Raw genomic sequence first — 61,643 nt, forward strand, 5'->3', positions numbered from 1 at the left:
TGAAAAATTGCTGAAATCAAAGTAATTGAAGCTGAATTTGAAAAAAGTAGCGTGAAAATTGGGGAAAAAAATGTCGAGAAATTAGGAGAGAGAAAGCAGAAGAGAGGAGGGAGAGGAGGAAGAAAATAACGGAGGAGAGAGAAATTGTTTTCGTGGGAGGAGAGAGAAAATTAGTATATAAACGTTAGATGTCATCCGCTAGATTATAATCTACGGCTAGGATGAATCGTTTTCAGTTTTCACCCTAACATTTGTTTTCACATGATCCATACTATATATATATATATATATATATATATATATATATATATATATATATATATATATATATATATATATATATATATATATATAAGGCTAAACTTTTAGCAAGGTCATGAGGCAGCGACACTTGACGGTCTAACTTTTTGCCAAGTGTCGCGCCACATTGGGTAGATTTAAAAAGACTTCATAAGATAAAAATCAGTGTCGCGCCACCTTGGATAGATTTAGGTAGACTTTATAATATAAAAACGTTAGTTAAAAATTCCATTCTCAATCAAATTAGGATAGAATTTTAGAATAAGTTTGTTATTTAGAGTTTTATTTTCGATAAAATACCAAATAATAAACTTACAATTAGGCCAAAGACAACATCATCATTTAGCGTTTTAACTTTTCGCCAAGTGTCGTACCACGTTCGATAAATATAGATAGATTTTATAGCAAAAAAATGTTAATTTAGAATTCTATTTTCAATCAAATTGAATTATAAAATAGTTTTATCTTAAAAGTCTATAAACAACCCGGACATCGCACGGGGCACAAAACTAGTATATATATATATATATATATATATATATATATATATATATATATATATATATATATATATATATATATATTTTACTACTATCTAGAGATCGGAGAATATTATTATAATATTGCATTAAAAAAAAATACAAAGAAAGTATGTATAATTATACAAGGAAGAAAGTCGTTAGTCTAATTACTAAAGAAAGGGAAGATATTAGGAATTTGAAGCCAGTAAACAAAGCTTATACTCAATTTCACCACAAGTAAACTTACTAACTACAAGTAATTTTGTCAATAATAAGCTGCATACAATAATGTTGGCACCATTTAATCTTAGTAAATTAAAAAGGAGACGGCGGTGTAACTCTCTTTGCGGTCAATTTATGTTATTTCAGGTCAATGTAACAGCTGGTCAATATAATACAGTTGACCATGTAGCCCAAAATACCAAACAATTTAGGTCCAACACCACAATTCAACCAACATTATTTGCAATTTGCTTCTAGACGTCCCAAAATATTCATTGTCAAAGTTGCAATGCATAGAAATTGAAATGAATAATAGCTTGATTAGTTAATTAGGATCCAATCCATTTCTTACCCTCCATAATAATACATCTTCTAGAAAAAAAATCCCATGTTAGAAATTAAAATTAAAAAAAAAAAAAAAAACTTTGAATCTATTGACTATTAATAAGTGAATGAATGTAGAGTGGATGCATATTAAGGTATGTATCTACACTATATATTGTTCTTTTTACCAAAATCATATGAGATGATTACAATATTTAAACTTATTAGTTTAATTTATATCTTAACTTTATAGAATTCATCTTATCTTATTTTATTGGACCTAATTAAACATTGTTAGACCTTAGTGAAACATATTAACCCGTATTAGATCTCATCAAAATCAATCTACCCTTGGTATAAACTTATCATTAGCTCATAGTGTCTAGAAATAAATGAAAATAAGATAAGGAGAACATATCCTAAGAGTTACTTATCCGAACCTGAACTTATAGTTTCTTCTAGACTTATTAGACCTCTTAAACTATTAGCAGAACTTATAGTTTCTTCTAGACTTATTAGACCTCTTAAACTATTAGCAGAACTTATCGATCTAAGCTTTATTTTCCTAACAAAAGGGTACATAATAAATTAATAAGACCTATTATATTGCCACAAATTGGAAATAAATTGAAATTAAAGCTCGATTCCATCTTCAACCACATATATATACAACTTAACCAAAAAAATAAAGATGGGAGCATGGGACCATGGTTTAATTGAACCTGTTGAGGAGAAACTATGCAAACTATAAACCATAATTTCATAATTAATGTAACAACTTTTCCTTTGCTGAGAAGATAATGGCTGTCACGTTAATTAGTATATGTACAATTATTTAATTCATAATAAATAACATCTGCTTTTTGTCTTGTTAGCAAAAGTTTTTTTTTACTACCCGCCATTTCTTAATCTTTTGGATTTGATTAATAATTGATCATTATCTTCAATCATTTGGGAATAATTGGGATTCAAGTCTCATTATATTCTTTAGCACATGTCAAACTGCTTCAACTTTTTACTTAAATCATTTGGTTATCAATACAAACTGTCATATTAATCACAATCTTTGGAAGCTAGTAGCATAATTGAGCTAAAATATCATGAACTATATACATTATAATAATATAAGTACAAACTAAGTATAATATGAGCTACTAATCTTTGAATAAAACCCATAAATTTTAATATGCTATTGTTATTAATTAGTACTTATTGTATGTTAAACAACATGCTTCTAGAAAGTTAGTCGTTTGGTGGATAGATTATAGTGCATGCATATTGGATTTGTCATTTTAATTATCTATTATTATATATAATATATCCGATTCTAAACAATCTTTATTGTGATGAACTATTTGCTCAAAGGTTAAGACTTAAGAGTATTTAATTAAGACAAGAAAAGAGCAAGAATGTGTTAATGTGAGATAGCATTTGGGCTATAATAAGTGACTAAGTCCTTTTGTGTTCGGGTATAGTAAAGGGTAAAAGTGCAAAAAAAACTATAATTCAATTTTCAAGTATAACAAAAGTGTAAATAATACTTGTAAAAGTGACGAACAGATGTAAAAAGTGTGACCAAATGAGAAATGAGCACAAATAACAAAGCACACATGTATGATGTGACTGAATCAGAAATCAATATCGGGTTAACAAATAAATAGCACTTCCTAGTTGATTATTTTTCTCCAATTCTTGGGAAAATTATTATGATTCACATGTGATATGTATACAAGGACAGTAATAATTAAGTTACAATTACACTGATGATGAGGCCCCTTAAACTTAAAGACTAAAGTAGTGGTGGAATATTGTGACACAAATGAGGTGATACCACTTTACGTACGTCATTAACGGCCAATTGGTCATAAAGACCTTAAATATTTAAAGTATTGTACCTAATAACATTGACTGATGCTCAAGGTGAATTTATGTACTCTTATTATGTATGACCCAGATATTATTCCTTATAAACAATGGTGATGATGACATACATTACATGAACAACAATTACAGGGTATCCTCTTTGGTGCAAGGCCTTAGGCTAGTCCATGACATAGTATAGATCAATAAATTTAAAAGGTCACGATAAATCTTGCAAGAACCTATCTACGTGCCTACATATGGTCTCCTAGGTTTTGTTCATACGAGCATATATGTTGAATTCTAAAGGATATGAAACAGACATGGGAGTTGAGAATATGAAACGGGCATGGGCAATGTATAAGAAAGAGGATGGAGGATCCAGTCCACTTACAAGCTCAGAGGAGGTTCAATAGTAAATTAAAACTAATTTACGATAGCAGAACTATTTCCTCTAGCTTATTAGGTAGTAATTTCTCTCATATTTCTCGGTTTCTTCAATGTAAGATAACTTGCACATGATCAACAATAATTGGGTTTAAAAGATAACATAAGATTATTTTAATTAAGAGACGACAATGGGAATCCATCTTTGACAAGTACAAGAGGAGTGAGGAGTCTTCTTAGGTCATCTAATTAGTAGCAATTGCCTTCATGATTGACTTAATCTAAATTTCCACAATACATATCATAGGTTATGGACTTTAAGGACATTTGCTATGGAATATATATGTTAATTTCGACAGGATTGGAGGACTTAATGTGGAAGTTTCCGACATTATCTACTGTATGAACTAGAAAACTTGTTTAAAATGTTACTGATGGATTTTTTTTTTCAGTTAGTATTCGTTGTAAAGTCTAATAAGAAGATAGTAATCAATTTAGTATTAGTAGACTAGTATGAGTATTAAACCAAAAAAAAAAAAAACAATTTAGGGTATAAACATCCTTCTCATTAAATAAACCTACCCAACATATTTGCGTCATAGGTTCACGTCTTTTTTGGTATGCAAAAAAGTAATTGAAATGATAAACATTATCACAATAATTTATCATAAATATTACAGAGTGACTTGTTTAAGAATTAATTATTAAATAATTAAATGTAAATAATACAGATGAATATAGGGGTGTTTAGGACCTGTTCTCATTGACTGAATTGAGCTGAACCGAACTTATTAGAACTAAACTGAACTTATTAGAGCTGAGGTAAACTGAACTGAAAATAATCTGATGAGAACAGGACCTTAGTTTATCAAATTGGAATGGATTAGTATGGACTATAGAATCTCTTATCCAAAAGGTAGGTATTCTAAAACCTATATTAGTCTAAATTTGTTTGGTTATATAGTTGTATGGATTTCATACTTCATTAATAATGAATTGTGAATCTTAACTAGAGAGAGGTAGGTATGGGGTTCTAGGGGCATGGGGTAGAGTTAGAATTCCTTGATTATGAGATTTCTAAAAGACTCTCAAACAAATATATAAATAGAATAAATTCTAACTATATTTCAACTCATTTCAAATGATATAATCCAAACGACCACTAAAATAGTGTGAGATGGTAATACCAGATAACAAAATGAATGTGTGAACAAGAGATACCTTAGAAATAATTTTTAAAAAGAGCTTAAGCTTGAATATATGGTTGTTGGAATTTACTTCTCTGAGTTGAATTAAGAGTTAAGCCACTAAGATTTCTTTTCTTCTTTTTGAGCCAAGCTAAACCACTTACATTTGATCACGTATTAACACTCGTGTTTACGCAAAAACGCAAAATACTTAACGTACGACGATTATTTCTTTATAATATAAGGATGACCCAAAATAATCCTTTGGCATATTCTATTAAGAAAAAGTGATGCATATTTGCTTATTTATTCGGTTATTCCTTTTCGAGTAAAGGTGCTCACAAGTTACCATGTTATTGCTACGAAAGTTCATCTCCCTGCGAGTTATTGTACGTAATGGTATCTGCCAATCCATCTAGGCATCAGTCATTGCATAGATTCGAACAAGATCTCACTTGAATTTAATCATGTCTATCCCTCGTATGTTCAATAAATGCTTGTTATATTAAAGGATACAATGGTAGCATTAGTAGGACAAAAATTAGATGACACTAAGTTGAGTTGGTCTAAGATAATACAGCATTGAACATGAAACAATACATGATATAGCACGAGCATGGCCAAGTATGAAGCACGACACATTAATGTGCGTGCCAATCCGTGGACTAATGCTGCATTTTTGTTGAAAAAGCACAATAAGACGCAGGACAACTAATTTTAATTTTGTTGAAATGGTTTTGGGCACCAAGTTGGCATAACGACATCCTACTAGGGCCATTGGGGAACTCTAGAAATGCCTAATCTTGTTGTATCTGAATAACTATTAGTCTAAATTTGAGACTTTAATGCACAAAATCAAGTAATATTTGGAGATTTTAGGACTCGATGTCAAAAATTTAAGCAATGGTATAATGATACCGGATGCCTCATAAAATGTTTTTGGAAATATATGGAACTACTTGTTGGCAACATAAAAGTTCATGAATCATGATGTTCTTGAGAATCAGATACTGATACGTAACTTGCTACATATATGAGTAGTATATAAGCAAAGTGAATGGCTTCAATCCCCCAAATAGGCTCCTAAAGTCTCCTGACGTTCATGGAAAGCACCTCATCGTCTTTCCTTTCCAAACTCAATAGAGTTGAAAATTGTCTCGTGAAAATCACATTTCAAGTTAATTTTAGATTTTTTTTTTCCAAAATTGAAATGAATATGACTATGTCAATGGTGTTCCTTGAGGTTATAAAAGTTAATTTGAAACCATAACAAGTCTACCTATAGGTCAATAAAGTTCCGAGAATCAGTTATGTTGATAGTTCTGAGAATCCGTTTTGTTGATTTACCCCGCCTATAGCTATTTCGCCAAGACCACGTTTACAAATTATGGCATAACACATAGTTATTGGGCTAAATTGTAGTAGGCTAAGCCTTACCTATCCAAGGCACTCCTACACTTGGATCATTTTCGGTAGGTAAGTGAGAACTTGATGAAGCTTTCGTGATAGCCTTTTTATTTAGAAAACTACCAAGAATTTGAAAAGAAGTTAGTTTCTATTTCGTATGTTTAAAACAACATTATTAACATAAGTTTGACTTTTTTAATTTCAAATTCATTATACAATCTACATCTACCATATATATCATGTAAGACTTTTACAGTTTCAATATAATATTAAAACAAAACCCTTTGACTTTATTCCTTCTACATTAACAACATTACGTCCTAAATTCACATCTTAACGTGTTTTAAGTCACTGCTTGCGTATTTGAGCTAAAATTAACTGCAATTTTTTGACTTTCTTTTTTGAAAAAAAAAGGCTTACCATAGAAAATTTTATTCTTCAATCTGGATTATAGATTATCAAACATAAATCGGAGAGCATTGCACATTTCAGCAGAATGCAGGCTATGCAATGTTATTTTCTCTGTAAACCTCAAACTCGGAGAGCATTGCACATTTCAGCCTGTTCAACTCATAAATCGGCTTTTCTAAGCAGGATTTTTATTCTCTACAACTTTGGGGAAAAAAAAAACAAAAAAAAAAACCAACTATGCACAATTCTGAGACTGGACTCCAAGTAATCTGTATTTCATGAAGTTGTTGGTAGTTTTAGACTAGGACTGGGCTCAAGCCTTTGGAGGACACCAAACTGGCAGCATAATCCCGTGCCCAGAGGTCATAATGCACGATTTCTTCCAATGAAGGTGAATTCACCAACTCATCCCGATGTTTTGCGCAAGTTAGCTCCACAACTTTAAAGATATCCAAGTAGGCTATCCTGCAAACCCACGATACATATTTAATTGTTAGCATCACAATAGGAATGCTCAGCAAGTCGAGGAGACACCATAAAAACTTGAGAAGCAGTTAACATTAACAAGCAACTACGGCTAACAAGTATACAATCAATTTCCTGAAATAATAACAACGAAGTAGAAAGGAAACCACCCAGCATAGGAAGTGCACACGCACGCAACCTTAATATCCTATCATGCCAATCTTTCATGTTTTTGTGATCAGAAAATGCAGGAGTGACATAAAAGAGGGCAATTAATCATGAATGATAAAAAGAATGTAGTTTTTTCTTCTTTTTTGTTGCAGGCAACAAAGTTTCCACTTCAGAAAGCTTGCTATTCAATTCCCTACTAGATTTGAAAGTGTGAATATTTTTACTAATTAAGAAAAAGGAATTCACTAAAAAAATTCAGAAATTAGAGATAATTATAGCTACAGGTGAAATTAACATACTTCTCGGCAATGAACATCTCTACGGCTTTCTCATTAGCAGCACTAAGAACCCCAGTCATAGTGCCTCCAGCACGTCCTGCAGAATAGGCAAGATTCATAGACGGGTACTTTTCATTGTCCGGAGCTTTAAAAGTCAAGGGACCACACCTGCAATATAGCATTCAGCGCATGACTTTCAAAATAACCAACTGAGAGTAAGTAAACAAGTGTTCGTCAATAAAAATCATACTAAGCTTTCTATTCAATATATTCTCTGATTTACTTAATACAGAATTATATTTACCGCTCTTTCTAGAAAGAACTAGATTTATGAAAGTTGTGATGAGGACACACTCCATACATGCATTTGTATAACAAAAGCATCGAATAAATTTTTAAAGCTAAAGCTGGTAAATCCCTTTACATGACTTTTAAAAGCTCACCTCATTCATAATTGATCCCTGAAAGTAAATTAAATTTTACAACCAATATCTATATGCATTCCCATTACTTTATAAATATTTGCTGACTGCTCAAGCTTATATAAATGGGAGAGCATACTTACTTGACGAAATCAAGGCGTGGCCAAGTTAGTTCTGAGCAGTATACTCTATCTGGCCACGACAGTGTGTACAATATAGGTATCCGCATATCAGGCCAACCCAGTTGTGCTATAATTGATGAATCCTGTCATGGCAGAGGTTAATGAAAAATCGGGAACATTTAAGGCAATTGATAAGGCATCTAGGCATCTAGTGCTTCCTATATTATTAATTCTGACTCCCTCAGTTTCACCTTGACAGTCCTAACTCCTGATTTCCACCTTGGGATATTGACAGTCCAAGACTCTTAACCTTTTGCAATTAGGGTGTAACAGATACATGCAATTATTGGTCATATTTTGGCACTCCATGTGCGTGAAATTGTCAACTATCAGACTCAAATTGATATGAAAGTACATCACGGACATCTAATATAGGAGACATGTGCCACATTATGTAAGAAAAATCTTTTGACTTCATTATACTGATCTACCTCAGAATGTAGACAAAGTTATGACCGCAGTCTGCATGGAACTAAGCAGCCCTGATCTCAGCTAAGCTAAAACATAATTGATATTTAAAATGAGACAAACCTGCGTTTCAATCATTGAATGGATGATTGACTGTGGATGAATCACGATGTCAATGTCATCATATTCGGCCCCGAATAAGTAATGGGCTTCAATAACTTCTAGCCCCTGTCAATAATTTAATCAGGAAAAAAAACTCAAAGCAGGAGGGCTTATGGCCCATCATTTTTTTTAAAAGTACACTGCTCCATACAATGCAACAAGAACAGACCTTATTGAACAAGGTAGCGGAATCTATTGTAACCTTCTTCCCCATATTATTCCAGATAGGATGATTCAAAGCACCTGCTACCGTAACCTCTTTTAGCTTTTCAACAGGCCAATCTCTTCAAAACAGAAAAAAAAAAACAAAAGGGGACAAAGGTAAGTAACTACATAACTGCTGGGAATATTTGTTGCTGACAAGCAGTCTCTGAATCCCCCCCCCACCCACGCACGCGCGCGCGTCCAAGATATGATAAAACTGAAAAAATAAATAAATCTAACCCTGTCCTTCCCCCAACCTTCAATAAAACAAAATGAGGTAAGTTGTCGTTGCATGCACAGCAGGGAACGACAAAATATCTCACACCCACATTCATCATATCTAGGTAATTGAGATCTACAAAACTACATTGTTCACAAACCTAAATGATCCACCAGATGCAGTCAAAATAATGCGTCTAAGAGATCCCTCTGTCAATCCTTGGATACACTGAATATAAGAAAACTTTTTGTCAGTTGGACTTCTTAACAAATTCAGAACCACATATAGAAATTCAAAATCTACAAAACGTGAGAAAACTAGAAGCAGCCACCAAATAACACACCCAAACATCGTTGATGATCAAAGTATCTCCATATAAAGTCATATTTACATGCAAGAGCAACAATAGAAACTTACCTGAAATATGGCAGAATGTTCAGAATCAGCTGGGAGAATCTTCACATTATGCTTGCGCGCAAGAGGAAGCACAAAAGGACCACCAGCAATGAGGGTCTCTTTATTAGCTAGGGCAATGTCTTTGCCTGATTCAATAGCTGCCACTGTAGGCTAGAGAAAAGAGAACCGGTAAAACCTCAGAGCTGTAAGACTATTTAATTTGTTCAAAGATTAATGTATGAGAAATCTAATACCTTCAGCCCTGCACAGCCAACTATCCCTGTAACTACTGTAGCAGCATCTGGATGGCGTGCAACCTGTTAGGATAGAAGACAAATACTACTTTAAAAATACATTATCAACAATGATGCACCAGCCAGAGTGATTGAAGTCATTATTACCTCAACTAAACCCTCCTCGCCTGGAATAATTTCTGGCTTGTGCTCAACATCAGCTATAGCTTCTCGGAGTACATCAATTAAGGCCTCATTTCTAAGGGAAACTAATTTGGGTTTGAATCTCTTGATCTGAAATCATAATTATATGTGATAAGTAAGACAGAGGACTTGAATTAAACGGGCACCCAACAACATAGGGGGTTAATTACCGCTCAGCCTCTTTTATGTTACCAACATGCTTGTACTTGAGAGAGTTGCTTTATGTTCTTCATTCATGGAAACCTTTTCATAAAACTACATTCTATGAGACACGAGAATACATATAGTTTATAATGTTTTTGGGTACAAGTAAGAAGGAGACCAAGTGAGGCTCCAGTAAGGAGACTAAGTGTTGGATCATGAAGGGTAGGGGAAGAGGGTGATTAAGAGTGATATGAGTGCTTTGGGAATTGAGGAAAGTATGGTGTTGGATAGGGCGGTGTGGAGGGAATAAGTTCATGTCAACGACGTGTCATGATTACATAAATGTACTTTTGTTTATTTTATTTTAGTATTCTTTGATTATTTCATTACCCAAATCGTGTTTAATGAACTTTATTGATTTCCTTTGCTAAAGGTTTTTCAAACCATTATGATTTTTTAACTCACACGTTTTTACAACTCGTTCAAAACTTTCTTGAATTTTATTCTTGGTTCTCTTTAATTGGATGTTCTTTCTTTTTTCAATTTACACACCTTTTTTTAAACACTTTCAAGTGATTATCTTGCTATGTCCCTTTTTCCTATATCAAACGGTTCCTTACGATGATTCATGTTAGCCAGCCCCAAATCATTTTGGGACTAAGACTTCGTTGCTATAGTTGGTACATGTGCTTGTTTGAATATTAGTGTCAAACTTATTAGTCACAATTGAATATCTCCAAAGCTGTTAAATTTTTTCAATAGTATGAGAGGGCAGTTTATTACTTTACTTAGGGGGTGTATGTTTAGAAGAGGTTTGTGGCAAAAAGCGAGGTTTGCAGCCATTAGAGAGAGAGGTTTGAGGCAAAAGAGCCGCTTGAAAACTCAAACCTCAGACGTGATTGTTTGGTTAAGAAAGGATTGAGAGAAAGTTTTGAGTCCAAGCAGCTAATCTTGAAAAAACTAGTACTGGGAGCTTTTTGTTGAGAAAGGTTTATTGTAGGCCCCATTCTATTCACCTTAAAACAATAATATTTGGTTAAATATTTCAATTCTAAAAAGTTAAACAAAAATAAGAATTTTTTTTTTTTTTTTTTACATATGCTTAATAAACTGAATTAAATTATTACAAACTACACTAAACTACTTAAAGGAGCCTTACTAGCTTCTTCATGAATAGGAGTATCTATCAATCAATCATCAATAATCAATAATTATATTCTAGTTAGACACACCAACAATGACATGTGTTATTTCCTGTGCTAAGGGGTTTTTTTTTTTTTTTTTTTTTCAAAAATAAATCTATATATATAATTGAAGATTTGATGTATCTTTCCAAAATATATATATTGACAACTATAAACTTAAGCAAAATATATGAAAAATAATATTCTTAACATCATTTGTTATGGACTATTTTTTTTTAGGAAAGACATAAATTATGTACAACATATATTTATTATAACAAGATTATATAATTTTTTTCTTGATTTTATTTATTTATTTATTTATTTATTTATTTATTTATTTATTATGTAATAGAAGCTACAAGGTTAAACAATGAAATGCGAATATCTAATCAACAAATGATACTTTTATTATTTCCTTGAATAATTTATGATTAGAATTTAAATCAATTAGCACTCTATGGAAACTTCAATAATACTTGCTAAAGATGACACACGTTGATGATTCTTAGTGTGATTTTTTCTTGTCATTTTTGTTGTTTTTAAGCATTCAATTGATTCAAATAATGATCCGAAATCGTGTATTATACCCTTCAATTTTGGACAATTTTTCACTTTTTTGGACCCGAAAATAAAAATTGTCGAGATTCTTCCCATGGACCCTAATACACCCCGGGAGTCCGTTTGGGTGGGTAAAACTATCCAATATACCTTGAAACTGTCAATTTACTCGTTTAGAACTTATTTACAACTTGCACTGATTTCATAAACTCGAGGCTACCACGAACATCTATGGCAACATATAATGATCATATATGGTTCCAAACGACATTATATGACCCTGGGATATATCCCCTGGTATCTCGAGACTTTTCGACACCGGGTCCCGATAACTCCGAAATTGGCCAAAAGCGTGTATTATAGCCTTCAATTTTGCCAATTTTTGACTTTTTTTTACCCGGAAACAAAAATTGCCAAGAAACTACCTATAGACCCTTATACCCTCCGGGAGTCCAATTGGGTGGGTGAAACCATCCAGTTTGCCTTTAAGCATCCAATTTACCAATTTCCGTACACGCCACTTGTATTGGCAATAAGTTTCCACGGGGCCTTTATGTAGCTGAGTTATGGTTGTATATGGGTCCAAACAACATCATATGACCTCGGGATACATCTCATAAAATTCCGTGAATTTCTGACACCGAGTCTGGATACCTACTAAATTGCTCCAATTTTGTGTATTATAGCCTTCAAATTTGGCTTCCATACATCATTTTTTCACCCAACAAGATTATGAATCAAGTACTTCCATGAGTTCCCAAAAGGCCTTAGGAGTCATGGATGATGCCCAGAACCATCTCATTCATCCTTAATCACCATGTCTTAAGGCAACGATGGCATACCCTCAAACGACAAAACTAGTTGTTTGTATGCCTTGTCCTTGGGTGCACATGTCTTGTACACATGCCACACACCCCCTTGCACCATCCCACACCCCAACAACTTTGGCTTTGTCACTTGTCTCAATCCACTACTTAGCATTTTTTAGCATATAAGAAGCAACGTTAACCTCGTTTTGAATGTATGTAGCATACGAAAATATATAATGTTAATTTTATATATAGTTATTGAAAATTACTATGCATGATTCAATTTCTCTGTAAAAATAAGTTTTAATCAGTAAATGATTCAATTTCAGCAAATCTTTCTCTTTTTCTTTTTTTTTTTTTTTTTTTTTTTTTTTCAGGTTCAGCAAAAATAAGTTTAGTTTAGTTAAAATCCAGTGAAGAGAACAAGGCCATAGTAAGAGGAAATGACTCTTCTACCCTAAAGTTGAACAAATTTACACCCCTTTACCAAGTTTGCATAAATTAATAATAAATTATGCATATGCTTTTATTTCTCATTCTACACAATAAAGTAGCCATCAATTAACAGCTAATTATCAAACACTTTTATAGAGAACATAATTAGTTACTACAGGTAACTACTCAAACCAGCTTATGCAAACAACTAACAAAACTAGTTAACCTCTCACTGCTAAACAAGGCCTTAATATAAAACAATTTGCCAGAAATCTCCATATCGCACTTGGTCTTAAATTACTCATTGAGGGTTTCTTTTAGGCACCCCTAAATTGTGATTGGATAAAGAAAGCATCTCAACGGTGGCATAATATTCCTATCAAAACAGTTGCAATCACACTTTCATTCATAGAGTATTAACAGATAAGATAAGCTAGCAGGTAACGATGGTCCACATTATTGATAGACTGATCACCTGATCAGCCAGAAGAGTCACATTTGAACCAGCAGCGAGAGCTACAACTTGAAACTTATCTGGGTGTTCTGCAACAATGCTTAAGGTCTGCAAAGCACGAGTCTTAATTAGAACAACAAAACATTAGACAAATTAAAAACATATCGATCTCTCCTGACTGTACACCATATTTCCTAAAACATACACAAGTCAAAAACTCGGCATTGTGAAGACATGACACTTTCAAAACATACACAAGTTTCAGGTGCCAAAATGTTGCACAAAGTTCTTTAGCAATAGTGTGATTACCTGAGTACCAATAGAACCAGTAGATCCAATAATTGAAATAGGTTTTGGGCCATCCCAAACCTTACGATCAGGCTCCGCTACTGCTCTTCCTGGCCAGGCTGGAGGTGGTGTCTGAGCTGAACAACAGATCTTTTTGCTAAACGTTTGAATGTCCTTCCTTTTGCAAGAGAGATTACCTAAAAGTACTTGGAATTAAAATTAATTCTACAATACAGAAAGCAACATTGAACTTATACGTTTGGTCTCAAATTCGGAAATTCCCAATTTACTCCCCCCCCCCCCTTTTTCCTATTTCATTTGGGTGGGAGTGGATGGAGGTTAGACAAATGTTTAAGAGTCACATAGCTAAAAGAGTAGAAAATAAAGAGTTTCTATAATAAATAAATAAAAAATAAAATAAAATCTATGTCGACACTTGAAAGCTTAAAATAGTCCTAGATTTCCATTGACTACCCAAATTTTAAAATGTCAGTATGTGTGGTGTTGGTTTGCCAAGTCAACTAATTAAACTATGCCCACTAGTCCACTACTTTCTGAGGCCTTTGTGAAAGTATAGCATACAGCTATTTGAACTTTGAAGTGTGTTTGGAAACTCGATAGAGCCCAAGGAAACTCATTTGATTGCAAGTGCTTGATATCATAAATATTTGCACACAATACTAATAATATGCTCTATGTGAGAGTGAGGGATAGCTCAAGTAGTTAGAGCTTCTCCCCTTATTCCAAGTGATCTTGGGATCGATTCTCATTCCCACCCTTGTGCCTTTTCAAAAAAAAAAAAATGCTCTATGTACAATAAAAAAGATAGCAAAACTAAAAGATGTTTCACTGTCCCCCCAAGTCCTCTTAACACAATCTTAAAAGGCATCTGCAAGTCCATGGAACCAATTTGATATATTCCTTCACAAAGCAAATAGTACGTTACACAAAATGAATTAGCAACAAAGCTCCAAGCAATCCAACTTCACAAAAAACTCTCATCAAATCCATCAGCTCAAAACTCATAATCTAATAGCTTTTACAACTAAGTCCCTAAAGTCATGGAAAAATTAAAGGTCTAAACAGCAATCTAAATTTTGTACAGTAGATGCATTTCAATATTTTCTTTAATCCTGCCATAATCTTATGGATGGGTACAATATCAAAGTTGAACTCAAGCATGCTAACTAAGTCTCTATTAGCACTCCCAGGGTGTTCCTAATACACTCGGCCACTCGGGTGCACCATGACATGTGACACGGACACACGGTACACCCACACTCAATTTTTGATCATTTAATCCTATTTAAAAGCTAAAGTTCTCCCAAATGCGCAACGAAATCCTTCTTTGTACAGTACACCCCAGTGCATAACAGAAATTGCGTAACAAGCCCGAAATGGCCTAGAAACTAGACAAGGTTCCATAAAAAGTACACTTAGTAAATAAAAAATGTTGACCCTCCAAGATAGGATTTGTAACCAACAGTTCAGCATAATCTAGGCTTCAAGAGCACAAAAGCATAGTCAAATCAAAAAATTCCTATATAAATCCCAGCTTAGTGATAATAAAAAAAAAAAAAAAAAAAAAAAAAAAAAAAAAAAAAAAGCATGAAATAAAATATTCTCAACATGTTAAGCGTTATAAACAATACAAGTAAACAACATTTACTAGCAACAATATACACCAAGTCACCAACCCCAGATAAATAAACAAGAAACTGCTACTCAACAGCAACTTAAACAGTCAGAAATTCTTGACACCCAGATCACCAAAACAGTAGCAGAATCAATTAAAATCCATTTAAACAAAGAAAATGAAAGCTAAAATTCCACAAATTAATAGAACATTAATTGATAATTAAAGTTTATACCTTTAAGTTTAAGATGCTGAGTTGAAGAATTAGAGGAATCTAAAAAGGAGATAGCTCTTATCTCTGCTGTTGACAAGAAATTTAGAGCCATTGGAGCTCTGCTTCAAACTGTACACCCAGAAAGAAAAAGAAAAAAAAAATTCTTAGATTAAATTATTTTTTTTACAATTTCTTTTTGTAATGGGGTAATGCAATAATGCCCCTTTTAATTGAATTTATATTGGTGAAAATTTACAAAAAAAAAAGGGAAGAAATTTGAGAGAATAACGTTAATGGGGCGGTGTTTTTAAATAGGAAAAATAACAAGGATTGGCCTTGGATAAGAGTACAATTGTGGCCCAGCAAAAAACCCAAGATTAAACCCAAAAATGGGGGAAAATAATTCAAAAACAATCCAATCAAACAAAATTTGGGATTAGTGGACGACTGGTCGACTGGACGGGATTACGTAATTCGTATATTTCTAGATTTGAGATTCAGCTTGTACTCGTAATATATACTCTTTTTGTCTCTTTAAAATTGTTCAACTCATAATATTTTATAATTTTTCGTTAATCTTATCGATATCATAAATGTTTTTTTTTTTTGACAGGATCATAAATGATATTAAGGGTTTCTAAATTCGTGATCTTATTTTCATATACATGTACTTTTGGTCATATTAAATTTGTTTACGCGATTGCATCCTTTTAAAACATTTTTTAAAAAAAAATCATGTTCTAGCATGACAATTTGTAAAATACAAGTTTATGACCTCAAGAAAATTGAGTGACAATTACAAATATCAGCAAGTTTTAGTTAAATATAGGTCTATACTTGTTGATTTTGTTACGAAAATGTCATGCTTATTAGATATTATTGTTGACTAATTTACCATTTTACCACTTGATTATAGAAGTATTTTGTTTATTAATAAGGTGATGAATTGGGACAATGAATCTCAAGACACTCTTATAGGAATGGAGTTATAAGAGCAGCTATGAGAATAACTTATAAGTACTACTAATATGTAGTTCCACTCTTTTAATACATATTTAATGATAACTACTCATTCTTGTTCAAAAGTTATACTCCATATAAAATAATAAGGAAATACGAAATTAGGATACAATAAATGATGTTAAAAAATAACCCAATCTAATTCAAATTGACGCGTTTCAGAATTTGATCTGCATAGACACAATAAGTAGCCTAATCATACCCGAAATGACCCTCCGAACCTTGTCAATGACCCAAGTTAGCATCTCTACCATCACAATCTAATTGTTGGAATTAATTCAATTAAACTTGCACCATACATTTTATGTGGAGTACTTATAGTCTTATACTTGTAATATTGTGAATGGAGTATATTGATCTTACTTATGAGCCTGTAAGGATTATAAAAACAAGTGTAAATAAAACAAAAAATATATATATAAATATAAAGTAAGATAATTTATAATAAAAAGAATAATCTGTGATCATAAACTTTCAAACTAATATTTTTTATTTTTTTTTTTGGAAAATGATTGCCCAAAATTATGATCATACATAGACATAATAGTCGTTAATTTAAGTTTTTAACTAATTCAAAACTACTTATGCTAAAAAAAACAAAATAAAAGTGATAGAATTAGCTTACAAATATCTCTGGGTCTGAATAGAATTAGGGCTTACCTTCTTTTCTTCTACTTCTTCTTTTTTCTTTTTCCTTTTTTTTTTTTTGGTGAAAGAAAAATTATTATTATATGCACTATTGGTATAGGTTTAATTAATAGTCTAATAGTAATACAGTGGTTCATAATGATCACAAATATCATTTTAACATTTTTGGACACATCCAACACAATATTTTATAACATGAATGATTGTGATTTTGTGAATAGTATAATGATAATTGTTGATATCTTTCTTTTTTTTGATGGATTTAGTTAGAAAATACGGAGTATTTGGTAACAAAAATAATTTTAGTGACATTTAATATGGGTTAGGATTTAGGAATGAGGTTTTATCCCAAGTATCTAGTAATCTGAATTATTCAAAAATTTAATTTATTGAATTTGTTTCCTTTTGCAATGATTGTAAATGATATACAAAAGTAACGGTTGATATCTTTCCCTTTTATTTATTTATTATTTTTATGGATTTTTTTAAAGAATTATTTTTATGGATTTAGTTGAACAATATTTAGTGACTCAAATAATTTTGTGACAATAAAATGAAAAAAAAATACAAGTTTATCTCATTGATAAAAAAAATATATTTATCAAAAATGTTGAAATATATTTTAGTGACAATATAGTGTAGGTTGAGCAATGAATTGTGTTTTTTTTTTTTTTAAACTATGAACTCAATTTTTCATAAGAATAACTTCATGTTGTCCATAAAAGTAACCCAAATTCACCTCATGTTGTCCACAAAAGTAATCCAAATTCATTATACAAGTGAATTCAAGTAATTTATAAATAAGTAACTCTATTTGGTCATTCGAATAACTTTTATTCTTTTGTTTTAAAAAATGAAAGAATAATTCCACTTATTTAAGGAAGTAACCCCTATTTATTATTTAAGTAACCTACATACTCATTAAGGTAATCCCATTTGCTCATCACTGTAACCTCCCTATTACTTAATTAATCGTCTTGTATGTGGTTATGTGAGGTGGCCACACCATGTGGCTAACCTGTATAAGACTTTGTGTTCTTTAATAATATTGATATGCTTTATTTTTTGTAAAAAAATAGTCAACAAAAGGTAAACAACTAAATGATTAGCCCTTTTTAATGGAAAAAACCAAAAAAAAAAAAAAAAAAAAAAAAATGGAATCCCCAGAAATATGGAGGGGAAAAAAATAGAGAAGCTGACTACAAAATGTCATAGATCATAACAAACCTAAAGTTTGGTACTTCGTAATTTGTATAAGGGATCAAACCTGATCTGAGAAGAAAGACTTCCTTCAAATGAAAGTAAAAATAAATGAGCCTATTAAAGAATAAAAATTAATAATTGACAAATATTTTTCCTCAGAAATCTAAATTTCTAAAGCAACCGGAAATCTCACTCATCCTATGTACTTGATGATGGTCGAGGCTTTGTATAAATAGAACTTTTTACTAGACTTTTTCATCATCTGTGGAATCTTGTCCATGTCTTTGCTTGGGCGTTGTATGGCTCCGACGCTCTTTTCCACCGGGCTTTGATGAGGCATTTCCATACCAGATCATCCCTAATACAGCTATCATCATACCTACTACCACCTGTAATTTCAGACCTTCTTTCCCGAAAAAGACAAACCCTAGAATTAGAACAAGGATTGTCTTCATATGGCCAAGTACTTGGAAGGACACAGCTGTGAATCTACCGATGCAGATAAACTGGCTCAGGTTTGTTCCAATTGCAATTATGCATGAAAGAATAATTAACACCTGAAGGAACCAAGAAATGGATATATGAATATAAGAAAATAAAAGGCTGATATCAGCAGACAGTAACAAATTGATATACATCACAAACAGTTTCTACTCCAATATGGATATATTACATCTGCGTTAATTCACTCCAACATTTAAATGATGTTTCAAGCTTGTACAAAGAGCCAGTAAAAAATAATCTTAGACCTAAATTATTCATCAGTTGATCAGTGTGCATTTGGAGCATCAAAGTTTTGCAATATAGGTGCAGCAGGATAAGTAGAAAAGGCGGAACATTTACAGAGTAGAAAATGTATCAGACTGTGAACTCAGTCTCACACTAGCACCTCAGTACCCCACTATTCCCAGGGGTAAGGTAAGCACAGATATACACTAAAAAGAAATGCAAAAAATGGTGCACAAAATCAGCAGCACAATACTGAAGGAAGTTTTCAGATACCTAAAGCCACATGTATGACATACTGCACATAGCACAAGTTATGATAGTCCAGCTTCAGCTAGTATAAAACTATTCCAACTAAACTGTCAATCATAACTTTACAGTGGAATTAGCTACAGGCATCCTAGTCAAATAGAGTCGAGCACATGAAACTACAAGGAAACTCTTGCCAGGTTCCACAACATGCATGCTTTCTTAAGCAGCCCATAAAGAAGGATGACAAGGAAAGCGCCCATCAGCAGCCGCCAACAATGAAATTGAAATTTGAAATGGCCCCCTCTCCAAATTCAAATGAAAAAACAAATGTTTTGAATACTGATTAAAAGTCTACTTACCACAGATGGTGTAGTATAGTTGAATGCATCAATTCTCTTATCTGTCAGCCAGTAATCCAGGAACGGACCCAGTAGAAGCAGGGTTCCAGCCTGCGCTGGTGCAGTGTGGCCCAAGAGGTTGAATGAACTGAGTGAATACTTCTTTTGGAGAAAATGCACATACAGCATACACAACACAATAAAGTTTAATAATAAGAGCAATAAAGAAGGTATGACAAGGTAGAAAGCCTACATTCTGTCAAAGCTTCCCTAGTAATAAGAGAAGAGAAAGCTAAAATGGAATACAAATGATGAAAAGAAACCATTCTTGACTTGACAAGCAGATCTCATGCAAGCCTGCTCCAATACTTCAATAATAAAAAAAAAATGCTATCTTTTAAGAGTAACATAAAGTAAAATTAATTGACAAGAAGCCTATTGTCCATTGTCTGCAAGTTGATGAGTCGACATGATAGTGGAAAACTTACTATAAATCCAACATATGATTAGCTTCGGCAAATGAAATCTAATGATTGAACATAAAGATCAGAAAATAGGAACAAGCATAAACGATACTAGATCTGCATCTCGATAAGCCCCAATAAACCATGCCTTGGAGAAAAAAGAAATTCCTCACAAAAGCTATGAAATCTGCAAAGCCATCTGTTAAAAAAGTTAACACCAAAAGCTTCCGTCTATCTAATTAAATCTATTATTCCAAAAGCATCTGGCCAGTAAAAACAAGCCTTCTGAAACCTTGTAATATATTATGAACTGACAGATCTACAATAAAAATCAAAGGAAGAAGAATGAGATTTAGATTGAAAATCCTGGAATTGCAGAAATAAAAGGATAGAATATCATTTTTTTTTTTTTTTTTTTTTTTTTTTTGAGAACAGAATATCATGTTTTTGAGTGGCCTTATCACTCCCAAAAGCTAAACAAACCAAGGCTACCAAGCTATCAATGCAATATTCTATATGCCCTCTTCTTTTCATACTCTCCCTTATTATAGCATTTTCGATTCTCCTTCACCTCCAAGTCTCCAACTACCTTCCTCCTCAAGATAGAGTAGATATTACTAACAGAATAATATTGGAGTATTGAATCACCTATAACGCCACTCACCTTAAGCCAGTTCATAACGTAATTACCGACATACAATACCATGGGTATTAATAAATAAACTAATGCCTCATATAATTAAAGTTCACTTCATCACCATTTCCAGCTAAAAAGCTGTATAAAAGCTCTGATTAATTCCCAATCAGCTTCAACTAAAACCAATAACAACCACCCCAATCTTTTGTTCATATCACCAAGCAAACAATTTCACTTAAAATATGTCAAATCATTAAGACTTTCCTAAGCTGATGTGTGACAAATCTGTTAGAGCCCAATCACTGAAAAGAAACCATACATCTAAAGGAACTAGAACTTTGTTGCATTGTAACAAATTGCCAATATGAAAGGAAAAAGGAGAAAGCAGAATTACTGCCTCTACAGATTAATCCTGGCTTTTCCACTGAATCAGTTTGCTACATACATATTACAAAACATGACTCTAGACTATAATCCTCTTTCTGATGTATACAACATAGAGCACTACCATTAGTACCATATCCAAACAGAACACAGGACTCAAAGAGAGTTGTTGTGAACAGATTGTGTCGCCTGTCCTTATGGCTCAATTGCCTAAAACAGAATATATATATATATATATATATATATATATATATATATATATATATATATATATCCAGTAAATACAATCAAATACCCGATCAAAATTTTAAACCATCAACATGGCTAGGTCACAGTCAGAGAAAACTCTGCATTCATCAAGTCTTTATAATCCCAGAAATATAAAGAACATCATTTATACAGCCACATATCAAGCATCAAACCACAAGTATATACTGTCCTTAACTGTTGATGGAGACTACATGGCAATGGAAGTAATTTTGAACTTACATATTGCTGCAGAGCAGTACTCCACACTGCAATTGATGCTGCTACAAAACCTTTCATATTTACACTCACGTCAGTAACAGTACAGACACCAACACCTATCAGCACGAGCCCAATGCTGAGCTTGGTGTCTCTGGAATATCGCATGCTATCAAACACGATCTCAAAAAAGCACAGTACAGGAATCATGCTCAACTTTGCTATCTGAGAATTAAAAGCTTAAGTTTACTGCAGGAATAATATGAGAACTAAAAACAGAAGATATAACCTAACTGATCTCTCACCTGATAAAAACCTACTGAATTCCACATAAGACTAACATTCATGCCAACAATTGAAAAGTTAGCAAATAAGACAAATTTCAACAGCTCCAACAGAGGTAAATGGGAAGGTTGTATAAATCCAAGCCAGCGAAGAACGATCGTCATCAAAGTAGTGGCAACAAAATGCAACCCAGTCAAGGTTGTTGCTGCAAAATGTTGTTAATAAAGTCATTAAAATGAAAGGAAAATGATGATACGAAAATATGAAATGCATATAACATATATGCAAAATCATGAATATATAGGCAGCTAACATGAACCTTGAACCATTGACTCTGTCAGAAATTAAGAGGTTGAGAGAAAGAGGAGAACAAGCACCAGAAGCTTGCATATTCTCTCACTCAAATAAAGCATCTAGTAAGCATGGAAGAGCATATACAACAACAACAACAACAACAACAACAAAGCCTTAGTCCCAAAATGATTTGGGGATGGAAGAGCATATACAATGACAATAAACAGATGGCCTATTACAGAAAAGTGAAATGGGTTTGAAAAAAAGGAGAAATAATGACACTCTAGGGTAATACACTCCACAAACAAATCTTTCCAAAAGCTCCAACAGTGCCTTCTCATTTCTCAAACATTACTGATAAATCATCATTAAAAAAATATCTTCATGAAACCACATTCTTACACGCAATGCTCCTTTTAATATGATGTACTTCTACCATAACAGATAGCTCAACCATGACAAGTCTCTGAAGTTTGAACACATCCATATTGATGTCAATGAACTTCAAATCCAATTTCTCCACCCTACCGAAAGCTTTGTCTTTTCATTAAAATGCATGTACAAGAGTGTTCATTTATGAGAATACATGTGTATGAGAAGTCACAAATAGAACACCTGCCAAACAATTCGATATTGAGAACAGCAAATAATCTCAGACTAGAATTCAATTGATGGTCACACATGCATTTTTCACATGTGTTGAGCACGTACAAATTTCATACTAATAGTTTTGTTCACATCTAAGCAGTTAGTTGTTAGAAACACGATATCATAAGGCAGCAGGACTTTTACTTCCTTGCCTTGATAAATGCCGTTATTCAATTGTAATATGAACATATCCCAACACCAATATTATACAGTTTGCAGTCGCATAAACACACATCACGATATTGCTAAAGCAAACTTCATAAAATTTTCATTCATTTCACCATAAGAAGGATACATAAAGGAACTACTAACCAAAACTAAACCCATAGGTAGCCATCAACGCCTTGTTAACAATAATAACTCCCACCGAAGTAACAACATTGAACATCCAAGCAGCCGCGTCAACTGCAGCTTTCGTATCCGCCTTGCTAGCTGCAGCCATCTCTCTAAATTAAAATATCAAGTTATAAAATCCTCAGCCCACAGCTTTGTTAAAAAATTGGCAAAATTCCATGTGCCAAAACAAGCCTCTTCATATAACACTTTTCTGCAAAAATAGAGTGTAACACCATAAGATTACGGTAAAATTTCCGAAAACTCATACTTGTACTACATTGATCATGCTTTACTAATAATTAGCATAGTAACACTTGTGGCATCAAAATGCAATAATGTATCTTCAGTTCTTCATAACAATTATATGATACACGATCATAACCGACAAGTAATAGTGCATTGATATTTTAAACGACATATAACAAATAATTAAACTTGAACATGTGATTTACGGGATTTAACGTTGCACTAAAAATTTAGGAAATTTTCATCATCATAAAAGGTCTAAGAACCCTATCACCCTAAATTTCCCCCAAATTAAACCAAAATCTCAGGAAAACCCTAGAATTTAATCAATTTCAACAATGAGGATCAATAGAATTTCTGGAATTTCAAAACCTTACAAATCAAATTAAAATTAACTCAATAGAAATACATTTAGAAAATCAAAGGAAAAGTAGAGAGGAGAGAGAAAATCACCTCAAGCACAAGCTCAATTGCAATGGTGTTAACCATTGAAGAGGAAGTTTCTGGAATGAGGGAGGGAGAGTGATGGAGAGAAGAGGGTCAGTTACGAGTATCACTAGAAGTGATAAATGTTTCCATTTTTTTTAAGTTTTATTAATTAATTAATTTTATTGTACCAAACTAAGTTATCAAGTGCATAAAATAATTTTCGACACATTAACGCATGATAATTTATGAAAAATCTATTGATAATTTGATATTATTTGTTAATCTAAGTCAGGTTTTACGTTTCCCGGTCTACAATAAATTATTGTAGACCCAAAATTTGACACTTTCAAATAATATAATCACATTCTGAGGGGGCGTTTGGTTCGCGGAATATAGGTATTAGGTATGGGTATAGAATGATCAAAACCCATACCATATGTTTGGTTGTCAAAAATATGATTTTTAAACCCATACCTCAAACCCATGAGGTATGGGGTTTAGAAACCTTGGGGGGAGGGTGGGTTTAGCTCATTCCCTTTCTTTAGGTATTAAATATATGAAATTAATGGGATGATATTTCATTTCAGAATTGAACCAAACACATGGTATTAAGTATCAAGTTCCAACCCGATACCACCTTAACCCTATTCCTGATTCCAAACATATACCACTCTGCAAACCAAACGCCCCATAAATGATATAATCACTTTTTTAGATGATATAATTATCTGTTTGTGAGTCATATTTTGATCTCATATTAAACCATTTAATGAGATTATATAATTATCTTTAGGATGATAAAATTTAAAAATCATCTTTTGAATGATGTAATTTACTATTTGATACTTTTTATAATGATAAATTCACTTTTTGAGTGATACATTTACATAATAGTTTCAAGATGATATAATCACTTTTGTAATAATATAATCATATTTCGTATGATATAATCACATTCGTATGGTATACTAGGTTAGGTCTACAATAAGTTATTGTAGACCGGGTCTATTCTAGTCTTAATATTTACCTTTATGTTAAGTAGGAATCAAAAAACAAATTATATTGGTTGAAATGGTATTAACTTAGGAATTCATTACAAAATCACGCGTCGTTCGGTGTAATTAATGTTAATTTTACTCTAATATTTGCACTTTAATTCTCTTATCTAACGCCCCGGGGGCGCTCATTAGCTTTTGCCAAAAGATAATGATAAGCGGTACTGCACATGTAAATTTGTCACAAAGGAAAACCATGACCCTCTCAAGAACTCTAATGTACATACAAAGATGAATATAAACTTTTTTTTTTTTTTTTTGAGAAAATCTATTATAATCTTTATCTTGAATTTAGAATTCAAAAGATAAGTATATATTATACAACTATACAAGTACTTCATCAGATAAAATTTCATCTGTTTTTTTTTTTTTTTAACAAAAATAAAATGGAGATAAAATTTCATCGGTTTAAACCGCCACCCAAAAACTATTTTGTGCTAGCCTTGTGGAGTTGTGGTTAAGCCAGGGGGGTGGGGAAGGCTGCTCAAGTTGGTCATAGACAAGCCATGGTCTTTGCTGCCTCCCCCTTTGAAGTCATCTTTTTGCTCATCTACTTCAATTCTTCATTAGGTGAACTCAAAACCCACCTCATGTCTCTGAGCCATATGAACCGTGTTGGACTTATAGGTTAGTCAACTCTTAACACTCTCATATGAATAACAATATGCTTGTAAGATCCTCTCCAAAAAAAAATCATATGTTTGTGAGATGGCTTTCGATGAATGTCAAGTTCTCTGACTTATCATTCCATGAGTCACTTCATAATGTGCAAGGATGCATAAACGGCAACCCAACAAAATGCCTCATAATCCTGTCAAAGTCTTAGATAATCAATATGAAAATAGGTTCAAATTATAATTCAACCTCATATTGTACTTAATTATTATAATTTGATCATATGTACAAGTAGAGACAACTTTGTAGAATTTGACAAATAATCGTTCAAGACATCTGTTCATTATTAACAATTTACTTGGGCCCGTGTCCTAAGAATTTCGATTCTAGCTAGACAAGCCACAATCAAATGAAGTAAAGACAATGAAGAGACAATTCTAGGAGCCAACAATGGAATTGTCCTAACAAGATGAAACCTGGATGATTTGCTCATCATAAAATCGACTTACATTTGGTCATCCATCTAAAACCAAGAGGAATCAAAATCCAAGCGCATATTATCTTTTTATTTCGTATTGTAGAGTGACTGCAACGAAGATGATCCACTGGAAATCTTTGATTGAACTATATTAAAGAATGCATAACCCTATACTGTGGATACATCAGTATACTAATTACTTGGTAGTCACCAATCTGTTATTCTTGATATACTCTGTGCTCCACATTACATATTAAGCACTTGAGACGTGAATACGGTAAGATTTAGAATCCATCTGTTTGCTTCTCTATTCACATCTCAGTAACTTGCTCTTCTTCTTGCTCTTCTTGAATCTCACTAGAGAATGTTTCTGATCTTTCCCCTTCTACATTCAAATCTAATTTACCAACAGTTTCAGACAACTGTGTAACTCTCTGCAACTCATCAAGCCCCTCCACAGGCTGTGGTGCTTTGTCAGCCCCCAGATTAAAGTCCTTTGGAATTGATTTAGCCTGTCGAATGGCTGCAGCAGCTTCTGGCATTGATACAGATGGAGGTTGAGGTGGGACCCACCTGCGTTCATGTACAGGATTACTGTCCTCCATCTTTCTGGATTCAGCCATTCTATCTTTTTGCTTCCACCAGCTATCATACCAAGGCGCGGGATTCTCATAGTTAGGAGGCAGACCACCTTCCCAAGGCTAATTACATAGCACCGAGGTGATAAAAAGAGGGAGAAAACAATTAACAGTTAGATTTCAATTAATCCAACTACAAAAACTCAAATGCATTGACATTTATTCACCCTTGGTCATATTCCTGAAATTCCTCACATAAGAAACATACAGAAGCAATTTATGCATCAACCGTCAAAGAAAAAAATATTTGAAGCATGTGATAATATATGTTTATGAGATGATAAGCATAATTACTTGGAGATTGTCAAGAAGCAAACTGAATTATATCAAATTTTAATACCTTAGCTCTAGGAGCCAGATTTGGGTTTGATATGGGTTGATTAGGATTCGGGGGTTGATCATCAATTTCCTGAAGATTAAGCCAATAAATAAGACTAAAATCCAAATTAGTTGTTAAAAATGTAGTGATATGATATTCACTTACTCTGACATTAGGTGGTCTTTCCCCTCTCTGCACCATAGCCATGATCTGCAACAATAATCAAGAATTAATAACCAGAAGTTGGTAAATGGAGAAAAATAATAATTCTGCATGGAGTACAACACACTATGCTGAGACAATTTATGCATAAGAAGAAGAAAGAAAACAAACCTCCCCATAGGATTTTGGATGAGGAGGCTCAGCTGATGCAGGTGGTGAAACCGACCTCACTGTACGAAAGGAAATACACATATTAACTGAAATGCACATTGAAAGAGTTCAGCATCAACAAGTGAAGCATAAAAATGGCCTCACCTGATCGCATGTCAAATTCAGAATTCCTGCCCATTGGTTGCTGAATATGTAAAGAAGAAAACAAAGGGTTAATATGAAAACTGCAAGCTCATCCAACCTTAACATCAAAATTCTAGGCCAAGTGTCAACTCACCACTGAACGCGCTTTAGAGCCATCTAGGTATCCTTCCCTGACATTGCTTCTCACACCACTGTGTGATTTCCCTGAATATAGACAGGCCAAAGGCAAATGAATATGAACAGCAATATGAGATGATATGGCAATAGAAGAATGCATCACAATCCTTATACATCAACAGATAGATATTCAAATTTATGTAGGATTGAAATGAGCCTACGCAACACTAAATCCAAGTTTAATACGAGTCGATGCAACATAGTGAAGGTTGTAATAAAAAAATAATCAGCTTAAAGGATATTTTGCACCAAGCAAAAGCGAAAGCATAAACTCTTTCTATTAATGATCAGCAACTATTCAATAAAAAAATTATCACAAAGTCTCCAAATTTTTTGGGAGGATGTCAAGGACAATAGAAACAACTTGTTCAAAAGAACATAGATGGCTGGAGACTGGAGTAGTTTAAAGATATTTTTTTTTATGAGGAAGTGAATACAAATTTATGCATGAAGACATTTTGTTCCACCATTAGATTCAGAATGTGATCAATGAATCAATGATCAATATAGTACTCGTCATTTGTAAAGAAGAAAGCAACAATATTTAAAACTAGAGATGATAATAATATATTAATAATCTTGAATCAAGAGCGACCAATGGAAGATCAATAAAGTACAGAAATAAGTTGATAGCACAAAAGCAGTTGGTATGCTAAATTGTCAATCAAAATGTGTAGCACACTATGTTTAGAATCTTAGTACACAACAATAGACAAATGAAATCAACCTGAGAAGGATAAGAGAAAGTTATTTAGATATTGAGTGGTTCTAAGCTTCTAAATGAGTAATGACAGAAGCCATCCAACAAAAAGAGTGCTCAAAGTCATAAAACATTTGCAAAAAAACTCTTACATGCTGTTTGGCTAAACATTTATGGAGTAATTAAGTGGAATTAAAACCTTAATATAAATTAATTTTTACTTATCAACTTCTCATTCTATCTTTTAACTCGTGACAAAAGGAAAAAGTCTTTGCAATTCCAATATTATACATAACATGATAATTATGATTAGAATTTAAACACGGTATTCTCATGCTAACTATTTAAAATAAGGTATTTGCATGTACATAGAAGAAACAACTCACAACCAAACATGAACACAAAATAAACTCTAGCAGATTCATAGGTCACCTTCTAATCTTGTCATTTCACTTCTCATTGACCTGAGCTCCTGAACTTGCACCTCCAACAAGCTCATGAAATCCGCAAAGCGTTCCTTTTCTGAGATGGTTAAAAGATATACAATTGGAAGAGGTAAAATCAAAAGAACGGAAAATTATAAGTGGGATAAAGCTTTAAGTAACAAACCCTCATTCTTTGAGATCACCAATTCTTGACTGGCCTTTGCAACATCAGCCGCTGCAGCAGCAGCTGCTTTTGCAGCTGCCGTGGCTTCTTCAGCCAAACTCGGTTTTTTATCTGTTTCCTCTTCATGGGAATCTTCATCCATAACAACCCCACGAATCCAAGACTTCAGCCTAGGAATGAGAGAATTCTGCAGATGAGACACATCTCACATTATTAACAACATATTGAAAGGCTAACAAGAAGAAAAAATAATAACAACTACGTAAATAAATAAAATTCTACAACCAAATTAACTAACACAAAGGGGAAAAGGAAATGGGAAATGTAAAAGATAAAGAATTAAGACACTTGAAAATTTTAAGAACTGCTACAGTACTCAATTACTCATACCTTAAAAACTATAGCTGTTCCAGCACCAGATATGGCCAAAAATCCTACAGCAAGCACCGCATGCGACCAGTGGAATCTTCTAGCCATTGTCGACATGACACCGGATTGAACTGGAGCCACAGACTGCACAGCTTGCAGAGGGACTTGAGCTTGAATATTCGTAGCAGGAGTTGGTTGTGCAACTGTAATGATAGAAAAAACATGTAATTCACAAGGTAGGACACGTCCAAACAACCTCTTAGATTTATACACATTATAAAGCTGCTTCAAGGTTGCTAAACTCATATATACCAATGTATATTACCTTGATTTGTGCTACTTTGACCACTGGCAACAGCAGGAGATGGGTCCTGTATTTTTTACAGAATGTCAAGCTACATGACAAGCAATAAAGGGCCACGAAGAAAGACAAACAAGACAAGTCGTGCACACAGACACAAGGACTATAAGTTTTCTAACGCATCTTGAACTTTCTTTTTACCCTTTCCCTATAAGATTTCAGTACAAACTACAAGTGAGTTACTTACAGGTACACGGCGGAATGCTTCATCGATTTCCTCTTTTGTGAGACCTTTCTTCTCGAGAAAATTTCTTCTGTGAATCACGGGAGATCCTTTAACTCTTGGGTGAGAGAGGAAATTGATAGCATTTCGTACCTGATCCTCTCGTATAGGTTGAGAATTTACAAATACAGATTTTGGTGAATTTTCTGCAGGAAGCTCCGGTGTTGCTGGGGGTTTATTCTCTACTGATTGTGCAGGTTCCGGAGCTGTAAATGTGAACAAAAGGAATCTGAATAATATGCAACTGTAGTATGTGTACAACATCCACACATCAAACTGAATAAAATCCCTGAAAATCGGTCAGAAAAACTGAAGAGGTCCCAGTGATGCTATATTTGTTCCATTGGGCAGGATAATTGATTAGATGTCAAAACACTGATAATTAGATGAATAACATGTAATTCCAAGTAAACATTCTTTGAGCTTTTGAAGTACACAAGATCATAAAAGTGCAGTGTTAATTCAGACAGTAGTTTTGTCCAAGATTACACAAAGATGCACTAAATTTTCATCCCCAAACAGCTAATGCAAAAGATATGCACATTCACTTTCTTTTTTTTGGAACAAATTAAGAAATTGTTTTTCATTCGCGTTGAATATAACAGCGAAACTACAGGTTATGCTATGCATCATCCAGAATTCTGATATTTAACTGAGAAAATTTAAAGGAATGCTAATTTTCTGCTGAAACTGAAAATTTTACAAGCATGAATCTCCTTTTCAGGCCCTACTAAATGATGATTACAGTTTCCGATTAAATAAATGCTAATTTTCTGCTGAGCATGAAAATCTTTCTACCATGCTTCACTTTTACTAGACACAATCTTGATATAATTTGACAATTTTGAATGTCCAATGTTCATTAGTGGCGTAATAACTATAGAATACATCATATACAATAAACAAACCAATTACAATACCGTAATTAACTAACCCCACCAATTATTACAACCCACCAAATGAATTGTTCAAGATTATAATTACAGCAAAAGATTAATTTCAGCTAAATATCAACAACTTACAACAATCTAAATTCAACAATAAAACTTCCCAAAATCCCAGAAATTAGAGCATGCAATCTTGAATAATGAGCACTTAATCTGATTGTAAACGAGCAGAACAAGTAGTTTGCAAACGATTCGGATGATTATTCTACTCAATCAAATTAAAATCTAACTGGGTATATTTCAAATTGACAAACAAATGATCAAGAACAAGTAAGAAAGATAGAGAAAGACCTGGATTAGAGGGGTTATTGTCGGAGGGATTTGATGGGGGTGCTTCGCTCGCCATTTTACACCAACCCTCAAATCATGAAATCAAACTGTAACAAAATTCCAGTGTAAATTTAGAATTAAACACGAAAATCTTGAATAATGAAATTATCTGTGAAAGCTATAGTTTGGGAGGAGAGAGAAAGAGAGAGCTTACTGGGAGAAAGTCGAGAAAGAAAGAAAACGAAGAAATGGAAAGAGTTGAGAAAATGAAGGTGGTCTTCGAGTGTAATGAGGTGTGAAATTTCCAGTAGACGCCAAAATTCAATCCCTCTTACAGTCTTTAAATTATATTTTCGGTTTATCCCTTTTTTTTGTGAGATGGGGGAGCTAAGGTCACTTGATGTGTTTTCGAGACTCGGGAATATCAAGAATGGTGCTTTAGAGTTTAGACCGGCATTATACCAAACGCATGTTTAAAGGTGAGAGGTTATCTATGTTCGACAAAAATATAAGATTCACCATGTATAAGTACTTCTAGCTACGTATAAAATATTTGTATGTGAAATTCCACGTGTTTATGTGAATTTTGCATACAAATATATTATAAGAAGTTGAGTATGTTTTCATTAAACCAAAAACTTTTTAATCAATTTGCATTCAAACTTCAATTTTTGTTGTAAAATTAAGGTGATTTCTTCAAGACTTTATGTATCGTAAGGAGGAGATGATGATCATTATGTAAGAGGATAGTATTGCATACTTACACAAATCAATTTCGAAATCCTCCAATTCCAAGCACAAGTAAATTATAAGCTTCAAACTCAAAGTCAATAATAATAATTTAAAAAAAAAAAAAAAGCTTCCCTACATCTCCACCAACTTTGTTAATTAATTAGTAATAGTATGTTATAGTATTATTAGGTCAGTTTTAGTTAGGCTAATCATATGGACGTTTTTTTAAAGCCTTAAAGCTAGATTTTCACTTGTTGTAAGCTAAAGGCCTTTCTTCAAAGGCAAAGGCCAAAAGTACCTTTTCCAAAAATCATAGCTCTATTGCATATTTGCACGAGTAAACAATGTAATGACCAAGTTACTCACAGATACAAGTTACAACAATTTCTCCACTAAGCAAAGCTTGGCCTAGTGGGAACATTTGCATCTCACAACCAAGAGGTTGTGGGATCAAACCCCACTAGAGGCACTTTGGGGTGGGGATTCCTAACTCTCTCCCCACCCACTCCCCCCCCCACCCCTCTTCCAAATCGCCTAACCCGCTAACTTAGGCCAGGAGGACCTATAAGAGGTTCTGGCCCGATAGATCCCTTCTCCTTACCAACCAAAAAAATAAGTAAAAAAAAAAAAACTACAACAATTTTCCATCTACTCAGATATCCATGAGGCAACTTGAAAGAAAATTTCACTATATAATTTTAATTCATATGAAAGATGAACACAATCTATTTAACCAGAGTATTCGTTCTACATAGACCACAAATAATAACACCCCACCTCTCCCTCTCTACCAGAAGCAAAACCCGAGACAAAGCTTTACAGATGAAGCAAGAACCTGTTATCTTTCAAAAACAGAGGAGAATCAAACCTAACACAATTTTGTAACTAAAAGTAAGGATGACATGACAAATACTCCTTATCTTTATCAATACTGCAGATCATTGTACTCTCTGAAGCAGTTTATCTACAGTAATCTTTTGTTGTGCGGCACTTAGAGACTCTGATTTCATGATTGCATTACTAACCAAAATCACTGTTGATGGAGATTCAGCATTCACCTGGAATGGAAATGACATATTACACCACAGGATAACATCCACAACTACCAGTAAAAGAGAAACGAAAGATTCTAAATCCAAAAAGAAGACGATAAGATTTATGCAGCAAGATAGGAAAAAATTAAAACCATAATGATCCAATACTACAAATGGCAGCAACCACAATGCCAAATAAAGCATGCTGTTAAGAAAAGAAATCTTCCAAGAATAATACCCAAACTCGGCCATTTAAACCAACAGCAATCTCGAAAGACAGCTTCTTTCCAAGACCCTCAAGAATTGGGCATGTGGGAGTACTCAGAAGCCTACATATACAAAGTAAAGGGCATAAATAATTAACAAAGCTGAGCAAAATAATTTCAAACTTTAAGCTAGTTTAACATAATATTTTATCTTTACTCGAATAATTTTAAAATAATTAGTTTAAGACAGTAATTTATCTTTATCGGATAATATTCAGACAATAACATGTCTATCTACTAATAGAAAGAAATTCTTTTATTTTATCATAAGTAATACTACGTAGATTTCAAGTTTTTGATTGCCAGCAATTTTTGGCATGCATATTTTACTTTCATACAATGTTGTGATATTCCAATATTATTTTGACTTTTCAGCCAAACTCACCAAGCATTAATAAGAATGGCAAATTACATTTTTTACATACTTTTTGGTAAGGAAATTTTTAAATTCAATACAAAGGACATAATACCAAATTATGAATCAACACAATTGACTGGGAAGGAGAAAGCGCTTACATTCGTGAAAGCCCAGTTGATGTTTCAATCATGTAACCTTCCTTAAGTGGGCCAAATTCTGCTGCTTTACCGTTTGCTATATATAGACACAAAATAACAGAAATAAGTAAGTCGCATCATATTGATTTAGCTGAATGCATGTAAACTTGAAATGACCAGAACCCACCATCTGTGCACGATAGCTCTGGGTTCATGCCAGCATTTGTCTTAACAACACGAGCATAAAGCAAAGTTCCAATCTGAAATAGAAAACAGAGACTGATCAAAACAGAAGGAAAAACAAGGGAAGGATGTAAAGTATTTTTTTAATATTCATATCAGAAGGCAGCTTCACAATCTAACAGCACACTCAACATCTACATAGACTATGTTATCGTATAATTTGGTAGTTCTTACTCACCTATTGTCGCCTAATAAGATAAGGCGCAGAAAGCAGCCTAGAAAAAAGTGCATAGGCATGCACCTTTTGTAGGTCTTTGCGCCTAGCAGAGCCAAATGCCAGCTCTCGTGCCTGACTGTGCCTTGTGCCAAGGCGCAGAAAGCAGCCTAGAAAAAAGTGCATAGGCACGCACCTTCAGTTGGACTTTGCGCCTGGCAGAGCTAAGGCACCAGCTTTCACGCCTGACTGGCGTTGCACCTAGGCACGCCTAATGCACATTGTTACAACTAAGCAAAGCACTTCATGTTTCAATCTCAAAGCATCCCAATTTTCTCCACAATGGTATCCTCACAAATTTGATAGTCAATCACGAGTCAAATAAAGACCATGGTAACTGATCATCACACTGCTCTGTTATCCAAAACATCAAAGGCAAGAATTTCAACTGTCAGGATGTTGTATAGTGACATCCTCAAAATTTGGTCACAAAATTTATAATATTATAAATTAACACTGGAATGGTCCTCAAAGAGTTTTCTTGTGTTAAGAGTGAGTTATGTTGTAAACTTCGTCAAGAAAAGTAGGGTCCCTCCAATAAACTACGACTTCGAAAATCAGGTTTACTACAACATCAGATCCTTAACAACTTAATCAGTCAATCAAGTCAAAGTTCATTTAGGATTTAAGAAATAAACAATAAACAACAAGCTTGAACTTGACTAAACCAAACTATAGTATGATAGACTAGCCTAAAGGGAAAGGTCGGTTGTGGTAATGCAAATTATTCATTTAGGGTTAGCTAAGGAAAAGGGGGACAGAGAGTTTGTCATATGGAAAAGAAATCAGAATGTATAGAGGTGATTAGAGAAGGATGAAGTAGGCAGATAATAAAGAGAGCAATTCCATTTTGTATAATATAGCTTTTAATTTGAGAGTGTCCAACAACTCAAAGGACTGGGTTGTAATTTTTCTACTGTAATCCACCATCATCATCTTTATCCGCCTGATTTTCTCCTTATTCTAAAAATTTAGTGCTTAAGTAACATGCACCGCCTACCTCCAGAAACATTTAAGCTTTATTCACAGTAGCAGCACGGAATGAGTAAATACAAAGATATCAAAATATATCTATAGAATTAGAGACCAGTTTCTGTTGGTCACTACTTGGTCCACATTGGTCTAAACCAGTTCTAAGCACCCTATAAGATTCCCTAAGGTACTTTGACGAATGAGAGACTATTTGAGCAGTTCTTAGAAAGCAATTTCTACAACTCCAAAAGGTATTCAGCCTTCATACCTCAAACCTTGGAATATTACGCCTAATTACTCCTTCAAAAGCCATCACAGGCAAAACTGCCAATGTGGGTCCCTTGATGTCCACAAGAAAGTTCTGCACATAACAGGAACAGAAGACAACACATTTAACTCCATATAGATTTACCAGTCTTATAAGGTTTAAGGGAAGAGCAATGTTGAAGTTCTCAAAAAAAAAAACTTAGAAGGAAAAAAAAAAAACTTCTCAGAAGAGGTACATCAGCCAGATAAGGGAATGATGCATACATTATAATGATAAGACTACCTTTGGAAGCATTTTCTGCAACTGCTTTAAGAAGAAAATCAACTGCTAATAAAAAAAAAAATTATACCACCAGTTTACAATGTTCTAATATTCAAGCAATTTGTCCATCAAAATTTTGTCTTTTTCAACAAAGTTGCTGAATAAATAGCAAATCAATGCTAACAATGACACCCAAGGAAAAAACCATAATCTTCTCCTCTGGTAGAAAATAAAACATTGATAATAAGTTTAGTGCCTTTAGTTCAACTTCAATTTTTATAAAGATAAACATGAGATGTAGTATGGTCAGGTCTCCATACTTCAATAAAGAATATTGCAAATTCAGCATATGATCCTTATCAATAATCAATTTCTATCTGGATTTAATTGTCAGATTGCTCGCTCATTTATACTATCAATATTAAGGGCACAAGGAGTAACAATTTTCATTAAAGAATTTAGAAAAGGTTAAAATTCGACAATACCAAAGTCAACAGCACAAGGACATCATATAAACTGATAGCTAGTAACAAAAGAATGGGATGAAGCAAACAGAGATAAATGCTTACATCAGCTCTGCATTCCACCACTATGCCAAGAACATGATCCTCCACACACGGTACATACTGCAAAAAAAGAGATAATCAAGAGCTTTTATGATCATATAATGCATTTTTGCGCCGCATTGCACAATGTTGTGTAATTAATCAAAGCTGACCAAACAAATTAAGGAGTAAAGTGTATAACCATTCATGTAAAAGCAATGATCAGTGATACGGAACCATAAGTTACATACATATGCACAACATCAGTCACATATTGTATTAAAAGCTTAATTGACAACAATCAGCTAATAATTCTTCATATCAATTGGATTTCCTTGAAGAAGTTATAGACATTATTACTCATCATAGTCCAAACTACTCGGATTTCAATCACAGTCCATAGTATATAAAGAAAAAAGAAAGCCTTGCTCTTACCCTTTTATGTGAGCCTTCAACCCAATATTTATTAGGCTTTGTGAATCTCAATTTGCCAGCTTTTGTGACAGATATTACATCACCATCCTGATAAACATTCAAACAACATAGCTAAAATCAACAACCAGCAAACTTTCTTAGTAATAGCCAATGCCACTCAATTTCATCCGTTTACGGTGACAACGTTGTGCCTTGTGAGTATCAATATAATGTGTGATAGATGAGTAAGACGACTCGCTCCTTATAAACTACAAATTAGATTGCAGAGTATAAGGAGAGCTTTATGCATAAAAAAGACCAAAAGCTCCAAGATATTACAGCAATATGTGTCTTATTCCAATCATGTACAAATTAACAATTTCAAATTTTCTTCTTTAAAACCAAATTCGATAAAAATACCGGAATACTCCATCATATACAATCAAATTACAAATACTGTAAATATCTTCTTAAGTCCAAATAATCAGTAATCAAGCACTAAAGAGATCACATTAACACCCAATTAACCAAATTGAATTGGGTATTTACCCAATCACCCACTCCTCAAACAGGAACCAAAAATGAAACCCTAGGAAAAAAATTGAATCAAACATAAACCCTAAAACCCTCAAAAAATTAATTGACCTGACGAAGACCACTCCCGAGTTTAATGGTAAGTTCCGCCATTTTTGAGAGATCCAAGACTACATCACCAGGAACCTGAAGAGGACAAAATAGAGGAGACAGATTAGAATAAGAATTGAATTGAATTGAAAAGTGGACGAAAGTAATGATAAAGGGATAAACTTACAACAGTTTGATTGATTAAGGATTTGGGTGTAGTAGATGTTTTCTCTTCCATTTTTCAGTGTTCTTCGATATCAAATTTGCAATGGAACTGCAACTTCGATTTTTTGGCGCGGGAAAAGTTTTAGGGAGAGTGGCGAAAGTGCAGAAGAATGCCTGTGAGTCTAAAAAAGTAAAAGGTTAAAGACGGTGAGAGTAGGCGCCAAACTGCCAGGTTAATGATTTGTTTAGCTTCCCCATAGAGTTGGACAGGGGTCGGGTTAGTTCAGGTTAGCCTTTATGCCGAGTCGAGTCAGCCTGTCTCGTGATTTTAAAAAATACTTTGGCATGGAACAAAGAAAAGGGAAAATAATTTTGGCACATCCTTAATTGATTTTAACACATCCTTATGTAATTTATTGGATTTTCCCGAAGGAGGCTCACGCAAATTTCAATCTATGTGTTGGTTCATATCGATACGTATTTGACTGATGAATCCCTTAAATACTTAACTATGAAGTAGTTACGAAGTATTTCGTATGTATTGATGAGCTCGCACACAAACCACATATTAGACTTGTGCTTAATTGTGTAAAATGGTGTTCATAAACATCCACAACCCGTTGACATACCTCTAGTGTTGACGTACTATGTTAAGCTTACAAGTTACAATAGGTTTCGTTGGACCTAACGGAGTAACGTGGCCCATGTTTAACAACAGCTCCTAGCATTGTCAAGGTAATTCATATGACCACATCAATTATTTAGGCTTGTTAGTTATCTTTATTTGTTTACTCAAAGAGTATTATAAAACTATGTAAAAATAATTCCAGTTTAACAAAAATAAGGTAAAGAGAATGTGGCTTCAACGGTAGAAAACTAGAAACAATGTATGATTAATACAAAAAAATTTCCATTATGTTAGGGAGTCTAGTTAAAGCACCACTATCATTTGGTTATGCATACATATTACTTCAAATTTCCTCTGATGTTGCTAACAAAATAAAATAACTTGTAATTTTTTTTATCATGTAGACAATTTAGCTTTTTATGCAATTGTTAATTCAAAGTGAATCAAGATAAAGAGTTGCTATAGTAGAGTAAGGGGGGCTGTAGAACCATTTTTCATGGCCACTTTGTTATTAATTTTTTAAAAAAATAATTTAAAAGAGGTTTTCATGGCCACTTTGTCGATATATAAAATGTAATTATTGGTGTTAAGAGCTTAATATGATTATTTGCATCATTTATCAACTTTTTTCCTTTACAGTGAATATACAGTTATGTTGCCGGGGGGATCAAACTCATCGAACACTCAAGCACAACTGAAAATTCTCTTTTTGTTCAAAATTAAATAAAATTGATACATCCCCTCATTATCAAGGGTCGTGTGACTGTCAATTCTTTGACCATTATTTGATTTTACTCCTTTCAAAAAAAAAAAAAAAATAAACAAAAAAAAAATATTGATTTTACTCTATCAGTTCTCCGTTAAAAAAATGACAAATTAAAAACACGGAAAAAGCATGTAACTATTAATTCAAGACACAGGTTGTAGAATTAATTTTCGTTTCATAACAGTACAAAAATGCATTCAAAATTTGACTAGCAGGTTTATCACTATCAGACTATCAGTAACAGTGTACCCAAGGTACAAGGAGAATACGCTCTCAATCATAAAACCAAGAACAGATGGTCAAAAGAGGATGTTACTCCGCATAATTCGGCTATCAAGAGCTAGAAATTTTCAAAATTGGAGGGAAATTTTGCTGAAAAAGGTATAAATGGGCATAAAATGGTGGGGAACTACTGATTTATAAGCTGTTATTGGATACCCCATTTCACAGTAAAAATTAGGCATCATTTCAAAATCAAATGTACAAAATAAAAATATAACAATTGCTTTGGCGTGCAACAAGGCTTACAGAATTTTAAGAATATGATGTTCGGTCAAAATAAAAGATTATGCATTAAGTGAAGGCAACTGTCTGACAGCACTAATTTGTCCAACTGCCCAATATAATGGTTAACAGACCAGCAGTAGGCCCTAATGACAAAGAAACTCTTACTACCATCTCATGCAAGAGAGGGTCCTTGTTTGTCTTAGGAATGAGTAAGAACAAGAACCTCGAGTAGGTCGAGCCTGAGTTACGAATCCAAATGAAAATACAAGCTTTCAAGATACAATGATATTTTGTGATCAACATAAACGTAGCTTGCTCACAAACTATTTGAGCTGACTAGAATAGCTCATGCAAATCTTGAGCCGAGCTCGAACAAGTCAGGCACATTTGAGCCAAGCTTGACCAAGTTGAACTCGAGTAGCTAGTGAAGTTGAGTCACGCCCCTCACGCGCAATCTAGAATCATTATCACCCCAGACATACCTATCAATTCTATGATTTCTATCGATCTCACAACCACCACATCATAAATGCAGCTGTATTTCACTCCTCATACCAAATATCAGAATTGTTCTGTTTCTTTTCTCTAGAAAACAAATATCTCTACTCAAATAGAACAAAAACTCAACTAGCAAGACAGCTAATTGTCAGTAGATAAGCCCGCTACCAAAAAAACGATACATGGTTGCAGTTCAAGAAGTGTGCTCATAGAGCAAGAAAGTATTCACATTAATCCGAATCGTTACAATATGACATGAAATTTTTAAGAACATATACATACAAATTGCTTGTGTATCACTTCTTTAAGCAAGAAAAGATTCAAAGGTACAAAGGGACTGCCATTTATACAAAGTATGATATCAGAATCTAATAGAGAAGATCAACAGCTTTAGACAAATAAGAATGATTAAGAATCAATATCACAACAAGATCTACTAAGCATTTTATTTTTAAACCCTCCAAAATAAGAATCTAATCATTTCAATACCACCTTTTTCTTTACTCTTTTACTTTCTTATAAATCAATCCTATACTTCTTCATACCTTAATACCATTATCATTAATTTGTTGAGGGTTTGCATCAAGAAGATTTTCCAGAGATCTAGCTTTTCGGTTGCGAACTTTGCCAGCTTCCTTTAGCAGTTCAGCCAACCTCCTCTTTTCATCATCCACATCAGGATTTGCTGTTCCCAACTTTTCCTCTCTCATTCCAACTACATATTCTAATATTTCTATGGCCTCATCCAACCTGTAACACGTTCAAAGAAGAAATTTGGCAATCAACTATGCGATTTTCTATAGGGTGCCCATGAGCATACAATAACAATAATCAATAAAGATCAAATACTATATTGACAGAAATGTAACTATAAATATTACACACAGGAAAAGAATCTTTCCACAACAATCGTATCTAAGAATTAATATATCCACTAGTCCAATGATTAAATCATATATTACCAATTGTTTCTCTAATTCTAGTGGCAAAGACACCAGAAATAAATATTAAAATTATATCTATAACATAAATGCACTTATTAGTTATTACTAACAGTCTAACACTATCTACTGAACACAAACAAAATTGAAGTAAATTTCAGACGTAATGTGCACATCACAAGGGCATAGAAATCATAAGGCAAAAGCTTTTCAAAGTAGAGACTCAAAGTTTAAATTATAAGGGTAAGCAAAGTAAGAAACATGGGTGAAAAGCATATCATACCTTCCAATTGCATCATATGTCCCTGCAAGATTACTGTAAACACCAAGAGTATCGGGATGATATGGACCATATTCTTGCTCCAAAATACTCCTGGCCTCTTCGAATAATTCTGCTGCCTCATTGATGGCATATCGTTGGACACAAGTGAGCCCCATTTGATTAAGAGCTATTCCGAAAAAAGCAGACTTCTTCTCTCCACTAGCACGGAGCTTAGTAACAGCACTATTGAAAGAATTGTAAGATTCAGTATATTTCCCAAGCATGTAGTACATGACTCCCATCTGTGCTTCAATCCCTGCAACTGTACTTTGTTGTCCAGGGGAATCACCATATATTTTCAGAGCCTTTTGTAGCAGCTTAATAGCCTGATCAAGCTCATTCATAGATTCATAAATGGCAGAAACGTCAGTGAACCCACTTGCAATTTCCTCCTGAGGGATTCCAGGAATAGGTTTGCTATAGATGCGTAAAGCATTTTCACAATATGACTTGGACTCTCTAAGCTTACCAGTCTTATTATACAAATCAGCCAGGCGAACAAATACTGAAGCGATTGAAGGATGGTTCTCTCCTTTAGTTGCCTTGAAACTTGTTAAGGCTTTCTCGTAGGCAAAAATTGCTTCATCATATCGAGAGAGAGACAAGTATGTATCTCCAATGCTGCAATCAACAGACGCCACCTCTTTTTCTTGACCATTGGCTACCATTGCCATACTAGCTAATACCAAGTGCTCCATAGCTTTTTCATGGTCACCCTTTGTTTCGCAGATTAAACCCATAAGCCTTCTATCTGCCGCCTCTTCAAGGGAAGCTGGTGAGCCACTCTCTCGATGAATATCAAGTGCCATCTGACAAAGCTTCTCAGCCTCATCAAATTGCATTGCTTGAACATGGGCTTCGGCCAAATACCTGCATGTTTCACCAACTCGGGGGTCATTTTCACCAAGGACTTGTCTTTGAATTTCCAGCCCTTTCGTATAGCATGATATTGAATTCTCAAGTTGTCCAAGCATTGCATAAGTATCCCCAAGTTGCATATTCCCCGCAAATTTAGCAAGTGCATGATTGTCACCATCCTCAATAGAGGGTATCTCAATGGATCGCTGAAGAACTGGAACTGCCTCGTCATACTGGCCAAGGCTACAATTTACTGCTGCTACAACATGTAAAGACATGACCAGGTCTAAACTGGGTTTCCCATCAGCACATATTTCAAATGATTTTGAGGCTCGAAGTGCGAAATCAAGAGCCTTGTGGAGATTATCCCCTGAAGAGATCAAATCTCTAGCTTGCTTTAGCAAAAAAGGTCCAAGATCTGGGTTATCCAAGGCAGAATCAGATCCTGCAAGTGGGAAATTCCTCTGCTTCTTAGGAGGGGTTGCCTTTTTCTTCACTATTTTGCCATTCTGTTTCTCAGTTTTCTTCTCTGGACTAGGTTTTGTACATTCCTCAGGTTCTATTTGCAAAATAGAAGCCTTCTTAGAATTCCCTGAAGATGCAGATTTTGCACTCGAAGATCGAGTCTTTTCCACCAAACCCGAATACTCACCACCAGAACCATCCTCTCCCTTATCAGACTCACCATGAATTTCCTCCTCAGCTACTTCCTCTTTCATGATCTCCACTTCCCTCATTCCTCCACCCACAAGATGTCTCAACTCAGAATCAATTCGAGACTCATTATCATCCTCGGTCATAAAACTACGCCTCGAAGGCGACTGATCTGAACTCTGCATATCACACACATTATCATAAAGTTGCTCAATTGAGGTGTCAACACCCCCCTCCAATTGACCTTCTTCCTCCTCAACACTCCTGGGACTCTGAGGGCTCAATGTACTTTTTGGAGACCTCATGTTCTGAACAGAAGTTTCCTTACTGGGTATCACATTTACCTCTAACCCATCTTCATTTGATCCCTCCACAACAACACCAGGCATCTTTACACCCTCAAAACTTAAAATTCTAACTGTAAACTTTCTTAATTTGGAAAGTTATTCAATCTGCAATTTCCATAAAAATCAAAAATTACCCAACAAAAAACACATGAACTACTTCCAGTAACAATCAATTTCATGCCAAAAATGTAACAACACGTTCACAAACGGATCCAAGAAAAAAAATTGGTTCAGACATTAACACAAACAACTAATATGCCAAGTAAAATCTTACTATCACCTCTAAAAAAAGGAAGAAAAAAAATGCCCAGATCTATAATTGACCCAGAAACGCAAATTGTTGTAAAGATAGTCTAACAGTCGAAAATCAAGTATATAATCAAACAAATAAACAAATAACATACCATATAAATCGACCATTGGGGAGAATGTGAACGAGAATATGAGTGGAAAATGAAGCGTTTTTTTTTTGGGGAAGAATAGTTACAAGAAAAAGTGAGAGAAAGGAGACAATTATATAGTAGGGAAGAGAGAGAAACAGAGAGAGGAAGAAGAAAGTGGGAAATACAGAAAAAAAAAACTGTAATTTTTATAGAATAACGGAAGAAGACAGAAGGAGAGGATATAGGATGAAAGGGAGAAGGGTAAAATGGGAAAAAAGGGAGAAGAGAAGGTAGAATGTCAGAGGAGAGAGAAGAGGACTTCTCCCCTACCCCACTCACTCGTCGATCAATCGCTGATTTATCTCTCCCTGTCTTTGCAACCGCCGCTAAGTATGCTGTTTTTATTCTGCATTTTTTTCTTCTTATTGCCGATTTTTCGGGTGCGAACTAGGCTTAATTTCATTTCAATTAGATCTTAATTTCCTTCTCTCATCAAATATTTAGTTCAATTCAACTCCAATCAATTTAGTAAATCAGAATAGGCCCTCACTTAATAAAAATCTTACGAGTATAATTATTAAGGTTTGAATCTTACTCATATCAAATACGAAGTGGGTATTCTCTTACCTCAGCCTTCTACTTCCAAGTATATGGCTTGTAAATAATGAATCGAAAAAATTTTGAGTCTTGAGCTTAAGGTAAAGGTCATTTCCTTTAATGTACACATGAGGGTTTTATCCTTAATTAGTGTATATTTTGAATGTCAAATTGCTTAAATCACTTTATTTTTACTAATATGAATTTATTAAACTTTATTAAATTATAAATATATACTCCTATCAAACTTTAGATAGTTCTTTATTACTCCATACTACCAAAACTAGTTTTTTAGATTTTTGTTTAGTCTTAAGTCAATTGGCTCCCTAAGACTCTAGGTACATGATTAGATTTTAGATCTACAACATGTTGTTAGCGTTTTTTTTATTTATTTATACATCCTCAAATAACACAATTCATGGACCTACGGTCGAAAAATATCATTTTGTAATTACAGAGTTTGTAGGTGAGGAGTACAATACGTCTTGTATGCGGTTGATCATACTATGTGACCACTTGTTAAATAACAAAGTAACCCTTATAACACTGACCCGGTAATCCCTTGTGATACTGACAAAGTAACCCCTATAACACTGACGAAATAACTCCTGTAAAATTGAACGAGTAACTCCTATAACACTAACGAAGTAGCCCTCATAATGGATTGTCACACCATGTGACCGGTCACATATAAGACTTTGTAATTGGTATTATAATAAATCAAATACGAAATAATATCATAAGAAAAATGAAAAATTAGGAAGAAGACTGTGTAAACAATTAGGATGATAAATAAAAGTCCACGTACTCCATTGCCCAGAATTACTAGGGAAGACTTGACCAACTACTCCAAAGCTCTTTCAGTCAATCATATCTGTAATGGTATATAGTCATCATAAAGACCGAGGTGGCAAGCTAAGAGTTGCAACCGGCAAAGTAGTAGATAGTGTTTGAAGACAGTGTTAGTTGAACAAATTTGAAGTTGAATTTTCATCTCCATTATGTATACTACCAAAATTGTGGTTTATAATGTCTGTATCAACGCAATAATATTAGTTCAACTTATGTAATACGACTAATATCATACCGAGTATGCATCTAGTAATATTCTTGTATAGATCTCTAAGTGGTATGTCATATTCTACTTCAATTCATATAATATACGTACTTGTATGTATGGTACTGGTTTATTAAATTAGATTGCTTAAGATGGATGAAAAGAACGAGTTATTATTATGATACATATAATACCACATAAACAGATAGTACTATGTATGTATGATGTATCTAATCATCATTAGTTAATAATTAATCAATCCTTTTAGTGCTTCACTTTAGTACCCCCTTGATAATAATGGTTTACCTAAAGCCCTAAAGGAGATAATTCAGGTTATTTCTATTTTTGGTGAATAATATGATCGATTTTGAGTGTTACGGATCTTATAACTTTATTTGAGTTCACACTAAGGGTCGCACTCTAAGAAAGCTCACTTTCATCATCCTTAATCTTGAATTCTAAGCCATTGGTGTCAAAACTCACAAAGATCATAAGTTTTACCATACTACCAAAATCAAAGTACTATGAAATGATAAGTAGGAGGGGCCATGCATATCTATCCATTATTCTCTCCATTAAACAAAAATAACCATTGTCTATAATACAAGTCAAAGTATTGGGTAAGACGGACTCTCTATACATTTGGCGAGCTATAAATTCCAACAATTTTAACTAGCACTTTTATAGTCATTAATATTCACGCAACCTGATTAACCCTTATAATTTTTCTAAACGTTAGTAATCCATATTCGTAAAGTTGACAATCTTTTATTTTCACGTTCATATCATACACTTGTAAAAATTTTGTCCTTCCTTTGCCCGTCAAATTTCAATCCAATTTGGAGCCTTCAATTTAAAAATCTCAAACCTTCATATTGAATTTCAAAACTACTAAATTAAAGTATATGTAACCATATTGTGTTAAGGCGTCTATATGCTTAAGAGAATTATGTTGGTGCATAATTAGAGTTACTTGAAATTCACAAACTTCTTGCGATCGATCTTTTCTCGGAGTTAATTACATGTTAAACATGTTTTTCATGATACTACATTTGAAATGCCATTCTAGCTAGAAAATAAATGCATACACTATGAATGAGCATACTTTATTCACGATTGTATTATATACGTTTGGTATTGTCATGAATATGGGGTGCATGCATTCATTGAAAGTTGAAACGTTATTTTTGCACATTAAGCAATTTGTTGTATGCACAAATCACACGTAATGTATGTTAGCTCCTTTAACTCCTAAATATGCTTGTAGCTTGTTTGATGACTTTATTTATCATGGAGCGCATGTTTTGGTATATTATAGCGGTTTTTCATGTATACCTAATTTTAATTATGGGTGTATATGATGCGAGTTGAGTTTGAGTAGCTTACCAACAACATTTGAGTCAAGATTGATCGAGTTGACTTGAGAGGTGGATCTCGAGTAGCTTAGCTAGCTTGCAAACTGCATCTCCCAGACTCCCTCGGTATGCAATAGTACCAATAGCTATATCGAATAAATAATATGCTAGAATATTTTTCTATACTAAATATTATGTAGGATTAAAAAAATAAAAAATTCCTTTAGTATGGAGTGTTTATGCCATTTGATATATGCATACTAAGCTAATTTATAATTTCTTTTATATCACGGAGGATATTAAATAAACTTGAAGGTTGGTCTTTGAAAACTAAATGACTTTCTTAAATTCTTGTTGTAATTTTAGGCCTACTCTTTACATTATCCAAGGATAACAAAAAAAAAAAAAAAAAAAAAAAAAAAAAAAAAGTGATAATTATAATTAGTGCATGTGACCTACAAAAGGTTTTTTTTTTTTTTTTTTTTTTTTTTTTTTTTTTTTGACACATACAAAAGGTTAAATAGATGCTTCTATAATTTATAATTGACAAAATAATTTTATTTTTCAATGAAGATATAGACAAAGAGTAAATAAAAAAGAGTTGAAACAGCTGTTAAACCCTGATTGAAGCAAGCTACTCGTAATTTTCATGAATTCATGATGTATATAAAATCCCTAAAATTGGTGCATGCATTAGTGCGGCGTTACGCTCTATTTTAAAGAGATCAATTTATACGGTTTCCTACACGTAATGATTTATTTAATTAGCTCGTGATGCTTAAGAATTTGCATGGGCATCAATTGACCGTATACTACTACGAGTACGAATACAATATACCAATTAAGTAAAGAAAAGCGTTAAAAACGTATAAAAGTTGGGTGAGAATCGATCCCAGGATCTCCTGGAATCGGGAGGGAAGCTCTAACCACTTGAGTTATCCCTCACTCTCTTAAAAACGTATAATGGTACATACGAAGTATAATTTATTTATTTATGAAGTACTACTGCTTCGTATCGTTTATTTTCCCATGACATTGAACATTTTTTTTTTTAAAGGTAAGATGAAATACCCTACTGAACCGACATCTCTCACAGGTTTAGCCGGTCAGCCCAACTCTGCAGGTTAGCGCTTAGCTTGAGAGTAGACAGGGGATCGGAGGTAATAAGGAAATCTCTCTACTTCCAAACATTTTGTAGTTAGTGGGGCTCGAACTTGTGACTTTGTGTAGTTAGTGGGGCTCAAACTTGTGACCTCGACGTCACAAGTTGAGTTATTTTTCCACCAACTCCACAAAGCTTTGCTTGGTACATTGAATGAATTCGGTATCCTAAGTAATTGCGTAGTATATTACTTCGTATAAGATTATGACAAAAAATTTAAATAAATGGTCCATTATTGATAGATAGCTACTTCAATTCATAGTTGTTTGGAAATTAAATAAATGTTCCATTGATAGCTACTTCAATTTGTATGTAGTTATTTCTTACCAATTTAGTAATAGTTCAAGAGAAGATATAGTTTAATATGTTTTTTAGTATAAAATTTATTACAAGTTATTGGACATATATACATCAGTTTGCGATCCTGCAATAATAATGTTTCAATTCGGTTATCGATATTCTAAATATTTTATCTAATGTTAAGTATTCTGTTTTCTAGTCTTAGGGCCTGTTTATATTTACTGAACTGAGCTGATGAACTGAAGTGAACTAATTAGATTTGAAGTGAAGTGAGATGAATTAATTGGAGCTGAACTAAACTAAACTAAACTGAATAGAGCTGAAATGAATATTTTATGAGAGAAGGAAATTAGGAGCTGAACTGAACTGAACTTATTAGTTATTGGTGCAGAACTGAACTGAACTTATTAGAGTTGAACTGAATTGAAATTAAGCTGAAGTGAATAGGCCCTTAGGCCCTGTTCTCTTCAAATTTCCTTATCTCGTAAAATATTCAGTTCAGTTCAGTTATTAATTTCCTTATCTCGTAAAATATTCAGTTCAGTTCAGCTCCAATAAGTTAAGTTCAGTTCAGTTCAGTTCAGTTTAGCTCAATTTAGTCAATTAGAACAGACCCTTAATGTGTAATGGTATGTAAGTAATTGATGTACTATATATATTGTGTTCATGATTAATAAGAAGGAAAATTGGGTTAATTAAATTTATCAATTCTGTATAATAAAATTTAAAAAAAAAATAAACCTTCATCTATAATTGCTAATCCTATTTTTAAAAATAAATTAACTACCTTTGTTTTTTGTGAGTTTAAGATTAGTATCAATGCCATTAATGCAGCAGCATAAGCCATGAGAACTAAGCCAAAATTATTTTATGCACTCGTGCAGAAGCCAAGTTGCGATAGTATGATAAACAACACCCTGTACGAAATAGAAAATTTCCGCTCGTTTTGGCTTAAAAAAAAATAGAAAATTATTATGATGGTAGCAAAATTAAAATTACTTTGTGAGGATTAATTAAAATTAAGCATGCATGGGACAGTACACATTGGACCACTAAATTAATTAATTAATTAATTAATATGCTTAATTATTATTGACTTTATCATAGTCCTTTCATTAATTTATTTTTTACAGCAGTATTATTCTACTTGTATATACTTGTAGTCTCGTACGGAGTATTATATACAGTAATAACAGTATACATGTACTGTCAATTACCTGGAAATAATTAATATAAATAATCTATTGCTGGGTGTAAAATTGGATTTAGTATTTAATTAAAGTGGATTAGAGATATTGCTTAAGGTGGACTGTCCTTTTGCACCGTAGCTTAAGCTGTCATTATTCAACTACCTTTGATTATTTTATTCTATAACATCTTAATTACTTAATAATGCTTAATTGGATTGAGCTCAACTATACATATATATATGAACAAGTAATGATATATATATTTTTGTATAAAAAAGGTAGGATTTGTACCTTCGAATGACAATTAACATATGTAAGCCAGCTAGTATATGTACAAACTTACTCATTAGCATATGGGAGTTTTTGGGATCCTATGTACTTTTGATGATGATCGATTACTATGTTACACCAACTTCTTATAATATATCCATCACGAACACCTACCTAGCATAGTTACGGCGATTAGTTTTGAGGTATCGATTATTCGATTGTTCCTAAGTTTAATTAGGTGCTGCCACAATGTTAGTGTGTCAATTGTCACTCTCTCTTTAATTCTTTTTAGTTTATGTCATCCACGCAATCAATTAATTAAAATAATAGAAAAAAAATGATTTGTACTACATTATTTTGATATCATGATTTTAAGATTATAACATTAATGTCTTAACTAATAAACCATAAAAATTTGAATGTTATTATAACTACATGGGTGACACTCTTCTAGGAAGTTCAGTTTATAATGCATGTACAAGTACATTCAGCTTTGAAGACACTCTTATCATCTTATATTCTTATGGCAATAAAGAAAAAAAAATAAAAAATAAAAAAATCATCTTTTATGACATCTAGACCGGATATTAATGATAATACGGTTATGAGTTATTGAATTTGTAGAAAGGTGGTCAATTTATCAAATCTATATGTCGGTTAGGGTGAATTACAAGCAAATTAAAGGAGCTAAACAGTACTTGTAACTTGAAATAGACAACTATACAAGTATAGATGGAACAACTTCACTTAAATCTTCGTCTTACTTATCATTATGATATAATTTAAACTAGTAACGTGATAATTTGATAAATTTAAATGTAGATTAGAGTAAATATGAAATTGATAAATGAAACATAGTGCCTTAGAACCATAATTTTAATTTTACCATCTATTGATGACGTTTTATGACCTTAAATTAATATTGACACTCTATTTTCAAAATCCTGAATCTACATGTTAGAGGTGACGATCGAACAAATAAACATTAATGAACAACAATAATGTATTCGAAGCTACAAAATGAAGATACGGCACACGTAGAAAGATGTCAACTACTCAAAGATTGTAAATTAGCGTAATGATTCCTTAATTTGTCGTGGGTTAAGCAGACAAAAATCTAATCAATACCAAACTCTATATTCGTTGTGATAAGGATTTAAAGTAGGCAGTCAATTCATCATTTGCTTGACCAGTTAAGAAATTAGGACTCCAACATTCAGGTTAATCATTTGGTCAAATCCAAATTTATAAAGTTGTAACATATCATAGAAGAAGTAATACTTGTATAGAGTAGTTGTATTAGGTAGTAATAATCCTATAATTTGCTACTTATCAAGGAATCATCATCATTGTTCTTTCAAGTACTTAGTAAAGTTTATGTAACTTTATGGTTAAAGGTTAAATTACATACCATTCTATTTTTATTTTTTTTTCAAAAGGTTTACCAATATTATACAGTAATAAGCACATTCCTCATTTTTATTTTTAAACGAGTTCCATTTTAAAAATATTATTCTTAATATATGTTAACTTATCCAAAAACCAAGTTGACAATGTACTTTGTATGTATCAAGTTAAGCTTGGTCTAGTGATAAGGATTGCATCTTTCAACCTTGAGGTTGGAGGTTTTATCTCTACTAGAGACACTTTGAGGGTGGGGATCCCTTACCCTTCCCACATACTCTCAAAGTGTCTAACGCGTAAATATTAGACAAAAAAAACCGCGAGGGTTGAGTTACGCTCATTTGCAAGACAATTAATATCTAAAAATTTGAAGTTTTAGATAACCTTATAGTAAAAAAAAATACTTCAATGCAACAAATTAAACTTATAGCTGTTTTTTTGGCAGGCCCAAGAAACAAGTCCTTTTGGCAGGCCCAATTTGTAATTAGAAAAAGATAAAAATGTTTTTTAAAAAAATGACGGCTGTGGGATTTGAACCCACGCCCTTTCGGACCAGAGCCTAAATCTGGCGCCTTAGACCACTCGGCCAAACCGTCTTTTGATGCTAAAGAAACTATATAATATATATATATATCTTAAATTGCAAGGCTAAAAAGTGAAAATATAATTAAATGCTTGTATTGTACTAGTATATGATTTTGAGAAAGAAAAAAAAAACTTATACTACCTCCATTAACGGTTATTTGCAACATTTGCCATTTTCGGTTGCTATCTATTATGTGCAACATTTTTTTTTTCTTTCCACTTTTAGTAACTTTTTGCCAATTAAATGAACATATTACCCTTACTTAAACAACTTAGGCATCTAATTAAATCACTAACTTGATTTAACTCTTTACCTAATGAATTTGATTATTGTAATCATTTTCACCAAAAATCATTCATCTTCATCAAAATCATTCATCTGCCTCACCATTCATCTCCATCAGAATAGTTCATCTCCCTTACCCTTCTTCAATTTCATCAAAATCATTCATCTCCCTCATACCCTCACCCTTCTTCAATTTCATCAAATTCATTCATTTCCCTCACCATTCAATTTCATCAAAATCATTCACCTTCTTGCGATTTGGGTTCGTGTGGTCGTGGCCCGTGGGTTCAAATTCGTGGAATTGCGTTCGTCTATTTCGTGGGTCCGAGTTTGTAGGGGTGGTTTTTAGGGGTTTCAGTTCTAGTTCGTGGGGGTGGCGTGAGTTTCGTTGGTGGTTTTGGTGGTTGTCGATGGTGGTCTGGTGGTTGTCGGTGGTGGTTTGGTGGTTGTCGGTGATGGTTCTGGTTCTAGTTCTGGGTTATGTGGTTATGGGTTTTTGTTTATTTATTTATTTTTAGGTAGGATTAATAGTTAACCAGGTGCCCTTAGTTTTTAATGATCCTTTAAAAGTTTTGCCTAGGAGTCCGTGCTACCCCCTTTGTTGCAAATAACTGTTAACGGAGGTAGTATATGATTTTTCTCAAAAAATTATAGAGAGCTAATATTAGTACGGATAGTATATGTGTATCTTTTCAATTAAAAAAAATAAAATAAAAACATAATAGGTTCAACCATCATTAGATTAATTCATTAGTTAGAGAACGTGACTAACACTTTGTTTGCATTGAAGGAAATGGAGGGAAAAGAAAGGAAGGGAATTGAAGGTAAATAATATTTCATTTGGCTAACAAATGAGGAAAGGAGAGAATTGAAGGGGAGAGAAATGAATCTCTCCAACAATGGAGAGATTTGAAAGGAAAACTCCTCCTTTTTCCTTCCCCTCCCCTCCCCTTCCCTCCCCCTCCCCTTCCCCTTCCCCTTCCTCCCCTTCTTTTCCTCCTCAATCATCTATCTCTCCCCCTTTCTTTTCCTTCTCAATCATCTATCCAAACACACTACAAGTGTAACATCAAATAGAGATTAGTTGACGTCTGATTAGACAAAGTAAGTCAAAAGTGAAACGATACCGTGTATAGCTTAATTTAATTTTCTACACAAAATACTCCATATATTATGACATTTTTTTTTTACCTTTATTCTCAACTTAGAACCTTTTCTTTTAGGAAAATTTGCAAATTGCAGTCATTTAAAGTTCTTATTTTGCAAATTGCAGCTAAAATGATCCCTAAAACTTAAAACGAAGATTTTTCAACTTGTAAACCGATGAAAAAATTGAATCGGGCTGCAATTTACAATTTATATGAACTTTTGGGCTGCAATTTGCAAAAAAAAATTTAAATGGCTGCAATTTGTAAAATACGAACTTTAAATGGCTGCAATTTGCAAATTTTCCTTTCTTTTATATGTAATTAGTATGTACTCCCTCCTTTTTTTCTTTTTTTTTTTTTCTTTTTTCCCAAAAATACATCACTTGAGAATTGAGATCTTGCACTATGTATATGTTACTTTTGACTTAATTTTTTTACTGCTATATAATTTATAAACATAGTCATATAATATAAGGTCTACTTTCATATTATAATTTTGTTATAATTTTACTAATATCTATTTAAAATATTAATGGTCAAAATTATGCCTCAACAAGTGTAAAATTCAAGTGATGCATTAAAAAAAAAGTAACTTTTAAATATTCATTTAACTATTTCATGGATCACTAGAAGGCTAAAGGCCTGCCGAGTTCACTTTTACACATTTTTCACCAAATTTCGAGAGCCTGTTCTGCACAGCGGGATGTACGTTGTACCCCGATGCATATAACAAATTCTACCAAATATCTGTTGAGCCGAATATAACTCAATACTCAATAAACTTGATAAAAACTCAAGTTATTGATGGGATAATTAGGGGGGTAGAATTTGAGAGGTGAATTTGGTAAAATTTTGGGAGAGAGCCATTTTGGCCCTAAATAGACAAATTAGATATAGCATACAATACAGCACATGTTCAGTGACAAGCTGAAAACATGAATCATCTGGGATGATCTACTACAATATTATACAACTCTATTCATATATATATATATATGTAACTATATTCACGGTTTCAAAAGAGATTATACCCTCAATCACTTAACGAAACAGGCTTACGAGAATTAATACATGTAGGTAAGCAGCGCAATAATTTCCCATTATTGGGTTTACATGATAAAAAGAATCCAGGATCGCGATTAAAGGACTCCAAAAACCTTTCCAAAATCGCGACTATCTCATCAAACTGTGGCCGATTATAAGGTTTGCTCGACCAGCATCGCTTCATTAGGCGACTCAATGCTGTTGGGCACTCTGCAGGTATTGGAGGCCTTGCTTTCTGCAAGATTTAACCAAGTATATATGTCACATAAATTTTCAGTCAAAAGATGATGCAGTCTATTGCAGAGGTCAATAAATAGTCATGACTTTTCCTACAGTAAAAAATCTACTTGTACAAATTAGGATATATCAGGGGAAAATTACTTTCATACATTAAATCGATTTTAGCCTCCACTTTCATCATTTCCTAATTTTAACTCAAGTAGCATGAACTCTCCTACCCTTCAAGATTATATTCAATCCTATGATTCCTATCACCAATTACTCGTTACCCTTTTTAAGTTACCTCCCACTCTTTCAAACACGAAGAGCTAATTTTGATAGCTGCAGTACATCACTTCAAGCATAAAAGTAATATATCGGACTTTTTCAAACAAGAAAAGACATCAAGATTAAGCAAATTGATCAGTTAGAATTCGGATTAGTCATTCTAAATTTCGGTTTCAAGTGTTCCACGGTCTTGTCATGTAGGGTTCTACGTTTACACGCTCAAAAGAGCATATAGGACACAATATTTATCCCTCTATAGCATAGTCAAAACAGTTGTTCAAGCCTTAAAGGCATAAATCCACACCAATAAGTTGATCAACCTATACACAGGAATGCAGAAAAATCTTCATTAAATTGCATTCATGAAGGTTACAAATTGATGTTCAATTCTATATTAGTATTAAATGGCTACTTATATAAACTAAGAGAACAAAAATGATAACGCGGATCAAGTATATCCCACAAATGGCACAACAAATAGGGTCCCACTAAAGGAATGGCTGAAACTCAGAGATGGAAAAATCCTTCAATAATTATAAACACATGTGAAGTTTGGACAAGTTTCTCTTTAATTTAGCATTCATGCAGAAACAAAAATCGACAGCATTTGCTCACATACAAATAACAAAAGCAGATTTCTGCCAAAAGCATATGTCTTACCCTACTGCCTTTAATGAACCTAGATTTCTAGCGCCAAATGAAAATATTTGATGTTAAATTCCAACATGCTATCTTCAGTGACAACGCACAGGTTAAACACACAGCATTCGAAATCTAACATGTTGATTTAATATGAGTGTTGTTCAATCGGTCAGTCAGAGCACCACCCTGTCAAGGTGGAAGCTGCAGGTTTGGCCCTTGGTAAAATATACTTCGTATATCACTTGTTTTTACTTGTCTTACAGCCAGTATGGTTTATAGAGGCCTTAAAGTATCATATTTCAAAAACAAAATGGTTAGTTTTACTTAACGAGCTTTTCCTAAGAAAAGATAATCCAAATAACAAGATGTATACTCCCTTGCGTAGGGATAAAGCATCCTCCTATTTCTCAGCTAAGACCAAATTTGACATCCCGACATGGATATAGACACTTGGAACTTCATTAGATACAAAATATTTGTAAAACAGCCAGAAAGGTGGGTTTGCCTGGCATGACTATGAGAATCCGAGTTAATGACTGAGAGTTGCACCTAGGACAGAGCCATTATGTGAATTATTAATTCTTGCATGATTAATAAAAGGCCCCTCCTATCCTTCACTCGACGATGTCCTTATGGGACCATGAACCAATAATCGATTATTTTGCAAATATAATTTAGGACCATAAACCAATAGTTGATGTTGTTTAGCCAAGAAATTACATTCTGAATCTTTACCCCACCAATTACACACTATAGATGTCTATGTGAAAAGGAACAAAGCTATTCAACAATGTGAAATATAATGGTAATCTAACCCCACAAAAATCTGCCCATTTATTACACAAGATCACTGTCTCAGATTTCATTACTGTGGAAGGTGCGTTCTGAGCTAGGTGAAAACAATTAAACATTAAGGCATCCAAGAACAGCAGAGTCATGTGGCAGCACAGGTCACAACTTCAGCAACATATATTTTAGACTCTTAAAGAAAGACATTACCCAACTCACAGACCAGCTAGACCTGTTGAACGGGGCCTCAGGTCGGCTTTCTGCCAAGTCATTTAGATTCAGGTCATGACATTATATCCAAAACCGGTAATATTGAGGGTTAGGGTTAGTTTTAGTTATGGATGGATCATAATACAGTGTTCCAAAACCCGAATTTTCATAGTAGATTTTAGTCAGTTGTCTAAGTCAATTTGTTTACAACTCTCAAAACAATTCAAGGCTTCAAGTGACACATACTCAGATCAGAGAAACAGTTGGAAAATCACAAGAAAGAGTGAAACATTGAAGTAATTATAGTTGATCAGTGTAGTAAATACCTTCTGGCAAACAGCAAAAGCAGCCTGTTCTGGAGTCATATCATCAAAGGGAGTCAATGCGGTCAAGATCTCCCACAAGACGATGCCAAAACTGTAAACATCAACTTTCTTAGTATGGTGCTTTTCTCTTATCATCTCGGGAGCCATCCAGCGATAGGTACCAGTGAATCCTTTTGCACTGCCAGTTTGAGTTTCTAAGCAAGAGATACCAAAATCAGCTACTTTCACACACATATCATTTCCGAGAAGAAGATTTTCTGATTTCAAATCACGGTGAAGTATTCCCTGAGAATGAAGAAATTGCATTCCCCGAGCAATGTCAAGAGCCAACTTCAGAACTAGATCAAGAGGGACAGAATATGGCTGCTGCTGATGAAGATATTTTCTCAGTGATCCCCCAGCCATATACTCCGTAATGATACAAAATACAGGAGGTTTCTTACATGCAGCGAAAAACTGCAGGAAGCAGAATTCAAAAACATTGATCAAAAACTAGCATATTTGCATAAATGATTCTGATTTCTGATGTAGAATAGCATCTAAAATAGATGAGAACATGCTTTCCTTCCTAAAATTTGGCCTTACAAATTTAAAATAACAGTTCTGATAGCTGACTTCCTCAGATGTATTTGTTCTTGCTGTTTTGGAATGTTTCCTATTATTTGTTCAGCAATTTTCTTCATGCAAAACAACAATAAAATCCCATACACTTTAGATAGCGAATACTTTACATTTAATGGACCAAATGAGCAATTAAACATTTCATTGCCTAATGCCTAGTATGTGTATATTCTTGAATAGAGTTTTAAATACAATTCATCGGGTAACAATCTTTTTAGGATGTTAGCAAAAGTAGAAACAGAACTATGATTCAGAAACAGTAAATGTGAAAGTCAGAAAGATGAAACATTGATCAATTTGACTAAATAAGCTTAAGAGCAACTCAAACTAGTGTGTAGAATTTAATTCATAAACTGAGGGTTCAAAGTTCAACCTTGCTTGTAGCAAAAAAAGGGTTGGTTCACAAACAGGCCAATACGCAACACTCATAAATGCCTAATAAAAGAAGAGAGAAATAGAGCACGTTACAATTGCATCAGATTAACAAAGAGAAGCATCCACCTCAATTAGCAACCAAGCAAAGTGGTACCATTACATTAAAACTCAATGGGACAAGTGTGTGGCAATTATTCACTTAAAACTGAAGCTACACTGACAAAGGAAGAATCATAAGGACACAATCACCAATTTAATAGTGAATGCATCTTATACATTTTCTTGTCCCTGATTCTAGAGGAACCAGCAACCGTGCACCATCCATCACTGGTAGGGAACCTCGAGAATATAATTAGAAGGTAGAAAAGGTCGATATGTATGAATGTCCGTAAAAGTATTAGAATCTTGCATACTCAAATTTATTAATTGAATAATTTTCCTGAAACAAACTATTTTTGGGTCTACATTTGATTCATTTGAAAACAGGATCCCCCATTATGCGCGTCCCTTTGGCATTGCAAGAGCAAGACAAATAGAAATCACTGCTTATTGGAATCTAAATTTTCCATCCATAATTCACTTTTCAACAGGATGACTAAAGAAAATGATTATTGTCCCTACTCCCTAATCATAGAATGCTAAGTTTGTGCGTAGAAAGATCCAAATTTACTCACCTTAACACTATACTACTACTCCCACAACCACAAAATCAACCAAAATCTTCATAATAGCGACTTTTCAACTCCAAATTCTAGTTACTAAGCCACTTATATAGTTATACCCAAACCATGAAAGCCTTTACCAACTAAATGGGGTCAGTGACAAATTTCTTTGCTATGTTTATGCAGAATTAGAATCTAAAAGAACAAGAGATGAACATACACAGCAATATCTATGTTAATTGTGGGATTGTGGGCTAACTGATACGACGAATTCTTCCCAAAAGCAACCTTGTTTCGCAATCAGTCAAGACTCGAGAGAGATATCAAGTTCCATTCCGCTTTTGCACTCTTGCACGTAGTACTCCGGAACAAGAAAAGGTACTAGGAAGCATGTGAAATTGATAGTTCCATTCAAAATTTCCTCAACACACTCGCACTATAGTACTAAGTCCTGTGATTCCTTTACATTTGTTATCCTAAAATCAATATTAGAATGTCAACTTAAAATGTTTAAGCAGAAAAATTGTCTTAACTTGATGTTAATCTGCATTCACATTCTAAAATTCCTAGATCCGTTGCTGGTTATAAGGATAATAAATTGCTACAGATTCCTATATACGAGTATTTCACTATTACAAACCCGAACCTTGAGTACAACCTACTTTACTAGCAATATAACGATTTCTTTCACACACACATGAATGTACCTATTATACGGAATACTTGTACTTTGTCCAACTAGATATAAGCGTCATAGAGATAGTGTGATATGAACTAATAACGTGATAACTAAAATCCAATCCTAACAATATTATTCCACAACATTTAACCACATACTAAAATTATTGCCCAAAAAAGCAAAAAAAAGGAAAAAAAAAAAACCAAATAATGGAAAGCAAGTTGTCACAAAATAAACAAGGTACTCCCAATCGTACTCAATCCAGATCCTTTATCTCGCTTTATGTCTGATCATCACCTTTTCTAAAATAAACAATCATTTTACGTCCGAGAAAAATAAATACTCTATCATCATTTTCACTTATTATCTCGTCAACCCCAAAACAAATAAACCGCGACAAGATTCGATCCAAATTCTCATATATCACACCATATACTACCTCCGGTCCAAATTACTCTCAACTTTGGGTATTATTTGTGAGATATAAAATATTCCAAAGTTGCGAGTAATTTGGACCGAAGGATTATTCCAAAGTTGCGAGTAATTTGGACTGAAGAAAGTAATTCATTTCACTCGAAAACTTTAACAAACTAATTTAACCCGGCCCGTAATCAACATCCAACTCCGTACTAACAAGATTAACAACACCAAAAAAATCATCATACAAATAAATACTACCTTTATTTCCTATTATTTGCAACAATTTGACATAAAGTAGTAAGTAGAAAGGAAAAATATGTAATTGTCATAAATAATATGAAAAAAAGAATAAAAAGAAAAGAAACTTACAGTGATAATATTGGGATGATTCAAGCCAAACAAAAGAGAAACTTCAGAAGCAAATTCTTGTTCAATCTTAGAAGCCAAATCAGGGTCTTCTTCAGGTTGACTAATAAGTTTAATAGCAACATCTTTTTGTTTATAAATACCTCTATAAATCCTACTATGTCTTCCAGATGCAAATTTATTTCCTATATATAATTGTGACATATCTGCACTCCATTTTTCTTCACCTCCTCCTTTTATTTCTGCTCCTGATGATACCAAATACTTTGACCATGATACTGCTCTTCTGTATTCCCCAAATGATATCTTCCTCTTCAGCTTGTTCTTCCTCCTTTTCCCGTCTCTTGACGACGGGGTTTCGTTTCCGTATCCGTATCCGTATCCGTTTTTGTTCTCTTCTTCGTCGTTACCCCTTGACGACATTTGTTTCAACCATCTCATATTCTTCATTGAGTATGAATTTTTGAGTAATCAATCAATAATAATAGAAACCCAATTCCAAAATTTAAAAAAAAATAAATAAATAATGAAAAAACAAAATTTGTTTGGGAAAAATGGGATCCTACATTTCAAAGTATTTTTGAGAAAGTGAGGATTATGGTGATATATTTCCTCCAAAAAAGAGGGATAAAAAGTTTCCAAAAAAAGAAATTATTAACTTTACAAAAAGAGAGAAAAAAAAAGGGGTATTGTAATGGTAAAAACGACGTCGTAAGAAAGAGAGAAGAGAAGAGAAAGAGGTTTAAAGTTAGGGTTTTGAGGAGAGAGAAAAGAAGAGAGAGGAGGAAGTAATGGCGGAGAGAGAGTATTAAAAATGAAAATGGAAGGTGGAGTTAAGAGAGGGAGTGAGGGAGATGACTGGGAATGATAACGTGCGAAGATCCTGGCATGAGGGGACAAACTGCCCTTCTCTTCCTCCTTCAAATTCCGACTTTCTCTCTCCTCTCTTTTTTTTACCTTATTTGCCCTTTTCTACTGTCCAATAGATCACGTTAACATAAGTTTCTTATCTCAAATTCTAGAAGTTTGACATTTGAATTTTGTCTGGTGAGGTCTTGTTCTTTTCAGTTTAATCTCAGTTTAGCTCAAATTTATACACTTTAGTTCCTAATTTTCTTCTCTGATACAAGTAAAATATTTAGCCCAGTTCACTTTTGAATTTCCTTCACTCATAAAATATTCAACTCAATTCAGTTCAGCCCCAATCAATTTAAGTGTCTACCCTGTAAATTTTGAATAGGTAGGACTTAGTATCATTTTCCTCTGTTTTTAGGGTTTTGCTACTCTAATATATGTGCAGCATGACTTAAAATCCATAGCCATCTAGTAATGGAATATGGATCATATGGTCATAGGACCATTGAAAAAAAGGTTAATAGGGTAGGTGTAAAGGAGGGAACGTTTTTTCATACCCTAAACGTACTACCGTGTTTTATACACAATAATACAAGTTACAGCGTTGCGACTTGTTAGAACACTAAAATCACTTTTAAGTTGAGAATTTTTTTGTGCGAATGAGGCACTAAGTCTAAAAAAGACAAAACACGTTAATCAACTTCGTAGTACATTTGGATAGATCTGGTTAAACATTTATCATATACGGAGTAACTATTTTGACAATCACTTAATTTACATTACGTGCGGAGTAATACCTACTTCCTTCTCTCCAGTAACCTCCAATTAAAGAAGCATAAAGTACTTCATAAATTAAGAATCCACATTACAAATAAGCTAAGAATAATAACCTATAACTTGGTTAAATTTTGACCTTACATTACAAGAAGACAAATAGTTAATTATGCATTTATTTACCTATTTATTGAATTAGTTGAAGCCTTTTCTTTTTAATTGAAATCTTCCTTTCTTTTGATTTTATGAGTTTCAAAATGTTGCAAGGATCTCGATTCTCGATATTACTCGTATTGCATTTGACAAGTTTATTTATTTTCCAATTTGAGAGAAATCGTACAATGCCAATATAAGGGGTAAATGGGTAATTAGGAGATATCATACTATATCAAAGGACAAAAAAAAAAAAAAAAAAAAAAAAAATAGATGGAGGGTTAAAAAAGTGGGGCCATGAAATGAAGGCAACAACAAAAGAGGTATCCGTGAAGTTGTCGGACAGAGCCGTATAGTATTTCCGTATACGGTCTTGGGCTTTTTTTTTTTTTTTTTTTTTTTTTTTTTAAATAATCTGTTTTATACT

General features: G+C 33.5%; 6 protein-coding genes and 1 non-coding gene across 11 annotated transcripts; all 7 read right to left on the reverse strand.

Annotated features, from left to right (window-relative positions):
- Positions 1 to 6,630: 6,630 nt before the first annotated feature.
- Positions 6,631 to 16,140, reverse strand: LOC110700395 (1-deoxy-D-xylulose 5-phosphate reductoisomerase, chloroplastic-like). Its single transcript, XM_021877935.1, has 12 exons — positions 15,711 to 16,140; positions 13,861 to 14,036; positions 13,573 to 13,659; positions 9,929 to 10,054; positions 9,782 to 9,844; positions 9,549 to 9,698; positions 9,292 to 9,359; positions 8,877 to 8,991; positions 8,669 to 8,773; positions 8,099 to 8,220; positions 7,555 to 7,701; positions 6,631 to 7,084 (listed from the first exon to the last, which is right to left on the reverse strand). The coding sequence occupies exons 1-12, from the start codon at positions 15,799 to 15,801 to the stop codon at positions 6,916 to 6,918; spliced, it is 1,419 nt and encodes a 472-aa protein (XP_021733627.1). The 5' UTR covers positions 15,802 to 16,140; the 3' UTR covers positions 6,631 to 6,915.
- A 2,372-nt stretch (positions 16,141 to 18,512) lies between these two features.
- LOC110700396 (UDP-rhamnose/UDP-galactose transporter 6-like) lies at positions 18,513 to 24,365 on the reverse strand. 4 transcript variants are annotated; one of them, XM_021877939.1, is made up of 6 exons: positions 24,089 to 24,365; positions 23,366 to 23,600; positions 22,132 to 22,316; positions 21,851 to 22,051; positions 19,898 to 19,987; positions 18,513 to 19,117 (listed from the first exon to the last, which is right to left on the reverse strand). In XM_021877939.1, the coding sequence occupies exons 2-6, from the start codon at positions 23,493 to 23,495 to the stop codon at positions 18,806 to 18,808; spliced, it is 918 nt and encodes a 305-aa protein (XP_021733631.1). In that variant the 5' UTR covers positions 23,496 to 23,600; positions 24,089 to 24,365; the 3' UTR covers positions 18,513 to 18,805. The 4 variants fall into 4 exon arrangements, with proteins under 4 accessions (XP_021733631.1, XP_021733630.1, XP_021733629.1 ...); XM_021877938.1 differs by having other exon boundaries at positions 19,898 to 20,035; XM_021877937.1 differs by having other exon boundaries at positions 19,898 to 20,038.
- A 1,603-nt stretch (positions 24,366 to 25,968) lies between these two features.
- LOC110700398 (peroxisomal membrane protein PEX14) lies at positions 25,969 to 31,755 on the reverse strand. 2 transcript variants are annotated; one of them, XM_021877940.1, is made up of 13 exons: positions 31,517 to 31,754; positions 31,324 to 31,409; positions 30,050 to 30,291; positions 29,827 to 29,872; positions 29,523 to 29,704; positions 29,133 to 29,319; positions 28,956 to 29,045; positions 27,780 to 27,850; positions 27,647 to 27,686; positions 27,503 to 27,561; positions 27,335 to 27,379; positions 27,191 to 27,259; positions 25,969 to 26,913 (listed from the first exon to the last, which is right to left on the reverse strand). In XM_021877940.1, exons 2-13 carry the CDS (start codon positions 31,376 to 31,378, stop codon positions 26,524 to 26,526), a joined length of 1,476 nt encoding a protein of 491 aa, XP_021733632.1. In that variant the 5' UTR covers positions 31,379 to 31,409; positions 31,517 to 31,754; the 3' UTR covers positions 25,969 to 26,523. The 2 variants fall into 2 exon arrangements, with proteins under 2 accessions (XP_021733632.1, XP_021733633.1); XM_021877941.1 differs by having other exon boundaries at positions 31,324 to 31,755.
- Positions 31,756 to 32,717: 962 nt separating this feature from the next.
- On the reverse strand, positions 32,718 to 37,745 carry LOC110700399 (putative exosome complex component rrp40). The gene is made up of 9 exons (XM_021877942.1): positions 37,558 to 37,745; positions 37,392 to 37,466; positions 36,768 to 36,854; positions 36,357 to 36,413; positions 35,527 to 35,619; positions 34,017 to 34,089; positions 33,851 to 33,926; positions 33,307 to 33,397; positions 32,718 to 33,092 (listed from the first exon to the last, which is right to left on the reverse strand). Exons 1-9 carry the CDS (start codon positions 37,606 to 37,608, stop codon positions 32,973 to 32,975), a joined length of 723 nt encoding a protein of 240 aa, XP_021733634.1. The 5' UTR covers positions 37,609 to 37,745; the 3' UTR covers positions 32,718 to 32,972.
- Positions 37,746 to 40,126: 2,381 nt separating this feature from the next.
- LOC110700400 (protein KINESIN LIGHT CHAIN-RELATED 3-like) lies at positions 40,127 to 43,784 on the reverse strand. The gene is made up of 3 exons (XM_021877943.1): positions 43,461 to 43,784; positions 41,159 to 43,161; positions 40,127 to 40,684 (listed from the first exon to the last, which is right to left on the reverse strand). The coding sequence occupies exons 2-3, from the start codon at positions 43,096 to 43,098 to the stop codon at positions 40,474 to 40,476; spliced, it is 2,151 nt and encodes a 716-aa protein (XP_021733635.1). The 5' UTR covers positions 43,099 to 43,161; positions 43,461 to 43,784; the 3' UTR covers positions 40,127 to 40,473.
- Positions 43,785 to 51,290: 7,506 nt separating this feature from the next.
- Positions 51,291 to 51,370, reverse strand: TRNAL-UAG. The gene has a single exon. It is a non-coding gene; the product is annotated as a tRNA-Leu (tRNA).
- A 2,277-nt stretch (positions 51,371 to 53,647) lies between these two features.
- On the reverse strand, positions 53,648 to 60,397 carry LOC110700401 (serine/threonine-protein kinase HT1-like). Its single transcript, XM_021877944.1, has 3 exons — positions 59,438 to 60,397; positions 56,312 to 56,767; positions 53,648 to 54,072 (listed from the first exon to the last, which is right to left on the reverse strand). The coding sequence occupies exons 1-3, from the start codon at positions 59,882 to 59,884 to the stop codon at positions 53,827 to 53,829; spliced, it is 1,149 nt and encodes a 382-aa protein (XP_021733636.1). The 5' UTR covers positions 59,885 to 60,397; the 3' UTR covers positions 53,648 to 53,826.
- Between the last annotated feature and the right edge of the window lie 1,246 nt (positions 60,398 to 61,643).

Source organism: Chenopodium quinoa, unplaced genomic scaffold (genome assembly GCF_001683475.1).
Source record: "Chenopodium quinoa cultivar QQ74 unplaced genomic scaffold, ASM168347v1, whole genome shotgun sequence".
Taxonomy (NCBI): Eukaryota; Viridiplantae; Streptophyta; class Magnoliopsida; order Caryophyllales; family Amaranthaceae; genus Chenopodium; species Chenopodium quinoa.

What these genes read in the sequence shown, in the direction of transcription:
- LOC110700398 (XM_021877941.1), bottom strand. Translation starts at nt 31,378, where the DNA reads ATGGCGAGCGAAGCACCCCCATCAAATCCCTCCGACAATAACCCCTCT. An exon ending in GAACAGCTATAGTTTTTAAG is followed by an intron (nt 29,320 to 29,522) that starts GTATGAGTAATT and finishes TCTCATCTGCAG; the next exon opens with AATTCTCTCATTCCTAGGCT. An exon ending in TGAAATGACAAGATTAGAAG is followed by an intron (nt 27,851 to 28,955) that starts GTGACCTATGAA and finishes GTCTATATTCAG; the next exon opens with GGAAATCACACAGTGGTGTG.
- LOC110700395 (XM_021877935.1), bottom strand. Translation starts at nt 15,801, where the DNA reads ATGGCTCTAAATTTCTTGTCAACAGCAGAGATAAGAGCTATCTCCTTT. An exon ending in AACATTCTGCCATATTTCAG is followed by an intron (nt 9,360 to 9,548) that starts GTAAGTTTCTAT and finishes TCTTATATTCAG; the next exon opens with TGTATCCAAGGATTGACAGA. An exon ending in GAGATGTTCATTGCCGAGAA is followed by an intron (nt 7,085 to 7,554) that starts GTATGTTAATTT and finishes GTGGGTTTGCAG; the next exon opens with GATAGCCTACTTGGATATCT.
- LOC110700401 (XM_021877944.1), bottom strand. Translation starts at nt 59,884, where the DNA reads ATGAAGAATATGAGATGGTTGAAACAAATGTCGTCAAGGGGTAACGAC. An exon ending in ATCATCCCAATATTATCACT is followed by an intron (nt 56,768 to 59,437) that starts GTAAGTTTCTTT and finishes TGCTTCCTGCAG; the next exon opens with TTTTTCGCTGCATGTAAGAA. An exon ending in CTTTTGCTGTTTGCCAGAAG is followed by an intron (nt 54,073 to 56,311) that starts GTATTTACTACA and finishes TAAATCTTGCAG; the next exon opens with AAAGCAAGGCCTCCAATACC.
- LOC110700400 (XM_021877943.1), bottom strand. Translation starts at nt 43,098, where the DNA reads ATGCCTGGTGTTGTTGTGGAGGGATCAAATGAAGATGGGTTAGAGGTA. An exon ending in ACATATGATGCAATTGGAAG is followed by an intron (nt 40,685 to 41,158) that starts GTATGATATGCT and finishes AACGTGTTACAG; the next exon opens with GTTGGATGAGGCCATAGAAA.
- LOC110700399 (XM_021877942.1), bottom strand. Translation starts at nt 37,608, where the DNA reads ATGGAAGAGAAAACATCTACTACACCCAAATCCTTAATCAATCAAACT. An exon ending in AGAGCTATCGTGCACAGATG is followed by an intron (nt 33,927 to 34,016) that starts GTGGGTTCTGGT and finishes GTCTATATATAG; the next exon opens with CAAACGGTAAAGCAGCAGAA. An exon ending in GTTTAAATGGCCGAGTTTGG is followed by an intron (nt 33,093 to 33,306) that starts GTATTATTCTTG and finishes TTTCCATTCCAG; the next exon opens with GTGAATGCTGAATCTCCATC.
- LOC110700396 (XM_021877936.1), bottom strand. Translation starts at nt 23,495, where the DNA reads ATGGCTGCAGCTAGCAAGGCGGATACGAAAGCTGCAGTTGACGCGGCT. An exon ending in TACCTATGGGTTTAGTTTTG is followed by an intron (nt 22,317 to 23,365) that starts GTTAGTAGTTCC and finishes AACATTTTGCAG; the next exon opens with CAACAACCTTGACTGGGTTG. An exon ending in ATTCAGTAGGTTTTTATCAG is followed by an intron (nt 22,052 to 22,131) that starts GTGAGAGATCAG and finishes TTTAATTCTCAG; the next exon opens with ATAGCAAAGTTGAGCATGAT.